This window comes from Aegilops tauschii, chromosome 2 (genome assembly GCF_002575655.3).
Source record: "Aegilops tauschii subsp. strangulata cultivar AL8/78 chromosome 2, Aet v6.0, whole genome shotgun sequence".
Classification (NCBI taxonomy): domain Eukaryota; kingdom Viridiplantae; phylum Streptophyta; class Magnoliopsida; order Poales; family Poaceae; genus Aegilops; species Aegilops tauschii.
In genome coordinates this window covers 415,395,135-415,467,223 of record NC_053036.3, presented here as the reverse complement: position 1 = coordinate 415,467,223, position 72,089 = coordinate 415,395,135, and the positions used below count along the sequence as shown (strand labels likewise).

Sequence of the window (72,089 nt, the reverse complement as noted above, 5' to 3'; positions counted from 1 at the left end):
GTTTCGAGACCCAGGTGGATACGCTTAGTATTTTGGGCCTTTATATAGGGTCCCAGACTCGTCTTCTTCCTTTGCGTTTGCTTCTTCCTCAACCCTAGCCACCCCAAGTTCCAACCCTCGGGTTCCCATCGCCACCAGCCCTAATCATGTCCAAATCCAGCCGTTAAGGCCGGTGGGTGGCTTCTTCTGTCACAAAGGAGGATATTGCGAAGCTCCCCGTGGCGAGGTATCTGACCCCGAAAATCCTTCATCGGCTTCCTCCACAGGGGCAGATCGTTCCTACCCCCAAATCCGGCGAGAGGGTAGTGTTTGTGTCCCACTTCCTCCATGGGTTAGGGTTCGCGCTCAACCCCTTCGTCCGGGGGCTCATGTTCTACTATGGGCTGGACTTTCACGATCTGGCCCCGGACTCTATTCTCCTCATCTCGACGTTTATCGTCACGTGTGAGGCCTTCCTCCGGACTCCTCCGCACTTTGGTTTATGGCTCAAGACCTTTGACGTGAGGCCGCAGGTGGTAGAGGAGGAGCAAGCAGAGTGTGGCAGCGTCACAATAGGCAAGCTTGCCAGCGTGGTTTGGTTTGAAGGATCTTTCGCCAAGTCTTCCGACCAATGGCAGCAGGGGTGGTTTTATATCAATGAGCCGCGGGGCTCCAAGTGGGCGGCCACGCCTGCGTTCCGACCCGGCCCTCCAATTCAGCTTGCTTCATGGATCAATTGTTGGAAATATGCCCTAGAGGCAATAATAAAATGGTTATTATTGTATTTCCTTGTTCATGATAATTGTCTATTGTTCATGCTATAATTGTATTAACTGGAAACCGTAATACATGTGTGAATACATAGACCACAACATGTCCCTAGTGAGCCTCTAGTTGACTAGCTCGTTGATCAATAGATGGTTATGGTTTCCTGACCATGGACATTGGATGTCATTGATAACGGGATCACATCATTAGGAGAATGATGTGATGGACAAGACCCAATCATAAGCATAGCACAAGATCGTGTAGTTCGTTTCCTAAGAGCTTTTCTAATGTCAAGTATCATTTCCTTAGACCATGAGATTGTGCAACTCCCGGATACCGTAGGAATGCTTTGGGTGTACCAAACGTCACAACGTAACTGGGTGGCTATAAAGGTGCACTACAGGTATCTCCGAAAGTGTCTGTTGGGTTGGCACGAATCGAGACTGGGATTTGTCACTCCATATGACGGAGAGGTATCTCTGGGCCCACTCGGTAATGCATCATCATAATGAGCTCAATGTGACTAATGAGTTAGCCACGGGATCATGCGTTACGGAATGGGTAAAGTGACTTGCCGGTAACGAGATTGAACGAGGTATTGGGATACCGACGATCGATTCTCGGGCAAGTAACATACCGATTGACGAAGGGAATTGTATACGGGGTTGATTGAATCCCAGACATCGTGGTTCATCCGATGAGATCATCGTGGAACATTTGGGAGCCAACATGGGTATCCAGATCCCGCTGTTGGTTATTGTCCGGAGAACGTCTCGGTCATGTCTGCATGGTTCCCTAACCCGTAGGGTCTACGCACTTAAGGTTCGGTGATGCTAGAGTTGTTATGGGAAATAGTATGTGGTTACCGAAGGTTGTTCGGAGTCCCGGATAGGATCCCGGATGTCACGAGGAGTTCCGGAATGGTCCAGAGGTAAAGATTTATATATGGGAAGTCATCATACGGTCACCGGAAGTATTCGGGGGTATGCCGGTATTATACCGGGACCACCGAAGGGGTTCTGGGGGTCCACCAGGAGGGTCCACCTGCCCCGGAGGGCCTTATGGGCTGTAGGTGGAAGGGAACCAGCCCCTAAGTGGGCTGGGCACCAACCTCCCCCTAGGGCCCATGCGCCTAGGGTTGGGGGAAACCCTGGAGGGGGCGCCCCCCTTGACTTGGGGGGCAGTCCACCCTCCCTGGCCGCCGCCCCTCCCACCAGATGGGATCTAAGGGGCCGGCCCCCCTCTCCCTTGCCCCTATATATAGTGGAGGGGTGGGAGGGCAGCCGCACCCCTTGCCTGGCGCAGCCCTCTCCTCCTCCAACTCCTCCTCCTCCTCCGTAGTGCTTAGCGAAGCTCTGCCGGAGAACCACGAGCTCCATTGCCACCACGCCGTCGTGCTGCTGGAGTTCTCCCTCAACTTCTCCTCTCCCCTTGCTGGATCAAGAAGGAGGAGACGTCCCCGGGCTGTACGTGTGTTGAACGCGGAGGCGCCGTCCGTTCGGCGCTAGATCGGATCTTCCGCGATTTGAATCGCTGCGAGTACGACTCCATCAACCGCGTTCTTGTAACGCTTCCGCTTAGCGATCTTCAAGGGTATGAAGATGCACTCCCTCTCTCTCGTTGCTAGCATCTCCTAGATTGATCTTGGGGAACCATAGGAAAATTTTGAATTATTACTACGTTCCCCAACAGTGGCATCATGAGCCAGGTCTATGCGTAGATTCTATGCACGAGTAGAACACAAAGTAGTTGTGGGCGATGATTTGTTCAATTTTCTTACCGTTACTAGTCTTATCTTGATTCGGCGGCATTGTGGGATGAAGCGGCCCGGACCGACCTTACACGTACTCTTACGTGAGACAGGTTCCACCGACTGACATGCACTTGATGCATAAGGTGTCTAGCGGGTGTCTGTCTCTCCCACTTTAGTCGGATCGGATTCGATGAAGAGGGTCCTTATGAAGGGTAAATAGCAATTGGCATATCACCGTTGTGGCTTTTGCGTAGGTAAGAAACGTTCTTGCTAGAAACCCATAGCAGCCACGTAAAACATGCAACAACAATTAGAGGACGTCTAACTTGTTTTTGCAGGGTATGCTATGTGATGTGATATGGCCAAAAGGATGTGATGAATTATATATATGTGATGTATGAGATTGATCATGTTCTTGTAATAGGAATCACGACTTGCATGTCGATGAGTATGACAGCCGGCAGGAGCCATAGGAGTTGTCTTAATTTATTGTATGACCTGCGTGTCAATGAAAAACGCCATGTAATTACTTTACTTTATTGCTAACCGTTAGCCATAGTAGTAGAAGTAATAGTTGGCGAGACAACTTCATGAAGACATGATGACGGAGATCATGGTGTCATGCCGGTGACGAAGGTGATCATGCCGCGCCTCGAAGATGGAGATCAAAAGGCGCAAGATGATATTGGCCATATCATGTCACTTTGTGATTTGCATGTGATGTCTGTCATGTTTACATCTTATTTGCTTAGAACGACGGTAGCATAAATAAGATGATCCCTCACTAAAATTTCAAGAGATGTGTTCCCCCTAACTGTGCACCGTTGCGAAGGTTCGTTGTTTCGAAGCACCACGTGATGATCGAGTGTGATAGATTCTAACGTTCGCATACAACGGGTGTAAGCCAGATTTACACATGCGAAACACTTAGGTTAACTTGACGAGCCTAGCATGTACAGACATGGCCTCGGAACACAAGAGACCGAAAGGTCGAACATGAGTCGTATAGTAGATATGATCAACATGGAGATGTTCACCGATGATGACTAGTCCGTCTCACGTGATGATCGGACACGGCCTAGTTGACTCGGATCATGTATCACTTAGATGACTAGAGGGATGTCTATCTGAGTGGGAGTTCATTAAATAATCAGATGAACTTAATTATCATGAACATAGTCAAAAGGTCTTTGCAAATTATGTCGTAGCTTACGCTTTAGTTCTACTAAGATATGTTCCTAGAGAAAATTTAGTTGAAAGTTGATAGTAGCAATTATGCGGACTGGGTCCGTAAACTGAGGATTGTCCTCATTGCTGCACAGAAGGCTTATGTCCTTAATGTACCGCTCGGTGTGTGAACCTCGAGCGTCGTTTGTGGATGTTGCGAACATCTGACATACATGTTTTGATGACTACGTGATAGTTTAGTGCGTAATGTTGAACGGTTTAGAATTGAGGCACCGAAGACATTTTGAAACGTCGCGGAATATATGAGATGTTCCAAGAGCTGAAATTGGGATTTTAGGCTCGTGCCCACGTCAAGAGGTATGAGACCTCTGACAAGTTTCTTAAGCCTGCAAACTAAGGGAGAAAAGCTCAACCGTTGAGCATGTGCTCAGATTGTCCGAGTACTACAATCGCTTGAATCGAGTGGGAGTTAATCTTCCAGATGAGATAGTGATGGTTCTCCAAAGTCACTGCCACCAAGCTACTAGAGCTTCGTGATGAACTATAACAAATCAGGGATAGATATGATGATCCTTGAGCAACTCGCGATGTTTGACACCGCGAAAGTAGAAATCAAGTAGGAGCATCAATTCTTGATGGTTAGTAAAACCACTAGTTTCAAGAAGGGCAAGGGAAAGAAGGGATACTTCATGAAACGGCAAATCAGTTGCTGCTCTAGTGAAGAAACCCAAGGTTGAACCCAAACCCGAGACTAAGTGCTTCTGTAATGAGGGGAACGGTCACTGAAGTAGTACTACCCTAGATACTTGGTAGATGAGAAGGCAGGCAAGGTCGACAGAAGTATATTGGATATACGTTATATTAATGTGTACTTTACTAGTACTCCTAGTAGCACCAGGGTATTAGATACCGGTTCGGTTGCTAAGTGTTGGAAACTCGAAATAAAAGGCTATGGAATAAACGGAGACTAGCTAAAGGTGAGATGACGATATGTGTTGGAAGTGTTTCCAAGGTTGATGTGATCAAACATCGACGCTCCCTCTACCATCGAGATTGGTGTTAAACCTAAATAATCGTTATTTGGTGTTTGCGTTGAGCATAGACATGATTGGATTATGTTTATTGCAATACGGTAATTCATTTAAGGAGAATAATGGTTACTCTGTTTATTTGAGTAATACCTTCAATGGTCTTGCACCTAAAATGAGTGGTTCGTTGAATCTCGATCGTAGTGATACACATGTTCATGCCAAAGGATATAAAATAGTAATGATAGTACCGCATACTTGTGGCACTGCCATTTGAGTCATATTGGTATAAAACGCATGAAGAAGCTCCATGTTGATGGATCTTTGGACTCACTCGTTTTTGAAAAGATTGAGACATGCGAACCATGTCTATTGGTAGATATGCATGAAGAAACTCCATACAGATGGATCGTTTGGACTCACTTGATTTTGAATCACTTGAGACATGCAAATCATAACACATGGGCAAGATGACTGAAAGGCCTCGTTTTCAGTAAGATGGAACAAGAGAGCAACTTGTTGGAAGTAATACATTTGATGTGTGCAGTCCAATGAGTGCTGAGGCATGCAGTGGATATCGTTATGTTCTTACTTCACAGATGATTTGAGTAGATGCTGAGTATATTTACTTGATGAAACACAAGTCTGAATTATTGAAAGGTTCAAGTAATTTCAGAGTGAAGTTGAAGATCGTCGTGACAAGAGGATAAAATGTCTGTGATATGATCATAGAGATGAATATCTGAGTTACGAGTTTGGCACACAATTAAGACATTGTGGAAATTGTTTCACAACTAATACCGCTTGGAACACCATAGTGTGATGGTGTGTCCGAACATCATAACTGCACCCTATTGGATATGGTGCATACCATGATGTCTCTTATCGAATTACACTATCGTTTATGGGTTAGGCATTAGAGACAACCGCATTCACTTTAAATAGGGCACCACGCAATTCCGTTGAGACGACACCGTATGAACTATGGTTTAGAGAAACCTAAGCTGTCGTTTCTTAAAAGTTTGGGGCTGCGACGCTTATGTGGAAAAGTTTCAGGCTGATAAGCTCGAACCCAAAGCGGATAAATGCATCTTCATAGAATACCCAAAACAGTTGGGTATACCTCCTATTTCAGATCCGGAAGCAAAGTGATTATTTCTAGAAACGGGTCCTTTCACGAGGAAAAGTTTCTCTCGAAAGAATTGAGTGGGAGAGACTTGATGAGGTTATTGAACCATGACTTCAACTAGTGTGTAGCAGGGCACAGGAAGCTGTTCCTGTGGCACCTACACCAATTGAAGTGGAAACTTATGATAGTGATCATGAAACTTCGGATCAAGTCAGTACCAAACCTCGTAGGATGACAAGGATGCGTACTACTTCAGAGTGGTACGTAATCCTGTCTTGGAAGTCATGTTGCTAGACAACAATGAACCTACGAGCTATGGAGAAGCGATGGTGGGCCCAGATTCCGATGAATGGCTCGAGGCCATAAAATCTGAGAGAGGATCCATGTATAAAAACAAAGTATAGACTTTGGAAGAACTACTTGATGGTCGTAAGGCTGTTGGGTGCAGATGGATTTTAAAGGGAAGACAGACAATGATGGTAAGTGTCACCATTAAGAAAGCTCAACTTGTCGTTAAGATGTTTTCCGGCAAGTTCAAGGAGTTGACTGCGATGAGACTTTCTCACTCGTAGCGATGCTAAGAATCTGTTAGAATTATATTAGCAGTTACTGCATTATTTATGAAATCTTGCAGATAGGATGTCAAAACATTGTTTCCTCGACGATTTTCTTGAGGAAAGCTTGTATGTGATACAACCAGAAGGTTTTGTCAATCCTGAAAGATGCTAACAAGTATGCAAAGCTCCAGCAATCCTTCTAAGGATTGGAGTAAGCATCTCGGAGTTGGAATGTACGCTTTGATGAGATGATCAAAGATTTTGGGTTTATACAAAGTTTATGAGAAACTTATATTTCCAAAGAAGTGAGTGGGAGCACTATAGAATTTCTGATGAGTATATGTTGTTAACATATTGTTGATCAGAAATGATGTAGAATATCTGGAAAGCATACAGGGTTATTTGAAAAGTGTTTTTCAATGGAAAACCTGGATTAAGCTACTTGAACATTGAGCATCAAGATCTATAAGGATAGATCAAATACGCTTAATAGTACTTTCAAATGAATACATACCGTGACAAGATTTTGAAGGAGTTCAAAATAGATCAGCAAAGAAGGAGTTCTTGGCTGTGTTACAAGGTGTGAGTGTTGAGTAAGACTCAAAACATGACCATGGCAGAAGAGAGAGAAAGAACGAAGGTCGTCCCCTATGCTTTAGACGTAGGCTCTACAGTATGCTATGCTGTGTACCGCACCTGAAGTGTGCCTTGCCATGAGTCAGTCAAGGGGTACAAGAGTGATCCAGGAATGGATCACATGACAGCGGTCGAACTTATCCTTAGTAACTAGTGGACTAAGGAATTTTCTCGATTATGGAGGTGGTAAAAGAGTTCGTCGTAAAGGGTTACGACGATGCAAACTTTGACACTAATCCGGATGACTCTGAGTAGTAAACCGGATTCGTATAGTAGAGCAGTTATTTGGAATAGCTCCAAGTAGCGCGTGGTAGCTGCATCTACAAGATGACATAGAGATTTGTAAAGCACACACGGATCTGGAAGGTTCAGACCCGTTGACTAGTAACCTCTCTCACAAGCGAGATATGAACAAACCCCATGGGTGTTGGATTCATTACAATCACATAGTGATGTGAACTAGATTATTGACTCTAGTGCAAGTGGGAGACTGTTCGAAATATGCCCTAGAGGCAATAATAAAATGGTTATTATTGTATTTCCTTGTTCATGATAATTGTCTATTGTTGATGCTATAATTGTATTAACTGGAAACGGTAATACATGTGTGAATACATAGACCACAACATGTCCGTAGTGAGCCTCTAGTTGACTAGGTCGTTGATCAATAGATAGTTATGGTTTCCTGACCATGGACATTGGATGTCATTGATAACGGGATCACATCATTAGGAGAATGATGTGATGGACAAGATCCAATCCTAAGCATAGCACAAGATCGTGTAGTTCGTTTGCTAAGAGCTTTTCTAATGTCAAGTATCATTTCCTTAGACCATGAGATTTTGCAACTCCCGGATACCGTAGGAATGCTTTGGGTGTACCAAACGTCACAACGTAACTGGGTGGATATAAAGGTGCACTACAGGTATCTCCGAAAGTGTCTGTTGGGTTGGCACGAATCGAGACTGGGATTTGTCACTCCGTATGACGGAGAGGTATCTCTGGGCCCACTCGGTAATGCATCATCATAATGAGCTCAATGTGACTAATGAGTTAGCCACGGGATCATGCGTTACGGAATGAGTAAAGTGACTTGCCGGTAACGAGATTGAACGAGGTATTGGGATACCGATGATCGAATCTCGGGCAAGTAACATACCGATTGACAAAGGAAATTGTATACGGGATTGATTGAATCTCTGACATCGTGGTTCCTCTGATGAGATCATCGTGGAACATGTGGGAGCCAACATGGGTATCCAGATCCCGCTGTTGGTTATTGGCCGGAGAACGTCTCGGTCATGTCTGCATGGTTCCCGAACCTGTAGGGTCTACACACTTAAGGTTCGGTGACGCTAGAGTTGTTATGGGAAATAGTATGTGGTTACCGAAGGTTGTTCGGAGTCCTGGATAGGATCCCGGACGTCACGAGGAGTTCCAGAATGGTCCGGAGGTAAAGATTTATATATGGGAAGTCATCATACGGTCACCGGAAGTATTAGGGGGTATGCCGGTATTGTATCGGGGCCACCGAAGGGGTTCCGGGGGTCCACCGAGAGGGTCCACCTGCCCCGGAGGGCCTTATGGGCTGTATGTGGAAGGGAACCAGCCCCTAAGTGGGCTGGGCACCAACCTCTCCCTAGGGCCCATGCGCCTAGGGTTGGGGGAAACCCTGGAGGGGGCGCCCCCCTTGACTTGGGGGGCAGGCCACCCTCCCTGGCCGCCGCCCCTCCCACCAGATGGGATCTAAGGGGCCGGCCCCCCTCTCCCTTGCCCCTATATATAGTGGAGGGGTGGGAGGGCAGCCGCACCCCTTGCCTGGCGCAGCCCTCTCCTCCTCCAACTCCTCCTCCTCCGTAGTGCTTAGCGAAGCTCTGCCGGAGAACCACGAGCTCCATTGCCACCACGCCGTCGTGCTGCTGGAGTTCTCCCTCAACTTCTCCTCTCCCCTTGCTGGATCAAGAAGGAGGAGACGTCCCCGGGCTGTATGTGTGTTGAACGCGGAGGCGCCGTCCGTTCGGCGCTAGATCGGATCTTCCGCGATTTGAATCGCTGCGAGTACGACTCCATCAACCGCGTTCTTGTAACGCTTCCGCTTAGCGATCTTCAAGGGTATGAAGATGCACTCCCTCTCTCTCGTTGCTAGCATCTCCTAGATTCATCTTGGTGACACGTAGGAAAATTTTGAATTATTACTACGTTCCCCAACATCAATAAGGGACTGGACTGGGGATCCGTCAATGAAGTGCAGACTCTGCAAGGTCGCATCTGAAGCCTTACCGAGAAGGGCATCGGTCTTGTGAACGTTGTTCAAGTAATGCTAGTCCGCCGGACCCTGCCATGTCAGCGGCGGCCTCTCTGTATGTGGGAGTTTAATCCAGAAGGGTGGCGGCCTCTTCAGCACTTCTTCGGCACCACGCTTGAAGGAATGTGGAAATTATATTTCGGGGAACGAGAGCAATGGCCGGACACCACCGAAGATGTCGGCCTTGACTGCAATCATCCATACACTGCGGTAAGTACTCAACTTCGCACACCTTCCATTCAAGCATCTCTTGACAAGAGACTGAACACCCCGTCCCTATACAGGACTGGATAAAGAAAGCGGTGTTAATCTGGTGTCCGGCGCCCCTTCCCGAAGACTCTGCGACCGCCCTGCTGACGAGAATGCTGATTCCCACACCGTACCAGGTTTCTGCAGAGGGGGGCGAGAGCGGGGAGCCCGAAGGTGATATCCACCCAGAGGGCGAATTAGACACCGTGTTCGGGAAAACCGAAACTCCTTTGCCCAAGGGCAAAGGTGCGGAGGAAGCTCTTCATGGCAAAAAGAGGGCTGCTTCCGAAGATCAGGAGGGGAAGCCTCCCAAGAGAGGAAAAACGCCATCATCGGGCGGCTTGGGCCAGGCAAGCGATGTTGCCGCAGAGCTTCATGATGAGGATAAACCTCTGGCCAAACCGTAAGTGCAGCAGGGTACTTTAATCATACCTCATTCCTTTCGTATTACTGAAGTAATCTTCCGACATACGTACGTCTTCGCAGGTTAACGCCTGGTGTTTCTCAATCCTCCTCCTCCTCGAGAGACCTTCTTCCAGAAATGATGGAGAGTGACACGCCTTCTCCAGCCTCCTCGCCCAATAGGGCGGATGATTCTGAGGTATCGTCCCGGGGGGCTCCTCCCGGTCGACAAGTAGTGCAGGAAACGGGGAAGGCATTACCCGAAGGTGGTGCCTCTGTCACTCAAGGTTCGGGAATCAAGCATGACGGCCCTGCACTATCCGGTTTATAGCCAGAGACGGTTCTGGAGGCGAGTGAGTGGATTCCTTCAAAGGAATGCCGTACTTCGGCGGCGGTCTCCGGAGACCCAGAAGCGCCGGCAATGCTGACGGACATGCTGCGACAAGCGTCCGTTTTGGAGGAACACCGTGCCTTGATGGTTACGGTGGTCGAAAAGGTTCTATCCGCGAAGAGCGGGTTGAACGAGGCCTTCACGAGCCTCCTAAAGGGTTTTGAGGTTTGTGATGTAATTTTGCCAATGGAGTTTTATTGATAGAATGCACCTGTTGTATATGCAGTAGCCCCTGAGACTCGGATTGCCTTCCAAAGGAAGCGATCGGAGGATCGAAAAGATTTGCTCAGGTACTAACCTTGATTTTACTTGGAATACAGGCTGCCTCCCCTCCCGCGGCTACCCGAAATACGGAAGTGGCCGAACTGCAGCGAAAGCTGGATATTGCGGAGGATGACATTGCATTGATCAACAGGCGTCTTGACGACTCGCAAGGTATATATTCCGAGCATTCCTTACACCAATGTGCTTGTAATTTTAAGCCTGACTCTAAAAAGAGTTTTATATGAAATGTGCATGAATGCAGATGGTGCTGCCGCCGTGGAGGCCCTTCGGGCGGAGCTAGCCCGGGCCAAGGAGCAGGCCCGACTTAGTAATGCGGTTGCCGAAAAGGCATCGGCTGAGTTGAAAGCCGAACAAGCTGCCCAGCGCCAAGACAAAGAGAAGATGTCCACCATGGCGCACGAGTTAGAGAATGTGGCTGGCCGCTGTAAACTTCTTGAGAAGGAAAATAAAGCCAAAACGGCTGAACTTGACAAGGCCTTACAAGAGGCGAGAGAAGCACAGTCTGAATCCAGAGCGGCCCGTGAGGAAATCCGACAAGCTGGGCAGATTGCGGCTGGCAAGCCCTTTTTGCTGCAGACTAAGTTCGGCGATCCGAACTATGTTTAGCTTAACCAAGTATGGAGTTCTCCGGACAAATCTTTGGACTTTCCAAAGAGTTCTTCCGATGCGGCGCAGTTTTACCACGCACAAGAGGGATATGCAATGGAGAAACTTTTTTGGTCACAATTCGGCGCGTCAAAGCGCCCTCTGTTGCTCAATGAACAGATGTCCCAGTGGGCCGAGCTTCATAGGATATCTGGCGACGCCATGAATAACGTCATAATCCGGTTGTGGCCAAGTGAGCCTATTCGGAGTAGTTATTTCGGCCTGGTGCGGCGGCTTGTTGACGCGGTGTCACATATCGTCGCTGTGAAGCGGTCGGCATGCATTGAGGGTGCATGGATGGCCTTTGCCCGAGTCAAAACATTTTGGGGAAAGATGAAGGCCATTGATGTTGCGGCGAGGAGCCCACCCAAGGGCCAGGACCGTAATGAGCCGGAGCACTATTTTGAAGACGTCTTAGATGCCGCCCGCTTGATAGAGGGTCAATGCTCGAAAGATATAATGTTCGAGTGATTTATATAATGGTGTAACAGACAACTTTATAGTTAATCTATTTATATTTTGCTCAAAAGCTTGAATTCCTCCTCTGTGGCCGTTTTAGTATAATCTGAAAGTTTTCCAGTTGTTGGCTTCAGCCCCCTCGTAGGAAGTACGGGGGTGTTCGGAAAAGCATTTAATCACTCTTTATCCAACATCTTGGTCCATAAAGGAGGTGATAATGCGGCGAACCAGGCAATCGGACTATATGGCGTTAACACTTTCACTTAGCCATAGGAGTTTTATGGTGGGGCTACGACATAGCCCCTGGTATGTATACGGCGCATAGTGCCTTACATATGTTGATCTACAAAAGATCCCTCGTGTGACACGGAGAATCACTAAAGATTCAAATAAGTCGTCAAGTGGTTGACCAGCTCTCACCGCATCATGACAGTCAGTTTTCGGCTTTCTCTACTGAGGTGCTCATCCGGTCTAGGCCAGGGCACAATCGTAGTAGTTCTCCCTTTACTACCCTAGCCAATAGAGCGGAACGTAGGGTAGTAAGCACAGGAGCCGGGCAACCCAACTATTGACCAAAGACAATGATTCGGAGCTGATGCATATAAGGCCAAACTTGCGACGCCGAAGTACGCTATAGAGTTGTTCAGACTTTTACTGGCGACTCGTTTGTTCCCATACCGGGCCCCTGGCAAGTTATGCCGAGGCGCGTCTTGTAAGGTAGCTGTTACGGCCGGACTCATTGTAGAAAGAGCGTGAAAGATTAGTTCGGATAAAGTTTACTGGGAGCGGAGCAATATGCCAATGATAAATATAAAGAGTAAAAACCACAACCCAGCTATTTGACATGCTCGGGGTTGGGAACAGAGGAAAAGGGCATGGTACAGGCTCAAAAGAAAGAGTGCGGTCTACAAAAGCTTATTTTGGACCTCCTGTCGCACGTCTGCGCCGCCCGTCCTCAGGGAGGGGAATCCTTAACGGGAGTGGCCCCTTAGGTGAGTGTGCGGATCCGAACTTCGATAGAGTCTGATGTAGATGCTGTCCTGATGGTCACCTATTTTTAAGAAATGATACAGAAAAATAAGAAAAACGGATAAAAACGTTACGGGGATTCTTAGGGTTGTCCATATTGTGCTTCCGCCGATGCCCATGGTATCTTGAGTGCGTAGTGATGTACGCGTGGTGTAAACTTTGCCAGTACAGTAGGTGGGTGGCGGAAGCCGAACTGCTATTTCCGTTCTGGGAGTGGTCGAACTTCAGAGGGAAAGTGTTTCTGGCCCCTGGTGTTCGGCTGGCGAGCCGATCCATTGTCTCTATCGCCTGGTGGCCTCCTCCCCTTGTGATCGGCGTTGAGCTTGCCTGCCTGCTTGAGGACCCAACAGTTTCTGTTGGTATGATTAGCTGGCCTATCAGGGTGACCATGAATCTGACAAGGCCGGTCCAATATCCTGTCAAAGGTGGATGGTCCATCCTGGTTTGCCTTTAGTGGCTTCTTCCGTTGACCGGGCTTCGGATTGTGAAATCCGGCATTCACCGTTGTGTCGCATGTATTACTGCAACTGTTGTGTTCGGTTCGTCGTGGCTTACCGTTGCCATCTCGAATTTTGGAAGTGCCCGGGTCTCTGGCGTTGTTGCTTTTACGAGCGAGCCAGTTGTCTTCTCCCGCACAAAAGCGAGTCATTAGAGCGGTAAGGGCTGTCATGGAATTGGGTCCTTCCTGGCCGAGGTGACGCGCTAGCCATTCATCCCGGACGCCATGTTTGAAGGCTGCGAGGGCTTCTGCGTCCGGACAGTCGACAATTTGGTTCTTTTTGAGTAAGAACCTAGTCCAGAGCTCCCTGGTTGACTCGCCGGGCTTCTTGACAATATGACTTAAGTCATCGGCATCTAGTGGCCGGACATATGTTCCTTGGAAGTTGTCTCGAAAGGCGTCTTCCAGGTCTTCCCAGCTACCAATAGAATTTTCTGGTAAACTGTTTAGCCAGTAGCGAGTTGGCCCTTTAAGCTTGAGAGGTATGTATTTAATGGCATGAAGGTTGTCTCCGCGAGCCATGTGAATATGGAGGAGGTAATCCTCAATCCATACCGCGGGATCTATTGTTCCATCGTATGATTCAATGTTAATGGGTTTGAACCCGTCTGGGAATTCGTGCTCCATTACCTCATTGGTGAATCAGAGAGGGTGTGCCGCGCCTCTATGTTGGGCCACACTGTGAAGCACCTCCGGCAGACTCCACTTATGGTTTTCGGACCGAGCGTGGTCGGGTCTGTTGTGTCCGAATAGATAACCATCGTTATTGGTCGGGGCATGTCCCAGTGATCTGGGTGTTGGTTTTGTGTGTCCTGTTCTACCCTCCAGGTCTAGTTGGATGTCGCGAGTGTTCCCCCGAGCTGCTTTATTCTTTCTTGGGTGGCCGGATGGGTTGGTATGGTCCTCTGCTTGGGCTGCTGCTCTGTCCGGACCAAATTGTGGTCGGCCCACCGCATTGTTTGATGGTGATGTGGGCTCCAACGCCCTGCCATAGTATCGAGGTAGCCACCTACTCTTGGGGTGGCTTTCGTCTGGGCCGCTAAGGCCGTATTCTTCGGCGGCCAGGACCTCGGTCCATCTATCATTGAGCAAATCCTAGCTTGCTTGAAGCTGAAGCTGCTTCTTCCTTAGGCTCCTTGCAGTGGCTATAAGCCGGCATTTAAGCATTCCTGCTCGAGAGGTTCCTTAGGCACGATAAAATCCTCGCTGCCGAGGATCTCCTCTTCCTCGGAGGGTGGGAGATAATTGCTGTCCTCCGAGTCTCCATATGTGGCCTGTTCATCAGGGCTGTCTTGCCCGCTTACCTGTTCCTCCTGTTCGGATTCTACCTCAACAGGGTCTTCATTGTCCGGAGTATTGTCTTTTCTGGTGCTAGCAGTGTTTTCTCTTGGGCGATGTGGCTTGGAGCGGCGCCATGGGCGCCGGTGTTCGGACTGTGTACCAGGAAGTTTATTCTCAACTGGATCCTCCTTGTCATCGTCGAGAGCGTCGTCGGGTGTGTCTATCATACACACATCATACCAGGAAGTGGTCATCCCGTGTCTAGCGGGTAGAAAGCTCTGGCCCTGCCCCTCATCGTCGTCCATACCGGCGATGTCTTCGGAGCTGGGGTCAGGCGTGTTGGTTGGGTTTTCGACGGTGGCTATAAAGTGGGTGGGGAGCAAAATTCTCTGTCATCCGCCGTAAGTTCAAACCGAACATAGTTCGGCGACGATCCATCTGCCAGGGATAGGTTTTTTAATGAGTTTAGTAGGTCGCCCATGGGCGAGTGTTGGAAGATATCTGCGGTGCTGAACTTGAAGATTGATAACCGATCGAGTTCGGTATCCGCGGGCTCGCAGGGTTCGGAACTCGACATCGGAGAAGAGTCCGGGGTTCCGTTGATGCAGATGCCGTACGCAGTGGAATCTGCGAGCGGCTCCAACGCCGCAGAATCGGTAGCCCCCGCGATGGGGTTGAGCTTCCCATCTTCGGGGGACTTGATCTGCTCCGGATCTAAGGCCAGAGTTGCTGCAGGAGCTCTCTCCTGGATGCGGCCTGATGACAGGTTTAAGCCATGTCCATCGGGGCGGCGGGGAGCGATTGCCGCGGTCTCGAATTCGTCGAAGATCAAGTCTCCACGGATGTCCGCAACGTAGTTCAAGCTTCCGAATCTGACCTGATGGCCAGGGGCGTAGCTGTTGATCTGCTCCAGATGGCCAAGCGAGTTGGCCCGCAGTACGAAGCCGCTGAACACGAAGATCTGTCCGGGGAGAAGGTTTCTCCCTGGACAGCGTCATCATCGACGATTGAAGGGGCCATAAAACCTTTTGTCGACGGCACAGTGGAACTCTCAATGAAAGCACCAATGTCGGTGTCAAAACTGGCGGATCTCGGTAGGGGGTCCCGAACTGTGCGTCTAGGATCGATGGTAACAGGAGATGGGGGACACAATGTTTACGAGTTAGGCCTTCATTTAAAACAATGTTTGCAAGTGGGATACTAAAGGAAATATATTGCATTTCCATAGCCATTCCGAGATATATTGCCATGCAACTTTCCACTGTTCCGTTTTTTTATGACACATTTCATCATTGTCATATTGCCTTGCATGATCATGTAGTTGACATCGTAGTTGTGGCAAAGCCACCATGCGTATTATTTCATACATGTCACTCTTGATTCATTGCCCATCCCGGTACACCGCCGGAGGCATTCATATAGAGTCATATTTGTTCTAAGTATAGAGTTATAATCATTGAGTTGTAAATAAATAAAAGTGTGATGATCATCATTATTAGAGCATTGTCCCAAAAAAAGAGAAATGCCAAATAAAAAAAAGGCCCAAAAAAGAAGGGAAATAAAAAAGGTACAATGCTACTATCCTTTTTCTACACTTGTGCTTCAAAGTAGCACCATGATCTTTATGATAGAGAGTCTCTTGTTTTGTCACTTTCATATACTAGTGGGAATTTTTCATTATAGAACTTGGCTTGTATATTCCAACAATGGGCTTCCTCAAATGCCCTAGGTCTTCGTGAGCAAGCAAGTTGGATGCACACCCACTTAGTTTATTTTGTTGAGCTTTCATACATTTATAGCTCTAGTGCATCCGTTGCATGGCAATCCCTACTCCTTGCATTGACATCAATTGATGGGCATCTCCCTAGCCCGTTGATTAGCCACGTCAATGTGAGACTTTCTCCTTTTTTGTCTTCTCCACACAACCCCCATCATTATATTCTATTCCACCCATAGTGCTATATCCATGGCTCACGCTCATATATTGCGTGAAAGTTGAAAAAAGTTTGAGATTACTAAAGTATGAAACAATTGCTTGGCTTGTCATCGGGGTTATGCAGGATGAGAGCATTCTTGTGTGACGAAAATGAAGCATGACCAAACTATATGATTTTGTAGGGATGAGGTTTCTTTGGCTATGTTATTTTGAGAAGACATAATTGCTTGGTTAGTATGCTTGAAGTATTATTATTTTTATGTCAATATTAAACTTTTATCTTGAACCTTTCAGATCTGAACATTCATGCCACAATAAAGAAAATTACATTGAGAAATATGCTAGGTAGCATTCCACATCAAAAATTCTGTTTTTAATTTACCTACTCAAGGACGAGCAGGAATTAAGCTTGGGGATGCTTGATACGTCTCCAACGTATCTATAATTTTTTATTGTTCCATGCTATTATATATTCTGTTTTGGATGTTTAATGGGCTTTATTATACACTTTTATATTATTTTTGGGACTAACCTATTAACCCAAGGCCCAGTGCAAATTGCTGTTTTTTTGCCTATTTCAGTGTTTCGCAGAAAAGGAACATCAAACGGATTTTTGGAACAAACGTGATCCAGAGGACTTGGAGTGGACGTCAAGAAATGAACGAGGAGGCCACGAGGCAGGGGGCGCGCCTACCCCCCTGGGCGCGCCCTCCACCCTCGTGGGCCCCTCGTAGCTCCACCGACCTACTTCTTTCTCCTATATATACCTACGTACCCCGAAACCATCCAGGAGCACCACGAAAACCTATTTCCACCGCCGCAACCTTCTGTACCCGTGAGATCCCATCTTGGGGCCTTTTCCAGCACTCCGCCGGAGGGGGAATCGATCACGGAGGGCTTCTACATCAACACCATAGCCTCTCCGATGATGTGTGAGTAGTTTACCACAGACCTTCGGGTCCATAGTTATTAGCTAGATGGCTTCTTATCTCTCTTTGGATCTCAATACAAAGTTCTCCTCGATCTTCTTGGAGATCTATTCGATGTAACTCTTTTTGCGGTGTGTTTGTCAAGATCCGATGATATGTGGGTTTATGATCAAGATTATCTATGAACAATATTTGAATCTTCTCTGAATTCTTTTATGTATGATTGGTTATCTTTGCAAGTCTCTTCGAATTATCAGTTTGGTTTGGCCTACTAGATTGATCTTTCTTGCAATGGGAGAAGTGCTTAGCTTTGGGTTCAATCTTGCGTTACTCGATCCCAGTGACAGTAGGGGAAACGACACGTGTTGTATTGTTGCCATCGAGGATAAAAAGATGGGCATATTGCTTGAGTTTATCCCTCTACATCATGTCATCTTGCCTAATGCGTTACTCTGTTCTTATGAACTTAATACTCTAGATGCATGCTGCATAGCGGTCGATATGGGGAGTAATAGTAGTAGATGCAGGCAGGAGTCGGTCTACTTGTCACGGACGTGATGCCTATATACATGATCATGCCTAGATATTCTCATAATTATGCACTTTTCTATCAATTGCTTGACAGTAATTTGTTCACCCACCGTAATACTTATGCTATCTTGAGAGAAGCCACTAGTGAAACCTATGGCCCCCGGGTCTATTTTCCATCATATAAGTTTCCAATCTATTTTTACTTTGCAATCTTTACTTTCAATCTTTATCATAAAAATACCAAAAATATTATCTTATCATCTCTACCAGATCTCACTTTTGCAAGTGGCCGTGAAGGGATTGACAACCCCTTTATCGCGTTGGTTGCAAGGTTCTTATTTGTTTGTGTAGGTACGAGGGACTTGCGTGTGGCCTCCTACTAGATTGATACCTTGGTTCTCAAAAACTGAGGGAAATACTTACGCTACTTTGCTGCATCACCCTTTCCTCTTCAAGGGAAAAACCAATGCATGCTCAAGAGGTAGCATTTCACGTCCTTTTGATCTGGCCGAAAACCGTTTCTTATATTCCGGGAGATCCGTAACTCCGATTGCGCTGAGTTTTTAGCACGATTTTTTTCCGGATATAAGCTTCCTTGCGCCCGAAGTAGAGCTACAACCAATGTTCGAGGAGGGCACAACCCACCACCACGCGCCAGGGGCTTCTGGCGCGCCCTGGTATCTTGTGGGATGTGTGGGCCTCCGTTTGAGGTGATTCCAGCTCCCAAAAATCACATATATTCCAAAATAATTCTCCGTGAAATTTTATTGCATTTGGACTTCGTTTGATATGGATACTCTGTGATACAAAAAACATGCAGAAAACAGGAACTGGCACTGGGCACTAGATCAATAGGTTAGTCCAATAAATCATATAAAAAGTTGCCAAAATCATGTGAAAGTTGAATAATATTGGCATGAAACAATAAAAAATTATAGATATGACGGAGACGTATCAGCATCCCCAAGCTTAATTCCTGCTCGTCGTCGAGTAAGTAAATGATAAAAAAGATAATTTTTGATGTGGACTGCTACCTAGCATAAACTTGATCATATGTCTAGTCATGGCATGAATATTAAGACAGAAGTGATCCAAAGCAATAGTCTATAATTTGACATAAAGACATCAATACTCAGGCATCCCAACAAACAATCATGTCTTTCAAAATATCAACGCTAAAGAAAGCTATCCCTACAAAATCATATAGTCTTGTCATGCTCTGTCTTCTTAACACAAAGTATTTATCATGCACAACCCCGATGACAAGCCGAGCAATTGGTTCATACTTTTTAACGCGCTTCAGCTTTTTCAATTCTCACGGAATACATGAGCGCAAGCCATGGATATAGCACTACGAATGGCACGAATATTGAGACACGAGTGATTCAAAGCAATAGTCTATAATTTGACATAAAGACATCAATACTCAGGCATCCCAACAAACAATCATGTCTTTCAAAATATCAACGCTAAAGAAAGCTATCCCTACAAAATCATATAGTCTTGTCATGCTCTGTCTTCTTAACACAAAGTATTTATCATGCACAACCCCGATGACAAGCCGAGCAATTGGTTCATACTTTTTAACGCGCTTCGGCTTTTTCAATCCTCACGCAATACATGAGCGCAAGCCATGGATATAGCACTACAGGTGGAATAGAGTATAGGGGTAAATATAAAGAAGACAAAAAAGTAAGAAAGTCTCACATCGACGCGGCTAACCAACGGGCTATGGAGATGCCCATCAATTGATATCAACGTGAGGAGTAGGGATTGCCATGCAATGAATGCACTAAGAGCTATAAGTGTATGAAAGCTCAATATGAAAACTAAGTGGGTGTGCATGTAATCCTATAATGAAAAATTCCCACTAGTATATGAAAGTGACAACATAGGAGACTCTCCATATGAAAAATATGGTTCTACTTTGAAGCACAAGTGTGGTAAAGGATACTAACAATGCCCCTTCTCTCGTTGTTTATTTATTTTATTTCCTTTTTCCATTTTTTTTCTTTTTTTTTCTTTTTTTCTTTTTTTATATTTTTTCTCTCATTGTCCGGAGTCTCATCCTGACTTGTGGGGGAATCATAGTCTCCATCATCCTTTCCTCACTGGGGCATTGCTCTAAAAATGAATAATGATGATCATCACACTTCTATTTACTTATAACTCAAAAGAAATAAAAATTACAACTCGATACCTATGACAAAATATGACTCTATATGAATGCCTCTCGCATGTACTAGGATGTGCAATGATCTAGCGTAACATGTATGAAAAATGATGAACGGTGGTTGTGCACAACTACTATGTCAGCTATATGATCATGCAAAGCAATATGACAATGAATGCTCAAGTCATCAGACGGAAGCGGTGGAAGTTGCATGGCAATATATCTCGGAATGGCCATGGAAAAGCCATAATAGGTGGGTATGGTGGCTGTTTTGAGGAAGATATAATAAGGCTTATGTGTGATAGAGCATATCATATCATGGGGTTTGGATGCACCTGCGAAGTTTGCACCACGCCTCGATGTGAGAAAGGGCAATGCACACTACCGTAGAGGCTAGCAAATTGCGGAAAGGTAAGAGTGCGTATAATCCATGGACTCACATTAGTCATAAAGAACTCATATACTTATTGCAAAAGTTTGTTAGCCCTCGAAGCAAAGTACTACTATGCATGCCTCTAGGGGGATAGATTGGTAGGAAAAGACCATCGCTTGTTCCCAACCGCCACTCATAAGGAGGACAATCAATAATAAATCATGCTCCAACTTCATAGCATAACGAGAGACTATACGTGCATGCTTCGGGAATCACAAACCTTAACACTAATATTCTTACTAAACCCAACCATTTACTAGTACCTTCCACATATTCCATCTCTATATCGTCAAACTATTGCAAGGAATCAAACATATCATATTCAGTGATCCATAAGTTTTATGTAGGATTTTATGACTAACCATGCAATTGACCAATTCCTTTTGACTCTCTAAATAGATATAAGTGAAGCATGAGAGTTTAATTTTTTCTACAAAAGATCATGCTCTAATAAATATAAGTGAAGAAAAATAGCATTCTTCAAACAACGGTTTTCTATGTGAAGAGAAACAGGCAATCCAAACTTCAAATGATATAAGTGAAGCACATGAAGCATTCTACAAGGCCATACTCAAAAGATATAAGTGAAGTGCAATGAGCATTCTATAAATCAACCATGGACTATCTCATACCAGCATGGTTCATAAAATAAAAATGAAAACTAAAAGCAAAAGACGCTCCAAGATTTGCACATATCACATGAACGAAACGAAACCGAAAACATACCGATACTTGTTGAAGAAAGATGGGATGCCTTCTGGGGCATCCCAAGCTTAGACGCTTGAGTATCCTCGAATATTTACTTGGGGTGCCTTGGGCATCCCCAAGCTTGAGCTCTTGCCTCTCCTCCTTCTCCCCATATCGAAACCTCCTCGATCTTTGATCACTTCATCCACACGAAACTCAACAGAAAGTTCGGTAAGATCTGTTAGTATAATAAAGCAAATCACGACTCTAAGTACTGTTGCAAACAAATTCATATTTTTTTTCATTGTAGCTACTGTAATATAACTTTTCCATGGCTTAATCCACTGATAGAAATCGATAGTTTCATCAAAACAAGCAAACAATGCATCAAAAACAGAATCTGTCTTAAACAGGACAGTCTGTAGTAATCTGAACATTCACCATACTTATGATACTCCAAAAATTCTGAAAAAATTAATAAAAAATAAAAAATTTGTATATAAAGACATTTCAAAAAGTTTCAGAACCGTTTGACGTTCCAGTAAAAAATGTAAAATCGCGCACTACAGCCAAAGTTTCTGTTCTGCACCGCACAATCCAACAAGCAATCTAAACATCCTAAAGGCAAACCTTGGCACATTATTTTTATAATACAATGGAATTGTACAAGGGGATAATTATTTTGTGAGAATCTTCATGAAAAATTCTACATTGTTTCCATGAGCATGAACACAAGTGTTCAAGGTCGACCCTCACTTCTCCAATGCATAACTTCCAATCGATTCTCTTTTGTGAAAAAGTTTTTAAGTTCCCCTCGATATTTTTTTTGTTTTTAAACTTTATAAAAAGAACTCAATAGAAATAAATGACTCTCTAAAACTTCTGGGTTGTCTCCCTGGCAGGGCTTTCTTTAAAACCATTAAGCTAGGCATAAAGTGCTCAAGTAATGAATCCACCCGGATCCCAAGGTATATCAAAGCCAATTTGAATCAACAATGATTTAGCATTTAGTAGTGAGCACAAAGCAACATATATCAAGCAATGACGAAGTCTAACTCTCTTCCTATGCATCGACATGTCATACAAGAACAATTCATGCACATCAAGTAAAGGCCAATACATAGCATAAGTAGTTTCTTGCAACTTTTTCGTGTTGGAAACATAAAGAGGCGGAGACCTAGTTCCTCTCTCATAATAATTGCAAGTAGGAGCAGCAAGCACATGCATATTATATTCATCAAAATCATCATATGTAGTAGCAAAATGCAACCCATCAACATAATCCTTAATAAGAGCAAACTTCTCCGATATAGTGTAGTTTGGAGAATTCAAAAAGATAATAGGACTATCATGTGTGGGTGCAATAGCAACAATTTCATTATTAACATAACGAACTATAGCAAGTTCATATCCATAAGCATAATTCATATTGGCATCTTGGCCACAAGCATAACAAGCATCAAGTTCATCAAAAAGGGATATTTCAAACGAATCAACGGGATCATAGCAATTATCATGGCATTCATCATGTGGTAAGAACGAAGGGACATTGAACAATGTATGAGTTGAAGAGTTACTCTCATTAGAAGGTGGGCACGGGTGATCAATCCGTTCTTCCTCCATTTGTTCTTCGCTCTCCTCGTCATCTTTTTCATCCAATGAGCTCACAGTTTCATCAATTTCTTCTACCATAAACTCCCGCAAAATATTAGTCTTTTCTTGGACAACGGAGTTATTCTCAATAAATACATCAATATCATAATTGTATTTATAATTATCATAGAAATATTTAAGGATAGCAAGATTTTCAGGTCTATAAACTGAATCATCAAAATCTTCAAACTTTTCAAACAAAGATTCAATTTCATATGCACCCTTAAAAGCAACAAATTCTTCTATCTGTTCCACATCTTAGTAATCATATATACCATTAGCATAAGAAGCTAAGGTTTCATTATCATTAAATTCACATGAAAAGGGAAGATGTGGAGCATTCATCCTGGAGAAACAAGTATAATCATATCTCTGGCATAAATTCCAAGCATACCAATGCAACATATGAATTTGATCCCATAACAATTTCCCTTTATGAGTCAAGCGATAATCCCTGAAGTATTCACGTTGATCCAACTTTACTCCCATTATATAGTTGAATGGGGTTTTCTCAGGATTATCAAAGTAGTGCATAATATCTTATACATAACGAGCATCAAGGGTTTTAGGAGGTTCCCCATCTCCATGAGTAGCAAATACCACAATTTGTTTTTGGAGTTTCGTGTTCCATATCCATAACTAAAGATACATAACAACTTAGAACAAGAAATAAAACTACTTGGTGATAAAGCAAACAAGCACACACGAGAATATTCACCCCACGCTATTGCTCCCCGGCAACGGCGCCAGAAAAAGGTCTTGATAACCCACAAGTATAGGGGATCAATTGTAGCCTCTTTCGATAAGTAAGAGTGTCGGACCCAACGAGGAGCTAAAGGTAGAACAAATATTCCCTCAAGTTCTATCGACCACCGATACAACTCTACGCACACTTGACGTTTGCTTTACCGGAAACAAGTATGAAACTATTTTGTAGGAGTGATGCTAGAACTACTTTGCAAGAATAAAACTAGAAGTACTTTGCAAGATAATAAAAGTTAGGTGTTTAGTAAAAGGGTTTGTGTCGACAAGAAAGTTATTTGTCCCTAGGCAATCGATAACAAGTATTGGTAATCATTCTTGTAATTTTATATGAGGGAGAGGCATGAGCTAACATACTTTCTCTACTTGGATCATATGCACTTATGATTGGAACTCTAGCAAGCATCCGCAACTACTAAAGATCATTAAGGTCGTGAAACCCAACCATAGCATTAAGTATCAAGTCCTCTTTATTCCCATAGATACTTCTAGCAATCTGACACCGAATGAACTGCTGCACATCCACCGCGTGTATTAAGCGCACTATCGTAAAGCAAAAGCTTTTCCTCGTCCCGCGAGCCACCGCGCGTGCGTGAGCGAGCGAGAGGTCGTACTAGTAGTAAGCAAAGCTTCTCCTCGTTTGCGAGTAGACCGGACACATCAAAAGTAGTGCATTAGTCTCCAAAAAGGGTTGACCATCACTACAAAAAAATACACTTCCGTGATGATACGTGTTTGTCACAGTAGGTCATGTTTTCTGTCATGCATGTACATCCATGACAAATTTATGACAGAATCAAGATAGTCATACCTGTGCTGTCGTAGAAGTGTTCCATGACATTACCAAAATTATCATCACGGAAGTGTCCACTTCCATGACGATAAATCGCGCGTCACAGAAGTGCTTTTGTCAAGGGTGACCGACACATGGCATCCACCGTAACGAAACGCCGTTAAGCTATCGGGTCCGGTTTTGGATCCGATAACCCGTTAACAGCCCCGACCAATGGGGATTTTCCACATGTAAAATCATCATTGGCTGGAGGAAACACGTGTCGGCTCACCGTTGGGACAGATATCATCCACTCATTGGACCCAAAGCGCCTATGATACATCGACATGTGGCACGGCCCAACAGAGGCCCATATAGGTTAGAAAGGCCGGCCCAGTCAAAGGCCCGTAGTACTTACTCAGGTACTAGTGGGCCAGCCCAATAACGGCCTGCTTAATAAAGGCCCATTTACGGCCCGAGGCCAGATCTGGCCAGTTAATTGTTCGCCAAATATTTGGGCCCATTTACGGCCCGAAGCCAGATCTGGCCCGTTAATTGTCCGCCGAATATTTGGGCCCAATTACAGCCAGTGACTTTCGGCCTGTTAGAGGCCCGATGTAGACATGGGCCCATTTCAGCCCGGTGTGACTTTCGGCCTGGGAATGGCCCATGCTACCCATGGGCCATATATGGTCCGACGGGACATCGGGCCCACTAACGGCTCGTGATAAAGGTGGCAACAGTTAAGCCCAACGTGACTTTGGGCCTGTTAAAGGCCTGTCGCATAATGCGGCCCGTTGATGTTTGTACTAAGCTTTCAGCCTCTTAAAGGCCCATGATATCAGTGGGCCAACTAAGGCCCGAGATATGTTTCGGCCTGGTAAATGCCCGTGATATAACTGGGCACAAAAAGGCCCGGTCTACATTTCAGCCTGCTGAAGGCCCGTCGACGACTAGTGAAAATTGAGGCCCAACATGCATTTCGGCCTGCTAAAGGCCCATGGTTTCTTCTGGGCCATAACATGCCAGTAGAATATTCAGCCTGTTAATGGCCCACGCTACCTGGGCCAATCTAAGTGCTGGGTCCACAAAAGGCCCAACTAAAATTTGGGCCGAATATAGGCCGGAGTAAGTTGTGGGCCTGACGCAAAGTGTGAAGGCCCCAATGGCCATTCGGCCCCAAGAAAGATGCAGGCCGGCCCAATTGTGGCCCGCTGAAAACCAGGCCCGTTAGAGGCGAATGTTTCGGCCCGGTCGACTGCTACCTCTTGAGCACTGCGTTGGTTTTCCCTTGAAGAGGAAAGGGTGATGCAGTAAAGTAGCGTAAGTATTTCCCTCAGTTTTTGAGAACCAAGGTATCAATCCAGTAGGAGACCACGCTCGAGTCCCACGCACCTACACAAACAAATAAGAACCTCACAACCAACGCGATAAAGGGGTTGTCAATCCCTTCACGGTCACTTACGAGAGTGAGATCTGATAGGTATGATAAGATAATATTTTTGGTATTTTTATGATAAAGAGAAATAAAGATGCAAAGTAAAATAAACGGCAATAGAAGTAGCTAAGTGTTGGAAGATTAATATGATGGAAAATAGACCTGTGGGCCATAGGTTTCACTAGTGGCTTCTCTCAAGAGCATAAGTATTACGGTGGGTGAATAAATTACTGTCGAGCAATTGATAGAATTGAGCATAGTTATGAGAATATCTAGGTATGATCATGTATATAGCCATCACGTCCGTGACAAGTAGACCGAAATGATTCTGCATCTACTACTATTACTCCACACATCGACCGCTATCCAGCATGCATCTAGAGTATTAAGTTCATAAGAACAGAGTAATGCTTTAAGTAAGATGACATGATGTAGAGGGATAAACTCATGCAATATGATATAAACCCCATCTTGTTATCCTCGATGGCAACAATACAATATGTGCCTTGTTGCCCCTGTTGTCACTGGGAAAGGACACCGCAAGATTGAACCCAAAGCTAAGCACTTCTCCCATTGCAAGAAAGATCAATCTAGTAGGCCAAACCAAACTGATAATTCGAAGAGACTTGCAAAGATAACCAATCATACGTAAAAGAATTCAGAGGAGATTCAAATATTGTTCATAGATAAACTTGATCATAAACCCACAATTCATCGATCTCGACAAACACACCGCAAAGAAGACTACATCGAATAGATCTCCAAGAGAATCGAGGAGAACTTTGTATTGAGATCCAAAGAGAGAGAAGAAGCCATCTAGCTAATAACTATGGACCCGAAGGTCTGAGGTAAACTACTCACACATCATCGGAGAGGCTACGGTGTTGATGTAGAAGCCCTCCGTGATCAATGCCCCCTCCAGCGAAGCGCCAGAAAAGGCCCCAAGATGGGATCTCACGAGTACAGAAGGTTGTGGCGGTGGAATTAGGTTTTCGTGGATGCCCCTGATGGTTTGGGGGTACGTAGGTATATATAGGAGGAAGAAGTACGTCGGTGGAGCAACGTGGGCCCCACGAGGTTGGAGGGCGCACCTGGGGGGTAGGTGTGCCCCCTGCCTCGTGCTCTCCTCGTTGATTTCTTTACGTGGACTCCAAGTCCTCTGGATCATGTTTGTTCCAAAAATCACGTTCCTGAAGGTTTCATTCCGTTTGGACTCCGTTTGATATTCTTTTTCTGCGAAACACTGAAATAGGCAAAAAACAGCAATTTGGGTTGGGCCTCCGGTTAATAGGTTAGTCCCAAAAAATAATATAAAAGTGTATAATAAATTCCATTAAACATCCAAAACAGAATATAATATAGCATGGAACAATAAAAAAATTATAGATACGTTGGAGACATATCAAGCATCCCCAAGCTTAATTCCTGCTTGTCCTCGAGTAGGTAAATGATAAAAATAGAATTTTTGATGTGGAATGCTACTTAGCATAATTTCAATGTAGTTCTTCTTATTGTGGCACAGATGTTCAGATTCGATATGATTCAAGATAAAAGTTTAATGTTGACATAAAAACAATAATACTTCAAGCATGCTAACCAAGCAATTATGTCTTATCAAAATAACATAGCCAAAGCAAGTTATCCCTACAAAATCATATAGTCTGGCTATGCTCCATCTTCACCACACAAAATATTCATATCATGTACAACCCCGGTTTTAGCCAAGCAATTGGTTCATACTTTTTAACGCGCTTCAGCCTTTTCAACTTTTACGCAATAGATGAGCGCAAGCCATGGATATAGCACTATGGTGGAATAAGGTATAATGATAAGGGTTATGTGGGAAGACAAAAAAGGAGAAAGTCTTACATCGACGAGGCTAATCAACGGGCTATGGAGATGCCCATCAATTGATGTCAATGCAAGGAGTAGGGATTGCCATGGAACGGATGCACTAGAGCTATAAGTGTATGAAAGCTCAAACAAAGAAACTAAGTGGGTGTGCATCCAACTTGCTTGCTCACGAAGACCTCGGGCATTTGAGGAAGCCCATCATTGGAATATACAAGCCAAGTGCTATAATGAAATTTCCCACTAGTATATGAAAGTGACAAAATGAGAGACTCTCTATCATGAAGATCATGGTGCTACTTTGAAGCACAAGTGTGGTAAAAAGGATAGTAACATTGTCCCTTCTCTCTTTTTCTCTCTTTTTTTGGGCCTTTTTTTTCATGGCCTCTTTTTTTAGTCCGGTGTCTCATCCCGACTTGTGGGGGAATCATAGTCTCCATCACCCTTTCCTCACTTGGGACAATGCTCTAATAATGATGATCATCACACTTTTATTTACTTACAACTCATGAATTACAACTCGATACTTAGAACAAGATATGACTCTATGTGAATGCCTCCGGCGGTGTACCGGGATATGCAATGAATCAAGAGCGACATGTATGAAAGAATTATGAACGGTGGCTTTGCCACAAATACGATGTCAACTACATGATCATGCAAAGCAATATGACAATGATGGAGCGTGTCATGATAAACGAAACGGTGGAAAGTTGCATGGCAATATATCTCGGAATGGCTATGGAAATGCCATAATAGGTAGGTACGGTGGCTGTTTTGAGGAAGGTATAAGGAGCTTTATGTGTGATAGAGCGTATCATATCACAGGATTTGGATGCACCGGCGAAGTTTGCACCAACTCTCAAGGTGAGAAAGGGCAATGCACGGTACCGAAGAGGCTAGAAAATTGCGGAAAGGTAAGTGTGCGTATAATCCATGGACTGACATTAGTCATAAAGAACTCATATACTTATTGCAAAAATTTACTAGCCCTCGAAGCAAAGTACTACTACGCATGCTCCTAGGGGAAGGGTTGGTAGGAATTAACCATCGCGCGATCTCGACCGCCACACAAAGGATGACAATCAATAAATACCTCATGCTCCGACTTCGTTACATAACGGTTCACCATACGTGCATGCTACGGGAATCACAAACTCCAACACAAGTATTTCTCAATTTCACAATTACTCAACTAGCACAACTATGATATTACCACCTTTATATCTCAAAACAATTATCAAGCATCAAATTTCTCATGATATTATAATTAAAGCAAATTGCCATGCTGTTTTAAGACTCTCAAAATAATATAAGTGAATCATGAGAGATTAATAGTTTCTATAAAACAAATCCACCACCGTGCTCTAAAAGATATAAGTGAAGCACTAGAGCAAAAACTATATAGCTCAAAAAAATATAAGTGAAGCACATAGAGTATTCTAATAAATTCCGATTCATGTGTGTCTCTCTCAAAAGGTGTGTACAGCAAGGATGATTGTGGTAAACTAAAAAGCAAAGACTCAAATCATACAAGACGCTCCAAGCAAAATGCATATCATGTGGTGAATAAAAATATAGCTCCAAGTAAAGTTACCGATGGAAGTAGACGAAAGAGGGGACGCCTTCCGGGGCATCCCCAAGCTTTGGCTTTTTGGTGTCCTTAGATTATATTGGGGTGCCATGGGCACCCCCAAACTTAGGCTCTTGCCACTCCTTGTTCCATAATCCATCAAATCTTTTACCCAAAACTTGAAAACTTCACAACACAAAACTTAGCAGAAAATCTCGTGAGCTCCGTTAGCGAAAGAAAACAAAACACCACTTCAAGGTACTGTATTGAACTCATTCTTTATTTATGTTGGTGTTAAACCTACTGTATTACAACTTCTCTATGGTTTATAAACTATTTTACTAGCCATAGATTCATCAAAATAAGCAAACAACACACAAAAAACAGAATCTGTCAAAAACAGAACAGTCTGTAGTAATCTGTAACTAACGCAAACTTCTGGAACTCAAAAAAACCTACCAAAATAGGAAGACCTAGAAAATTTGTTTATTGATCTACTGCAATTGGAATCAGTATTTTATCACGTTCTGGTGATTTTTAACAATTGTTTTTGTGAACAGAAAGTTTCTGAAATTTTCAGCAAGATCAAATAACTATCATCCAAGAAGATCCTATAGGTTTAACTTGGCACAGACACTAATTAAAACATAAAAATAAATCTAACCAGAGGCTAGATCAAATATTTATTTCTAAACAGAAGCAAAAAGCAAAAAAAAACTAAAATAAAATTGGGTTGACTCCCAACAAGCGCTATCGTTTAACGCCCCTAGCTAGGCATAAAAGCAAGAATAGATCTAGGTATTGCCATCTTTGGTAGGAAATCCATAATTAGCTCTCATAATAGATTCATATGGAAATTTTATTTTCTTTCTATGGAAGTGTTCCATGCCTTTCCTTAACGGAAATTGGAATCTAATATTCCCTGCCTTCATATCAATGATTGCACCAATCGTTCTAAGAAAAGGTCTACCAAGAATAATAGGACATGAAGGATTGCAATATATGTCAAGAACGATGAAATCTATGGGCACATAGTTCCTATTTGCAACAATAAGAACATCATTAATTCTTCCCATAGGTTTCTTAATAGTGGAATCCGCATGGTGCAAGTTTAAAGAACAATCGTCAAATTCACGGAAACCTAACAAATCACACAAAGTTTTTGGAATCGTGGAAACACTAGCACCCAAATCACACAAAGCATAGCATTCATGATCTTTAATTTTAATTTTAATAGTAGGTTCCCACTCATCATAAAGTTTTTCTAGGGATAGAAACTTCCAACTCAAGTTTTTCTTCATAAGATTGCATCAAAGCATCAACGATATGTTTAGTAAAAGCTTTATTTTGGCTATAAGCATGAGGAGAATTTAGCACGGATTGCAACAACGAAATAAAATCTATCAAAAATCAATTATCATAATTAAATTCCTTTAAATCCAAAATACTGGGTTCATTAATATCTAGAGTTTTGACTTCTTCAATCCCACTTTTAACAATTTTCGCATCAAGATCTAAAAACTCCGAATTTTTGGAACGCCTTCTAGGTAAAGGTGAATCATCTCCAGTCCCATCATTATCAAGATTCATATTGCAAAACAAAGATTTAATAGGAGACACATCAATAACTTTTAGATCTTCATCTTTGTTCTCACAAAAACTAGAAGAACACGCTTTCACAAAGCAATCTTTCTTAGCACGCATCCTAGCGGTTCTTTCTTTGCACTCATAAATGGAAATTCTCATGGCTTTGAGAGACTCATTGATACCATGATTAGGTGGAATAGATCTAAGTTTCAAAGAATCAACATCAAGAGAAATTCTATCAACATTCCTAGCCAATTCATCAACCTTGAGCAATTTTTCTTCAAGCAAAGCATTGAAATTCTTTTGTGAATTCATAAACTCCTTAACACTAGTCTCAAATTCAGAGGGCATCTTATTAAAATTTCCATAAGAATTTTTGTAAGAATTACCATAATTATTAGAGGAATTACTAGGGAACGGCCAAGGATTAAAGTTTCCTCTATACGCGTTGTTACCAAAATTATTCCTACCAACAAAATTCACATCCATAGATTCGTTAGTATTCTCAATCAAAGTAGACAAAGGCATATCATTAGGATCAGAAGAAACACTTTTAGTAGCAAACAATTTCATAAGTTCATCCATCTTTCCACTCAAAACATTAATTTCTTCTATCACATACTTTTTTATTAGTAGATCTTTCGGTGTGCCATTGAGAATAATTAATCATAATATTATCTAGGAGTTTAGTAGCATCTCCTAAAGTGATTTCCATTAAAGTGCCTCCCGTGGACGAATCTAAAAGATTTCTAGAAGCAAAATTCAATTCGGCAGAAAAAATTTGTATAATCATCCAAAGATTCAAACCATGTGTAGGGCAATTACGTATCATTAATTTCATCCTCTCCCAAGCCTGTGCAACATGTTCATGATCAAGTTGCTTATAATTCATGATATCGTTTCTAAGAGAGATAATTTTAGCGGGAGGAAAATACTTAGAGATAAAAGCATCTTTGCACTTATTCCATGAATCAATACTATTTTTAGGCAAAGACGAAAACCAAGCTTTAGCAGGATCTCTAAGCGAAAAAGGAAATAGCTTCAATTTAACAATATCATTATCCACATCTTTCTTCTTTTGCATATCACACAAATCAACGAAGCTATTCAGATGGGTAGCGGCATCTTCACTAGGAAGGCCGGCGAATTGATCTTTCATGACAAGATTCAACAAAGCAGCATTAATTTCACAAGATTCAGCATCGGTAAGAGGAGCAATCAGAGTGCCAAGAAAATCATTGTTGTTGGTATTGGTAAAGTCACACAATTTAGTATTATCTTGAGCCATCGTGACAAGCAAGCAATCCACACACAAGCAAACAAGAAGCAAGCGAAGAAAAAAAGCGAACGGAAAAGAGAGGGAAAATAAAACGGCAAGGGTGAAGTGGGGGAGAGCAAAACGAGAGGCAAATGGCAAATAATGTAATGCGAGGGATAAGAGTTTGTGATGGGTACTTGGTATGTCTTGACTTGTGCGTAGACTCCCCGGTAACGGCGCTAGAAATCCTTCTTGCTACCTCTTGAGCATTGCGTTGGTTTTCCCTGAAGAGGAAAGGGTGATGCAGTAAAGTAGCGTAAGTATTTCCCTCAGCTTTTTAGAACCAAGGTATCAATCCAGTAGGAGACCATGCTCGAGTCCCATACACCTACACAAACAAATAAGAAACTCACAACCAACACAATAAAGGGGTTGTCAATCCCTTCACAGTCACTTACGAGAGTGAGATCTGATAGATATGATAAGATAATATTTTTGGTATTTTTATGATAAAGAGAAATAAAGATGCAAAGTAAAATAGACGGCAATAGAAGTAGCTAAGTGTTGGAAGATTAATATGATGGAAAATAGACCCCGGGGCCATAGGTTTCACTAGTGGCTTCTCTCAAGAGCATAAGTATTACGGTGGGTGAACAAATTACTGTCGAGCAATTGATAGAATTGAGCATAGTTATGAGAATATCTAGGTATGATCATGTATATAGGCATCACGTCCGTGACAAGTAGACCGAAACGATTCTGCATCTACTACTATTACTCCACACATCGACCGCTATCCAGCATGCATCTAGAGTATTAAGTTCATAAGAACAGAGTAATGCTTTAAGTAAGATGACATGATGTAGAGGGATAAACTCATGCAATATGACATAAACCCCATCTTGTTATCCTCGATGGCAACAATACAATACGTGCCTTGCTGCCCCTGCTATCACTGGTAAAGGACACCGTAAGATTGAACCCAAAGCTAAGCACTTCTCCCATTGCGAGAAAGATCAATCTAGTAGGCCAAACCAAACTGATAATTCGAAGGGACTTGCAAAGATAACCAATCATACGTAAAAGAATTCAGAGGAGATTCAAATATTGTTCATAGATAAACTTGATCATAAACCCACAATTCATCGGTCTCGACAAACACACCGCAAAAGAAGACTACATCGAATAGATCTCCAAGAGAATCGAGGAGAACTTTGTATTGTGATCCAAAGAGAGAGAAGAAGCCATCTAGCTAATAACTATGGACCCGAAGGTTTGAGGTAAACTACTCACACATCATCGGAGAGGCTACGGTGTTGATGTACAAGCCCTCCGTGATCAATGCCCCCTCCGGCGGAGCGCCCGAAAAGGCCCCAAGATGGGATCTCACGAGTACAGAAGGTTGCGGCGGTGAAATTAGGTTTTCGTGGATGCCCCTGATGGTTTGGGGGTACGTAGGTATATATAGGAGGAAGAAGTACGTCGCTGGAGCAACATGGGCCCCACGAGGGTGGAGGGCGCGCCTGGGGGGGAGGCGCGCCCCCTGCCTCGTGCTCTCCTCGTTGATTTCTTTACGTGGACTCTAAGTCCTCTGGATCATGTTTGTTCCGAAAAATCACATTCCCGAAGGTTTCATTCCGTTTGGACTCCGTTTGATATTCTTTTTCTGCGAAACACTGAAATAGGCAAAAAAAACAGCAATTTGGGCTGGGCCTCCGGTTAATAGGTTAGTCCCAAAAATAATATAAAAGTGTATAATAAAGCCCATTAAACATCCAAAACAGAATATAATATAGCATGGAACAATCAAAAATTATAGATACGTTGGAGACGTATCATCGACTACATCTGATTTTTTTCAGATAGCGAATGATGGCAGTAACTAGTAGGAATTAAGAACAAACCTACTCTATACAATAAAGAAATTACGGCATAGTAACTAAGAATAAACCTACACTATACAATAAAGGATTTATGGTATATTACATCCACTGAGCATCGAAGTTCGCCACCAGTGATCATAACGCGCAACGAAGAAGCAGATTACAAAAACTGGGCACCATTGCAGCGTAAAAAAGTAATACTGAACCGAGACCACTTCCAAGACAGTTCAAGAAAGGTTAGCCTTGTGCGGGAACTGCTGCGCAAGCTGCTGAGCAAGGCTGTGAGACCGGCCTAGCATGTCGGCCATAGCTTCCAGGTGTAGCTGTTTAGCGATGAGGTTCTCATTGGTGTTCTCTGCAATCTTTCTTAGAGATAGGACTTCAAGTCGAAGTTGAGTTGCAGAATGCCTTTCTGCTAGAACTTGGGACTGAAGAAGTCGAACTGATTCAGACAAATAATTCTGTGAGCTTGTCTGACTGCTAGTCTCAAGTAACTTGAACACTGCATCAAGACAAGACTTTGGGGTTGTCTTGCTATCTTCAAGATGTTTTGCCTTCTTTGCTGCAATATATGTTGGGTTTGTGTCACAGCCTTCAGCAGACTTGTGCATGCCATCAGGCATATCACCCTGAAACAAAGCAGAGAGATGATAGGTTTTGCACGTGTATAAACAAAGATGATAACTGTGCTGTCAATTCCATCCAATTTCAAATTAGAAAATAAAGAGTAAGTTCAAAATATCAATAGCATAATTTGGCATTGTTCATAAAACGGGGAGCTTCACCACACTACTGGATTACCATGTCAACATAACAAGCATAGATGAAGGGCAAAGAAAATCATTGTATCTATTTTGGTTAATGTGCATGGCATGTTGTTCATATCATCAGCCACATCAGTAAGATAAAACAGGAGATGACAAGGTGCAAACGTGGGCTGCTTCACCACACACTAGATTATAGATCCATAAAAACAAGCATACATATAGGGAGTATTGAGTAATGTGCATGGTATGAATAAGGAATTTGGTTTTACAAGTAAAACTTAGAACTTACGGTTCTTGCGAACATGCATTTTGGTAGAAACAGCAAACTAAACAACAGTAAACGATAGGGAGTATGAGCAAATTAAACAACAGTTGAGGATAAAGGCTTTAGAAGGACTGACTTACATTAACAGTTAACACCGGCTTTATAATGCCCTTCTCCATGTCAAGGGAAGGATAACTCAAGAATTTCAGCACAGAATCTTCTTCATAAGCATTGCCTGTACTCTACATTTTGTAGAGAGTAATTATAGATATGATAATACTGGAAGGGATAGAGGATAATGAAGATAAGATGCAGATTGATGCTACATAATCAACTACCAATCCCTGGAAGTACAAGCATTACAAGACAAAATGTACTGACAAGAGCAATGGGCTACACTTCTGCACTGGCATTGTCTGTGTATTCTACTTTTTGGTAAGATTAAATATAGATATGATCTTTTTTAGTAAATGGTGGGCGAGGGAGATAAGATGCAGAATGATACACAATGAACCAATCCCTCTTCCCATAATACAAGAGTGTTTTGAACACTGGTGTACTGTACAAAACGTTCTTATATTATGGGACGGAGGGAGTAGCTGTTAATGTAAGTACAGCGATAGACGATGTTCAGTCCTTACAAGAGGACTGCAGAGCTAAACCTCTTCAAAAGCATTGGGTTGATTCTAAATTTATCTAAGAGTCCATACGGATCTTATAATGTCCACCAAATGGACGATAACGAGGCTAACATGTGCAGTGATGCTACATAATCAAACATCTACGAAAGTAAGTATGGTCATACAGGGCAAGAGGCACTCACAAGAGCAATGCAGTGTGCAGTATAGTTGCGAGATTCTGTGGTCCCTTGAGAATGAATGTTCTTCTGCTATCAGTTTTTGTACAAGTGAGACGTTAAGGCAAATGTAGAAATGTAGTTCATATTGTGATGTGATATCATAGATAGTACCTTACGCTGCAGCGGAGACCAATGTGTAACAAGATTATTCCAGTCACCGTCGGATAAATGTAGCACCGGAGACTTTACAGAAATTTCGTTTAGAGGCTTGCCATCGAAGTGCGCTTGCCTCAGGTAGGAACGATACTTCATCAATGAGTGCTTGAAAAGCGCAACCAACCCTTGCTTGTCTTCACAGTCCAGTTTGGTCCTCGCCTATTTAAAAGAATGAAATCTTGTGTCTTCTGTCAGCAGAAACATATGCAGTAATGACCATGAATAACATTAGTACATTACTTACGCGTAAGTTGCAGAGGAAGACTGGAAATTGTTCTGTGTCTGCGGTATAATCTTTCCATGAAGGAAAGATGCGCACAAAGTTCCTGACAACAATATAAGCTTTGTCTTCTAAACTGGGAAGAAATGGAACAGTGGTCCTATTTGCTGCAATTGGGGCTCTCTCTGGTTCGAAAAGGGATTTAGCAACTGGATTTGGTGTACTCTTTGCTGGAATGGGGGTTTTGCGTCGTAGAGCTGGTGCTATGTCAACTGGCATAATCATAATGTTTGCTGCAGTTGGGGTCTGCTGAGTTGGGGCATCAGAAATGACTAGTGTAGTAGGGCTAGAGTCTGCTAGAGTTGGGGTGTTTTGTGGGTCAGGTGATATTGCAACTACACCTAATGGGCTATTTGATTTATCAGGTGCCACTACCTTTTCCAAATACTTTGCTTGTGCTCCTCCACGATTAGCAATCGCCCTCTTCCTTGTGAACGTCTGATACACAAGAACAACATTTGAATGGATAAATATGGTATGATGACAGACTGAATATGTACTGAAAATGGATAGGCAGGACGTATTCACATACATGATGTGTAAACTAAGCTAATGGCAGTTCAACAAAGTATAAGCAATGCAAAGCATCAGTTGCAAGATATGTGCGACAAATATAACCTTGGAAAGTTAGAGCAAGCACCTTGATGGGTGAATAAGATAGGGCATCTTCCTCTGACTCCTCCACTAGGGAGCTACATTGACTTAGGTCTCCCTCTAGCTCAGAATCACTGTTAGGATCATATTCTGAGCATGAATCTGTAGGTGGAGAGCGTTTGCATTGCATTACATCCAGACTTGATTTCAGTCCCTTAATGCCAAGTTTGACAGCCATGGCATTGTTCTGCTTTATTCTTTTCATGTGCGCAAGCTCATAATCGTTATGATGCTGTTCATAATCTGAGATTCATGAAAACATAAAAAGTAGTCAGATTATCTATGGAATGCATTGCGGATTCAACTCGAAGAGTGTCTCCCTATAAACCCTTGCATATGCAAAGTTCACCCCCAACCGTGCTGACCAGACCACACACAGAAATACAAACCCCTTATGTCTCTATAACAGGCAGACACACATTTCAAAACTGAAGTAGGAACATTAGAATCATATGAAATTCGTATTTGAACAAATGAACTAAGGAATTATGAGTGGCATAATGTTTAGCTTCAAGGGTGGAGTGTTGGTAGTGCGATACAAAGCAAGTAGGCAGATTGTATTCCATGTAAAAGATCGAAGCCTATGTAAAAGCTGGAAATGACACTTTCTTTCTGTACAATGCAGTGTTCGTTGCCCACACATGATGGAAGAGATCACATAGAGAAATATTATTCACTCATGTCTACGGTTGTAGTATTTAGAAACAGGATGGTCCACCCTAAAAGAATATTGACAACAAATATGACAGGGCAAGCATAGATGTAGTGAATCAATCATTTACTTGTGAGCTTACTATGACAAGTATGCAGAATTGTAACTGCAGTAAGAGACCGTCCAAAATCTGAATCAAGAATTTTGTCTAGCACTTATTGTTTGCAACTAATCGACGTGAATAATTGGATATTATATCGAATGAGTAAGAAATACAAGTAAAATTGTCAACAAACCTGGCTTGCAGTTGTAATCTGGGTCAATGTCACTACGACCAACAATCCAAAATGACTAGTGTCTTTTCCTAGGGCCGGAATTTTGAAAACCCTGTGAACTTTACAGGTACTAAAGATTACCGAAATACATCTCAACCATTAAGTGTAGGTAGCACTGAGCACACAACAAACCCTAATGACAGTCCTGCCTAATGAGTAATGAATCAATTAGAAAATGGGTGATGAGGAGTGGCTGCTGAGTGTTGAGGACTTATCTCAGGATAAATCAGGTTGGATTAGTGGGTGCTGCACGCCTGAGCCCTGAACGGACTGGGAAGGTAGGCACGGCGGCGCGCCCGGGCAGCGGTGACGCTGTTGGGCGAGCAGCTCCTGACCTCCTGTTAGTCCGGCGTCTCCTCCTAGAGTCATGCTGTCCGGGGACGGCAAGTCGCCGGCGAGGCAGGCGGCTGGGGGCGAGTGGAGATCGGAAGCGCGCAACAGAACAGAGGGGAATCGGGGCCGGGGACGACCCAAAATCCCAGGGTGGTCCGGCCCACCATGGGCACCCTGTAGAGATACACACCGTGAAACTAATTTAGGAACATTTAGCTGACCAATTAAATGAATCTATTTTAATAATATCATATTTGTATTTGAACAACTAAGCTTGTTTAGCTTGATGGGTCGAGCAGTGCTATTATGACACGAAGGACGTATTCTGATCGTATAGTGATCATAAAAGGGGGAAACCGGAGAAATGATATTTAGCAGCCATTGTTTGCTTCGAACTAAGAACTAAATTCTAAGAGTTGAAAAGAAAGTAGAGTAACCAAGTTAAGATCTATTTTCTGGTAGAGATCAAAAAGTTGAGGAGATATGAACCACCTCTCTTGCGGTGCCGTGTAGGCATCGGGGGTGCGATGGCTGTCGGTGGCGTTGAAGCAGATCTACGACGGTAGACGGGTGCATCGGGGGATAAGTCCTGTTGCGGTGGAAGAGAAGGTCGTGTGAGCGGACCCGGCAAAGAGGACGACGGTGCCGATGAAGCGAGAGGACGTGATGCAAGGCTCTTGGTCTGTTGCCGTGGATGAGAAACATCCATCTCTAGCAGTGGACGACGCGGTCTTGGTAGGCGCTCCGGCATGGTGGAGGACGGTGGCGATGGATGTGGTGGAGGACGGCGGCGATGGATGTGGTGGAGGACGGCGGCGGTGGATGGGGTGGCGGACGGAGGCTGGTGTGGGGATGGTGTTCTAGCGCGGACGGTGTATGAATGGGAAAATGGAGGGAGAGGTACGGGGAACCATGTTTTTGGGACGCGCCTGTCTGAAATATGGGAAAGTTACGAACTTAGCCCCCGCTTAAAATTTGGACGTCTCGTCAGTTGGGGATACGACAGTAATCTCGCATCTCGCCAATATTTGCCCAGAGCGATTTCGGGCGAGGAGAGGGTGGTTGGCGCCCATGGTTGGTGCCCACGGTGTATGAACGGGGCTGACTGGTAGGGCGATTGTGTCACGTCTGAGTGAAGTTACAAACCTGCCCCTATTGAAAATATTTGCCTACATCGATTTCGGCCGAGTCGAGTTTGTTTTGCTGCCCACCGTGTATGAATGGGGAAATGGAGGGAGAAACAGAGGTCTTTCGGACGAGCTTGAACCAAATGTGTTTTGCCGCCCATGTTTGGCGCCCACCGTGTCGGAATGGGCTCAGAGGCGGTCGTGTCATGTCTAATTGAAGTTACTATCCTACCCCTATTTAGAGCAGTGGAAATCGGGCCGATGGATTGTCCGTGTAATGGGTAGACAGTAATTTCCATCTCCCAAACACTTGGTTTCGGGCAGCCGACGTGGGAGTGGACATTTTGCCGCTTCTTTCGAATTTTGGGACAATAAGCATCCACGTTTACCCTGGCAACTAAATTCGAATCCATTTTGTATTCCTATACGAATCTTTATAAATCATTCTATGTGTTTTTATATATCTTCAAAAGGACGACAAAGATGTATTCCACTGTCATATATGAATATGGTTTACAAATGCCGATACTCAAATTCAGAAGCTAGAATCCAGTTTAAGGTGAATTCGAATATTTGGAACACTTCATGTCCAACTCAAATGTCACACGCAGCATAATGTGTACTCCCATTTAGATATATACACAAGCGATGTATCAAGATTGAAATACCGAGTTAATCAACCAAGAATGTACGGAACTAACAGACATATAAACACTTATAAAGTATATGGATCAATAATATCAACTAACATACATAAGCCAGGCCGCTGTACTTTTCTTTGCTACAACAACATCCTTTTTTTAGCCAATCTACTACAACATCTTGGCCCTTTTTGATGCGTGCCACTTATGGTCCATCTATACTACTATTATTGCTGAATGCACATTCAGCCCGATTGGCATATTTGTAGGTCTGGCACAACAATCAAAATGAAATGTCTCCGAGTCTTATCAATTAATACAGACTTGTGCTCAAATAAAATTACAAACCAAAAAACAAAAAACAAAAAACAATCATTACATGATCTCTAAAACAAATGGTTTGATTGATTACATGAACAAACAACACAAAGGTTATTCAATGATGGAAAGAACATTTCACCTATGATTTACCAAGTGGGAATTTAATTTCCTTTTTTCCTTCAAGACCTTAACAATGTGGTCAGTCTCAGCTTGCTTCGTTTTGAAATCCACCAAATATTTAATGGTTGTCTTGAGTACTGCTACTGATTGTGTTGTTTGCTTCCTCAACATGTCAACTTCATCTCTAAGTGCAGAAGTAGAATCTCTTTCTACCACTAGTTTAGCCTCTAGAGCATCAGCAGTTGGCAATTCATAATGCACGATTGGGCCGGTGCCACTGCTGTGGGATGATACAACGTCCATGGGGACCTCGCTCTTTGATCTTGGGCTAACCTATTTTGCCATTAAAGTTTTGATTGGATTCAGAAAAGTTGAAGTTAGCAAAACATCTCAACTGGGAGTTATAACAGCAAACCAGTTAAACAAACAAGGAATTAAAGAGTTTCAATTCGATGCTGAAAAGTAGTTATTAACATTATTGTAACCCGTTGTTGCAGCAGCAAAGCAGTTCAACAAACAAGTAGCTATTTAAGTTCAGGCAAATAGGTAATTCTTAATAGTAAGTATCAAATACATAGATAGGCGCAGTCTATAATAGGATTAACAGGCTGTGGCATTATGTAATCGGTAGCAAACTAAATTAAGCCAAGCAACGTAATTGAACAATTTTGCAATAAGTGGCTAACTAAAATTCCGAGAAGCAGGTAACTGAACTTACGCTAGTTCTTTGTACAGGCACACTGCAACTTCTTTTTCGCTTACAAGGTTGTACGAAGGAGTCCATGGCATCAATTGCTTGGATACGCAGTCCCAATACTTCTTTCTTCCCACACTGCATTGGTAAATCGAATGGTTAATCTGGTAAGATGGTGTGTCCTTGATATGCTATATGAGGATGTGTAGTCATACTAGTTGTAGCCACACACATCACACTGGCTTTTGCTGTATATTTCATGCAATTACTTTTGGCATATCGAGATCTAAGCAATCTACAATAGGATGAAAAGACTGGCATCCTTCACATTATTGGCGAACTCAGTTCATAGAAACAAGCAATTCAACCATTCTGTGGGTAAATCAAAAGCGCCACTGGAATATTTTTTACTACCCCTATCATACACGCAAAAAGGGGCGACGCCACCATAGGGGCTGGTATGGGCGGCCGCCTCGGGTGGCTCAAAAGTGTGTACCTAGTTTGAGTCGTTCAGGTTGGCCCACGCTAGTTTTGTTCGTCCCAACGCACGAGCAGGCAATGTATAAAATGAAGAAAAATGTTTCAATTTGGATAGGCCAATAACATAAGTGCAAGGCAGGCCCTATAGCAGGCTCGCAGCCCAAACGAGCGCCTCCCATATCGATCGACAGCAGGAAAAATCCCAATTCATCCGCTCCAGCTTCCAGTCTGGTTCGCTCCTAACCTAGCCGCCGCTGGACAGACCGACATAGCACTTCCTCGCGCCCTCGTTGGAGGACGGTCGCCAGGCTTCAAGCGAATGGAAGGACAAGAAGATGAAGATCCAACCCTGGGTGTAGCCTGCGTGGGAGGCAGCGACGGCAGCACGGGCATGGCATCGAGCTTGCGCAAACGGACAGTCGCAACTTGCAAGAGTAGCATGCACAACGAGCAGGTACATCACATCCCTGATTATATCTAATTCAACTCTTCAATTTCTGGCCAATAGTTAAACCTGACGGTGTTGTAAAACTGCTTGTATGTAGGGAATCTATGAGAAAATGAAACCAATTTCTACTTATTTTATAACTCCCCCAATCAATACTGAACTGACTGAATCTGATGTATGTAATCAAGTTTCCGGTGCAAACATCCAAGCTCATCTTGTTTTGAGCCTGAAGTGTCTAATGAACAGACTGCTACTGAAGGATTTGATGCAAACATTTTACATGCTCCTGGTGATGAGCATATAGTGTCTAATGAGGCATCTAATGCAAGCATTTTGCAAGCTCGCATTGAAGGATTTAGTGTCTAATGATGATCTGCTATGTTGAGAGAGACATAGAGATTTGCAGGCATTGATGACACGCAAATTATAGTGCATTTTCATGGCTTGAGGAAACATCGAGGCCATCTACCAGAAAGTCCCTGTATCATGACAACGTAGAATAAATACTTTTCTAATCTGTTGTTTGAAACTATTGGCATACTTATGCAGGATAGATATATTGATATGCAGTTTGCGCACTGGTTATAGGTGCAATTACACTTCGATATTTTCAGCCACAGAACAAATAATTCAAGCAGGTACAAACCATGTTTGTAGTCCTTGTACACCATGTTGCATTTTGTGTTTTTTGGTGCTTACATCATTTAGTGTTTATAATCTGAACTACTTTGGATCATTAGCTAGTTTTCAAAGTGCATGTAGCTTCACATTTCTCAAGTTATGTTGATTTCCGGAGTGCAAGTGCCTTCGTATTTTTGAAGTTAAATGTTCGCCTCTGGTAACTTGAATTCGTGGATCCGCCACTTCACACAAATCATACACGAATGCCAGTACTAATTAAATGAAACTAGACGTCAACCCGTGCATTCGCACGGGCTAGCATATTTATTGTGTTGGATAAAACCATCACAATAAATAGCAGCTATTTAGTTCATTTGTTAAAGTATCTGGGTCTGAATAGATGAATGGTTGAATCTAAAGAGCGCTAAATTTATTCTTTTGACAAACAAAAATCTTTTGATATATTTAATTTCTTTTATGTAAATTAACATTTGTTCTGGATATTCAACAATTAGATTTCGCTATGATTTGTAGTTACTTTTCTAGGAGGCCATTACATGTGTATTATTTAGATTGGTATTTTTTGGTAGTATTTTCTGTTAAACCCGTCTTGTATTTTATCACTGTACAGAGCTAGTAGTTTATTTGAAGGGAATTGTGATGTTCATTTGGATTAAATTGTAAGCAAGGTAAATAATTATCCCCATTTTCTTTGCTCATATTTGGTACGAAGTTAATTTAAATTGGTCTCATATAATTTTATTACACAATTTTTTAATATATGAAACCTAATTTAATTTGCTACCGCATTTAAATTGGTACTTCCTCTTTAAAGAAATATAAAGGCGTTTAGATCACTATGTAAATGCTGTAAACTTCGCTCAGAAAATAATAATCTAAACGCTCTTATAGAAGAAGTAACATATTACTCCTCTTTACACTACTGTGCGCATTTTTATCAGTGATAGATTTTTTTGCTTGGGTCGTCGGCGGGTTCGCCGGCCGCGGTCGGCGCTGGCGTCCTGTCTAGTTTGCTCGCCTGATCGGCCCCATGAGAGTGGCTGCGCCAGTGGCTCTCGTTGACAACGTACATCAGTAACCTCAGGAAGTCGTTCCTCCCGAACCACATCGCAATGCCGGCTGTAGCGGCAGCCATCCGGCCGTTCCCCTTTGCCGTGTGGTAGGTCGTCCCCGGTGAATCTGCAATCTCCTCCGATGCCCGCGTTGTTGAGCGGAGTTTCCGCATCCAGCAAAAGCGGCGGCGACTCTTATCCATCCCCATTTTCGCTTGACCCTGTGTTTGTACGAACAGGTGCATATCTTTCCTTTGCCTTACCATGTCCTCTCTCTATGAAATAAATTTCAGACATGCATAGCACGGTTATCAAATTACTGTTTCTAATATTTTATCTAGCAATTAGACTCTTGGAATTTTCTATTATTTGTTAAATCAGATCTGAATTGCTAGGGAAGAAAGAAAGGTTATAGTAATTGATAAAAGCACATACGTGATGCATACATAACTGATATTGATTTCTGTCAAATCAGTTGTGAGCCCTCCATCAGGTATCTGTGTGAATACATTGTCTTATGAATGTATTTCCACTATTTTGAAAATAAAGTACAGTGGCCGTCCTCTTACAGTCAGAGAGAGCTTAAATATAGTTCAATCTTCAGAGAAACACCATAAAAAAGTCAAGGGCCCAAGCTCACAAACACTATATTTGGGTTTGTTAAATGGATGCATCAAAACATTGAGTTTGCTAGAAATTCTAAAATCAGACTAAATTAAATAATGACTATAGACTATATACGAATATAATAAGATACCCAAAAGTAAATAAATTTTGTTCTGTTAAAATATTTCAGATATATCAATTTGAAACCAAATAAGGCTGCTATGTCTGCATCACATTATATTTAGTCATATCAGAATGCTTGTAACAAAATCTATAATATATCCTTGTAAACAATGTTTTTTGCAACCTTGTCGGATGGACATTTCATCTGAGATGAGTATCTTCAATCCATTTCTGCTGGTCACCCTTGACATTGCAACATAGAGTTGTCCATGTGTGAACACTTGCCTTTCTAAGTAGAGTCGAACATTTTTGAGAGATTGCCCCTGGCTTTTGTTTATAGTCATAGCAAAGCACACTGATATTGGGTATTGTCTCCTTTTAAGAATGAAAGGCCATTTTGAATCACTTGGTGACATGATAATTCGTGGGATGTAAACTTTGTCACCAACGTTAGGACCTGTTATGACCTGGCCTTCAATGAAACGCTTTCCTAGCTGTGTTATTGTTAGTCTTGTCCCATTGCAAAGTCTTGCACTTTGATTGATGTTCCTCATAAGCATTATTGGTAATCCTACTTTCAGGCTCAGTTCATGGTCTGGTATTCCAGAAAATGTAAGACTATTCAGAAACTCAGTTGGGTACAACATATCTTCATCTTCCACCGTAGACATTGCCTTGCATGTTGTATCTGAACTGAAATAGGTTACCTCTTCTCCAGGGATTTGACTCATGATGTAGGCATTAATCTGGTCAACAGTCTCGTTTCTTGGGCACAAGATCGCTCTTTCCTCAAGGTATGTTCTATCAGTGTATTTTCTGTGTAAGTCAGGATAGGTGGTGTTAACAATAGATGCTTTCGGGTCATCCCCTTCATGTAAAATAAGGTCCTCTGGGATGCTAACCCAATCCTCTTCATCTATTGTTGACGTTGTGCCATCGCCTATGTTTAGTATCCAGTTTGCGAATTCAGCTGTTTTTGCTTTCTCTTCTGGACTACCTTCGGATGAATTCAGACGCATATTTTCTTTGAGTCGGTACTCCTCAAAGTTCTTCCATAGGTAGGATCTCTTTATTGATGCAGAAATGATATGTTCCCTTTTCCCCTTTGGTATAACTGGTAGGATTTGCCTGAAGTCACCTCCCAAGACTACTGTCATTCCTCCAAATGGTCTATGCTCTGCGTCCTCATATGTGAATCGAAGTATGTCTCTCAAACTCTTATCTAGTGCCTCAAAACAGTGCTTGTGTGTCATAGGTGCTTCATCCCATATTATCAGTGACGTTTTCTTTATTAGCTCCGCAAGAAATGTTCCTTGCTTGATGTTGCATGTGGACTCGTTAGTGATCTTGAGGGGAATGTGAAATCTTGAATGAGTTGTTCTTCCACCCTGTAAAAGAAGTGCTGCTATACCACTTGAAGCAACTGCTAGAACTATTTTTCCTTCAGATCTTAATTTTGTCATGACTGCTTTCCACAGAAATGTCTTTCCAGTTCCACCATATCCGTCAACAAAAATCAATTTTCCAAGACTGTCGTTGACTGATTCTATTATAACGTCAAAAGCCATCCTCTGATCCTGATTTAGCTTATGCAGTAACTTCATGTGTTCTATTCTTAAAGAATCTTTATCATAGTTTAGTTCCTCATTTACTAATCTATTATTTAGATCTTGAAGAACTGAACTATCTGGTAGTGGCATTCCTAGAAAATCTTTGAGGGACTTACCACCTTTAGTCAATAGTTGTTCTATCTCTGCCAGGAGCAGGCTCTTTATTTGTGCCGAGTTGAGTTCCAGGGCCTGAAAATTGAATATTCTTCTTTGCCGACGTTGGATATCCTCATATAGTAACTCCCAATTTGTTTGCCACAACTTTGCGGGATCCATCACCTCACAAAATAAAAGTATTGTGCAGAAAAGTTGGCGCATTTGAGGAGTGGAGGCCCAATGGGATGCTTCCTTGATGCAGTCATCCCACTCTTTGTCATCATTAAGTATCCCAAGAGCATAACATGTGGATTTGAATGTTGGATGTACAACCCCATCAACTGTTCGAATTTCTTCATATGATCTGCATCCTTTGACGGTATTTAACAGCATTCTCAAGTAGTATTTTTCACCGCTCGTTGGTTGTGCATAGTAAATCCTGCCTATGGTTTTTTTCCACCACGCCTTTTCCTCCATTCTTTCTCTTGTGCATGCCAAGTCCATTTGGTTGGAAACTATGCATACGTCAATCTGCGAGCTTCTTCATGCAACTAGTTGGCTGTCATCCATTCTGTGAACATTGTCTTTTCTATGTTAGGCCGGGATACAATTTGATCTAAATCCATTGAGTCCGGGAACACCACAACATGTTCATTTTCTAGGTGAAATTGTAACCTTTCAACCGCAGGCTCTCTGTACTAAAGAGGAAACTGAAATATGCGCCATGCGGCTTCACATCCAGATATGTACCGGGCATCAAGGTACCTCTTGATTTCGTCGTCCCTGTTTGTTAATTTGCTAGCTCTTGTTTCACTTTGTTGGTCTTCCGCTTCTATCAAGACGGTTGTTCGATCTTCTCCTTTGTGGATGTATTTGAATAAATACTTTATAGACCTTGATTTGCTGCACCACTCAACATTTATGTGGGCTTGATACTTGACCAGTAGGTTTCTATTGTATGGCACAACAAATCTATTGTCTAGCTTCACTCCATTCTTGTCCACAGTGTTGCCATCATCTCGCCTTCTATGTACTGGATAGTTATCTTCATCTATGGTAGTCTCAGTGCAAAAATTCTTGGGGAAATGTTTGGCACAACTTTTATCGACAATGCATGGTGATTTTGGGTGTGCTTGACCACATGGACCATGTATCATGTAATTTTGCACTGCTTCGTACCCTTCTGGATCACTATTCTTATCAGGAATTTCGGCTGATATGATTTTGTCGATCTGGGAAGGACTTGGATCTTTATCATCTGGGTGTAGAAACACCAGTATGTGTGCATGCGGGAGGCCTCTTTTCTGGAACTCTATAGTGTAGACAACTTTATGAAAGTAAACAAATTTGAGAAGAAATGAGTTAGGACAATCATCTAGGAAAGAGTGAATATGTACTTATTAGGTAAACTTACTTGCAATTGTTTGTCCAAAACACTTTCCGTTCTTTATGTCATTCATAAGTTCCTTCAGTTTTAACATGAATACTCTGGCAACGATATTTGGACGATCTTCAGGTTTCTGGCCTGGAATCAGATCCAACATATCTTGTATTTCCAGCCATTTTGGATTGCATGTAAAAGTAATGAAGAGATCAGGATAGCCAGCCCAACGACAAATCGCCATGGCATCTTGGTAGTTTTGCTGCTTATTTCTTGGACTGCCATTATATGATGAGGGTAGTATGATTCTTTGTCCAACTTGTTCGGTTCGTGTATCTCCATTTTCTATTGCATCATGCAGTCCTCTGTACAGTTCTGTCCTCAACTTACCTTGGTTTGTCCTGTACCAATTTAGTCTCCATTGTTCAATGCACGTTGCTGCATCAACTAAGAACTGCAGGAACAAACGTCCACTCATTTGCAATGTTGAAGCTTGGTTCAGACCTTGTTGTATGCGATACGCATAAAACTCCAGCATTGTTACATACTTTCTTTTACCTTTGTTGCCTCTTTTATTTTCATACTCTATTTCTGGTCTGAAACCATCTTCTCCATATGGAAAAAGCAAGGGGTACTGCATTGACATATAGCTTGGGTGCAACTCTGAAATCCTCTGTAACATTCTGTCTTTGGTCTCAACTATTATATCAAATTCATTATTTTCTCCATCTTGTTCCCCAATAATTAGTGCTGCGACTTCTGAGGCAGATGGTAGGTTGTATTGCCGTCCATCTTTCGACCTTTTGTTGATCAATCTTAGTCTTACATCTTTAATACGTCGGTTTTGGAATCTGTCCCTTGCCATACGAAATGATTTGACTAAAACATTGTGCTCATCAAGCATCTCCAGTAGTCCTTTGACTATGTTTTCATCTGGTTGTGTCTTACTCTCCGTTGAAGCAGATGCATTAATCCTATTCCGCACTTCATTTTATGTGTCATGTATGTACAATTGGGCAAATTTTGGTTTCGTCACGTCATCCTTAGGAAGTAAAGTGCCAATCTGATGGTAATTCTGGCCATTCAAACGGAAAACATACGGTCCAGATGCCTGCTTATTAATTTCATAGTCAACCTTTCCTCCCATTGAAGTGAATGCGAACATCGAGTTGTACAACCTGATGTTCTGGCGGAAATTTGATGATTCTCCTCTTTCATTGTAACGTAGTAGCTGTCGGAGATACAGCGGAGCTTGCTTCAGTGGTGGTAATTTAACTTTCCCTTCCTTGCAGCAGAGACCAAATTTTGGAACTGTGATGTTACCTGTGCTTGTGCTTCTCTCTCCATGCCACATAATGGCATTGCAAAATTCACAAACACAATTTGGTTTTCCCAGATATGAAACTTGAGTGACATCCTTCGCTACATTAGATACTTCACAGTCATTGCCCTTTTCTGTCCTTAGTCGTTTGCTTGCCTTTTTCAGCTGGAGGATCTCTTTCCTTTTCCGCCTAGCTTCCTTTGCTGCTGCTCTAATGATGTCTGATTGACTATCATTAGATTCGAGTGTTGCTAGTTTAGAGGCTGATTGCTCAGGTATTTGGATTCCTTGATGATGCCACATATTCCTGCATTTTATTTTGTTATCATTTTAATAATCCAGGTAAATTAATATTTATATGATTATTTTTGGTACTGTGGTAATGAATACCTTCCGTTGTTTTGATTTGCTCTAGTGTGTGTTCGACGCATGTTGACTGCGGCTAGTGAATCCTGAAATAATGAGGTAAAAAGTGTAACTGATTTTATTCTGAGATATAAGTGAGGGCATCTTATACGTAACTGATTTTATTTGTCCAGAAATTCAGAATTGCTGATGATAAATTTAATGTAAACATGTCAGGCACCACATTGTTTGCAAGAATGCTGAAGGTATTTGTATGGAACAGATAGTTTCCTGATAAGATTCTTTTTCGTATGGATTGTTTTCCAACAAAGGCTTTTAAATCGTCTAAAATCATTATTCTATTGTGAAAGAAGGATACTTGTGTTGTCACCTTCCAATGAGAGGACGTATATGCTCTGTAATTGGTGATCTGAATCTCAAGTTTATCGCCACTTTCTCTCTGTAATTCAAGTTAATACAAAGCATGTGTAATGAGATCGGAGAGTTGATGTATATATTAATCATTGCAGGAGACATGCATATATTATTTGTGGAAGGAGATAATGAACATTGGCTGCAAGTACTGCCACGCAACCTGTCTGCTCCTTGCTGCTTGCGAGAGGAGGGCAATGTCTTGCCAGGATGTGCATGCTCTGTAATTGGTGATCTGAATCCCAAGTTTATCGGCGCTTTCTCTCCGTAATTCAAGTTAATACAAAGCATGTGTAATGAGATCGGAGAGTTAATGCATATATTAATCATTGCAAGGAGACATGCATGTATTATTTGTGGAAGGAGATAATGAACATTACCTGCAAGTACTGTCACACAACCTGTCTGCTCCTTGTTGCTGGCGAGAGGACTAATTATTGCATGTATGTGATGAAGGATGAGATCAGGGGTGATGTCTTGCCTTGATGTGTACGAATTGAGTCGATATAGAATTCTTATTTGTAAAGAAGCGTAGTTAAGGCTAGAGTTTGTAGGTTAGAGTTTGTCATCTGTACATTTTAAACCTATACAATATCTGAGCCGTTATTATTTTGTGTCACCTGATAGATGGCTCCTACTTGAAGTCAGTTTCCATGTATACTAAAATATATGCACGTCTCTGTTTCTTACACGTCTTGTCTACCCATTGTTTTTCTTCAGAGAATTGTATGTTACACACATGACTCCTTATCTCGACAGAATTGTTTTTCTCTAAAGAATTTTAATATTTAACCTATTTAATTCCAATTAAAATCTGAGTCATGGCTGGTCACGCATGATATGTCTCGATGGCAAGATGGAATGACCTATTGATTGGCAATGCAGATTACTAAGTGGTGCACTTCAGTTTTAGTGGTCGTTAGTTCCACGCACAATGGGCTCTTGGCGAGAACAGATGATGATGTGCACATCTTTGATTGTTTGGCTGTCATATGCTTTCTCTGTAGTGTCTCAACATGTGAAAATTTGTATGTCGTCGAGAGGCCTATTCTGTAGCGGATGAACATGTGAAAATCGCTAATATGTTTACGATAAATGACAATGTTTTTTTTGTAAAACTGATGTACCACCCCATGTGGCTGCTTTTCACTAATGACTTTACTAACACGAAGGTACGCATTTACATTTATTAAAACCAATCTTAAACAATGATGTTCATATAAAGTACAAATCTGATGCTCCTATATGTTCTATTACATGCTAAATAATTGGATTTCCACTAATCAACGATTTGACTTTCGAGTTCTTGATACACCACACTTCTGAATGTCTTTGTTCATCAATTCTTTATTGGCACAACTACGCCTTGTCCTAGGCCTTGAATCATTGTGCTCCTGAGTACCTGCCTGTTCTGATTCTTTTTCATGGTGATTGTTTACTTGTTTGCTATCAATAGCAGCACATTTGCGAGTTACGGCGCGTTTCCTCTTGGGGCCTGCTTCCATAGATTTTGATTTCATTATTTCCTGACTACCTTCAGTTGTTGGTTCTTCATCAAGGTGTACAACATGAGTTGTGCTACTTCTCCTACCTCTTTTAGTCCGGTTAATAGTGGGTTCATCATCCTCTGGTTCTTGCTTTATAGTTTTCATAACTGATAACTTGTCCGCTTGCTCCTGCCAAAACATTTGGAACAATTAGTGACTTGCAGAACTATGAAAGAATAAGCAAATGCAGCAAAAAACTTACATGGCTATCTTTTTGAATTCCCTTTTTCTTAGATTTCTTATCAACAACAGATATGGATTCATCTTTCTCTTGACTATCCAGATTTTCTGATTCTTCATCAGAATGTACAACATGACGTGTGCTCGTAGTCCTCCTAGTCTTTTTAGTGTCTGTTAGAATGGGTTTATCATCCTCCGTCTGCCCATTCAAGACATTGGGTGTGTCAGTAAGAGGCTTGTACCAAAACATTTCAATTTGGGTAAAGTCCCATCAACATTCATCATTATAAAATATGGCATGCAGATACAAAACAATATAGAGCATTGTAGTAGAAATAGATGATACCTGCTCAACATTTGAATGATGTACTGATGTATCTTTTTCAGAATCTATGAAAAAGATTCTATGAACAGTGTATTCTTGATAACCGTACTTCAAATTATAGTCATTCAATCTGAATTGAAAAATCAATCTCTGCCCACATATTTTCTGGATTTGTTTTGTCTGTTCATGGATATCACAATCATCCCTCTATCAAAAAACTTGCAGATTGCTTAATCAATTTTTTTGCTTCTGCCTCAAACATGGTGCAAGTTGTTGTTGCACTCAGATCACATATCTCTAGTTTTAGTTTGTACCTAGTAATAAAATGGAACATGTGGTTAGTGCAGGATAAATTACTAACTAAAGAATGAGATAGTATGAAATTCACCTTGGACATATCTTCTCAGGTTCTTTTTGACATTTCGGACAGTAGAAGTGGTTCCCTTGTTTCTGTACTTTTTTGTTGCATTTGCGGCATCCTATGTAGTACCACTCATCTGATGTATTAATTGACTTAATCATTGCTTCTGCAGTATAGAACTTTTCCTGTCCATTACAGGTTAAATTAGCACATAAAATTTATGAGAAAAGAATATAATACTAACTATAAATACCTGTTTTTCAGATTCATATATAAGTTCAGTTATTTCTTTTAGGGTTCTTCTGTTATAGAGCATTAGTTCTTGAATAGTGCCTTGCAAGTGGGCTTCCGGCTCTATTTCTTCTACCATATCATCTTGCAAGCAATACCTGTTTTGCATGAGATAAGTATCCATGTATGTAGTAGAACATGTTTTTCATATTACTGCAGAAAATCTGTTTCACCTCGTTTGAAGCTCATTTGTTTCAGGGATATCCAAATCGATATAAACTCTGGTCGCACCTGTAGATGACAGCGAGTACTCTGCATGCACCTTGATATATTAGATTATGTATATAAAAAAGACACGCCTAGAAATACTTGCCCATTGTTAATACGAATACAAACCTTTCAGTTTTCTAACAGTAGTTGATGTTACTATGACCACACGCCCCAAAGAATCTTCATCAATTTGACTAACCTTATTACCCCATAGTCTAATATTAATTTTTTGATCCCTGTATATTCCAAGAGAAATACCTATTAGCACCCACGATAATTGTACTTGTCTAATTGTTTTTAGTGTACTCACTCAATTCGAAGCACAATATCTCGAATCTTTGAAATCCCGTGGGTTGTCTGTGTTTCTTCAATATGTCCTATGTAACTTGCTATGCCAATGACATCTGCTAATAAAGTGGTATTAATATGCATAATACATGAAAGTTAATAATTGAAACAAATATAATCATACCAGATAAGTAAATCTTTTGGCCGTCTCTTGTGCAAAGAACTTCAACGGTACAAAACGTGAAGCTTTGTTCTGCTATTTTGATATTTTTTTTGACCTTTTATCTCTTGAATTTTTGTCGTGTGCAAGAAATTTAGAAACTTTTCGCTTTCAACTGGACGGAAATTCATTGCACACATAACCTTAAAATTTGCTATCATGTAGACTAAACCTTCTTGGATCAATGGTCTGAACTTGTTAACCATATGCTTCATTACCTTGCCATGTATCATAGTACCCTGAAACATTACAGTGCAGCGAGAAGATGCATCAATATTATAGTAACTACTACAACTCACAATAGTGTATTTATGTTGGAAATTCATAAAGTTTCATCATTAAGCTAACCTCTTCATCAAGTAGTATCATGTCAAGGCTAATAAGTTCATTGTTGTTGAGATTAATGGCATCCCATAGCCTAATTATTCTGACCTTGACTTTCCAGGAATCCTTCTGATTGCTAATCTCATGGAGCATATCGTATGCCATTGTTTTGAAGGTAAACAAAAGGAGTTGACCTATAAAAACACAATTTCCAGAAGATTACATATTGGTGGTCATGCAATTTGCATGTAGTATGAAGTCCAGAGCCTAACAATTTGATTGAACCAACGAAACAAATAATCTCTCTCAGAAATAGGCTAGAAAGCAACAAAAAGTAATTTGAATTGTAAGCAAGCATAATTTTGTTGCTTAGTAATTTCTTAGTCTCTGGCAAATCCAAGGCTTCACTTGCGAAGAAAGATTTTCTCTTGCCCATTGTGAAGTTCATAAGCAATATTAAGTAAATAGACTAAAATTTTGAATTAACCAACGAAACAAACAATCTCTGAAAAACTGGGCAACGACGAAGCTTACGTACCAAACAGGAGAAGGTTCACCAGCGACGATGTTCACGACCGACAGGAGCCTCCTTATGTGTAGATAGTTTGTTTCAGGCTGCAATTAATTTATAAGATGGCGGCATGGGCTGGGTTCTGCCCCGTCGCGAAAATTTTGAATTAACCAACGAAACAAACAATCTCTGAAAAACTGGGCAACGACGAAGCTTACGTACCAAACAGGAGAAGGTTCACCAGCGACGATGTTCACGACCGACAGGAGCCTCCTTTATGTGTAGATAGTTTGTTTCAGGCTGCAGTTAATTTATAAGATGGCGGCATGGGCTTGGTTCTGCCCCGTCGCGATCTCCACGAAGTGCCCAAAGAGCGTACGTCAGCAAACCTAGGATTGAATCCTAGGACTGTCAAAGGACGCAGTAGAAAACATGAATCCTAATGCAATTGAAAAGATAAGGTCGATTCAAATGTTAAATCAGGAAAAAAATGACGAACCTGATCTATTCCCCAACTTGGTTGCTCCAATTTGAGAGAGATTTGTTTGTTTTTTCCATGGGAGGAGGAGGAGAGATTCCATGGCGTGGGCGCACCAGATCAATTTCCTAATTTCCTTGCTCCAATTGGAGAGATATGATTGATTTCCTTTCTCTGGGGAGGAGGAGACCATGGGGAGGAGAGAACGTGGGGAGGAGGAGAGACTATGGAGCACGATTGTTTTTTTACAGGGAGAGTAAGAGACGTGGAGAAGATAGACTTTTTTGAGGGATTTTGAGGGCATGGGCTTGGTTCTGCCCCGTCGCGATCTCCACGAAGTGCCCAAAGAGCGTACGTCAGCAAACCTAGGATTGAATCCTAGGACTGTCAAAGGACGCAGTAGAAAACATGAATCCTAATGCAATTGAAAAGATAAGGTCAATTCAAATGTTAAATCATGAAAAAAATGACGAACCTGATCTATTCCCCATCTTGGTTGCTCCAATTTGAGAGAGATTTGTTTGTTTTTTCCATGGGAGGAGGAGGAGAGATTCCATGGCGTGAGCGCACCAGATCAATTTCCTAATTTCCTTGCTCCAATTTGTGAGATATGATTGATTTCCTTTCTCTGGGGAGGAGGAGACCATGGGGAGGAGAGAACGTGAGGAGGAGACCGTGGGGAGGAGGAGAGACTATGGCGCACGATTGTTTTTTTACAGGGAGAGTAAGAGACGTGGAGAAGATAGACTTTTTTGAGGGATTTTGAGGGCATTTTTTTCACAATTTTGAGGGCTATATACGGAGTAGATATATCGTGCAATCGTGATAGCATGCGGTTGGGATTTCTAATAGATTTATATGGTTGATGTACCACTAAAAAAATGGTTGATCTATATCTAAAAAAAATATGGTTGATCTGCACCGTAATAACTCGGTCCCACTAGATTAACGGTTCCTAATTACTGATTAACGTGATAATTTCTTGGGAGTCACTAATTAGTATAGGTATAGATGCGGGGACTTACGCTAGCTCGTTGTACAGGCTCACCGCAGCTCTGCTTGCGCTTGGGATGTTCCATGTACAAGTCCATGTTACCACTTGCTTGGATGTGCAGGCCTTGTGCTCCTTGCATCCCCCTCTGCATTTTTGACACGGCGAATGGTTGATCAAATAAGAGGAATCGACCTTGCTGTTGTACCGGAGGACAGTTACTTACAATGTTATACGGGTGTGCAGGATGTGTACCAGATCCCGTAGCGCCGTCATGCTTCGCTAAAAAATGGATTTGCTTGTTTCAGATGATATCTCCAGAAGAAATAAGAGTTAAAGTCAGAGTTGGATAGGCGTGTAAGCTACGAGAGCAGTTAAAGGATATCCAAACATCGTCGGAACAGTGCACAAGAGAGTGATGTGTGGATACCTAGTTCGGGCCGGCGTTTGGGCATGCTCGCCTAGCTAGAGTGCGGGTCACTTCAGAGCCGTTGAGGGTGATGCGCTGGCGTTGGCTGGCCGCGCACGGATGCAGATCTTGAGTGGTAGCGGAGCGCTATGATGCGGTGGACGAGACCGTTGGTGAAACCCCAGCGGCCTCGGGGGGTGGAGGCGCGACGATGTGCTCGGTGAAGTAGCCCCAGTGAGCTAGGAGACGGCGTCGGTGAAGCACACCTGATGCGGTAGAAGTCGGTGTCTGTGAGGCACGTCGGTTGCGGCGGCCGACGTTGTCGGTGGACCACCCGGTGCGGTGGATGAGGGCGTAGATGAGGTAGCTCCGGTGCGGTGGTGAAGCGCGACCGTCGTCGTCGTCCGGCACAGAGGTGGGGAAAGAGACGAGACGAGGGGCGATTCGAACTTTGCTTGGGTTGGCGGCGAGTTAGGGATTTGAGCAATCTGGGCGCGGAAGGGGACGGTGGAGAAGGGAGATTTTGTAGGGCTGGAATTGGGGCCGCCAGATATTTCAATCCGAAACGTGGAAGCGCGAACTTATTTTGTCGTCGTCCTTTTTTTGGGGGGAGGGGGGAGGGAGGGAGGGGGTGGGTGGCTGGGTGCTAAGCGTCCGTCCGACACACGCGACCACCACGACACGACCCTGGTCTGCCTGGTGCGCCTACATTTTAGAATGCAAACGAATCTTCTTTCATTTGCAAACGAATCTGTATGTATTACCATGCCCGTGTTTTCGTTGCAATAATTAGTCATTCAAAACGAGATACTATAAATTAATTAATGAGGAGTTATTTGAAAAAAATTCGAAACGGTATCCACGGTATCCACGCTAACGTGGATTAGAGTGTGTGTCACATAATTAGTTATTTGAATTAGAGTGTGTGTCACATAAAGATCTCCAATTCTAACGTGGATTTCGCATTTCACTGTATCCATGCTACTTTTTAATACAAATTCATATGTATATGATGAACACCATGGTAGTGAGAAAACTTTTGGATGGATTCAAACATATGACCTACAAAATAGCACAACAAATCGAGTCAATGTCAACTTTTTGAAACCTAGTATGGCACGAATTCGAAATAATTACCCATATGCATGGTCCTCAGTTCAAATCTTACAATGTGCACCGAATTGAAACATCGATATTAAGTCTCGAACTATCTACATTCAAATGTTGTTTTTAGCCCCCCCGCCCCGCACACATGCTACATACTTTCTGTATCGGTCAATCTTCCTCTCCTAACCACCTTAGGAAGCTATCGGTTTCCAACACACATCCATTCTTTCTCTCCATGTTTCGATCTCTAACTCTCTCAACTACACAACCCCTTTTCCCACTCTGTTACGAAATGTATTTACCTCACACACCCGCCATTGCACCCCATGCCGAGCTCTCTCTCTCCCTCTCCCTCTCACCCTCTCGCGCTAAATACATGCATTGCCTATCTAGCCTCCCAACCTCTCGTGCGGACACACGCACGTTGTCTATCTAGGTCACTCCCTCGAGACTGTCTCACTCTTTCTTCCGCACGGCGGGCCACACTCGCTCAATCTTGCTCTATTGATCTGAGTCTCGTTTAACCTCATTTTTTTTCACACACAAATGATATATCTCCCTGTTTGGGCCTCGATCGACACACTCTATACTCTCTCACGCAGATTGTCTATCTAGGTCAGTCCATTGAAGCCGCCCCCACTCTTTCGACCTCATGGCGGGCCACGCTCTCTCTCTCTCCCTTTCTCTCTCTCTCTCTTTGTATGTCTCGATTGACCTCTCTCTTTCTCGGACAAAAACGATATATCACCATGTTTGAGCCCAATTCGACTTATTCACATTGTATACTCTCTCACGCACATTGTCTATCTAGGTCACTCTCTCCAACCCGTCTCACTCTTTCGATCGCACGACGACCCTATGTGATCGATTGACCTTGCTTCCTCCCACGCACAAAATATATCTACACGTCTGTGACTGGATCATCTCTCAAGCTCTATCTTACAGCCCTCACCCTTGCCAAAAGCTCAATCGGACAATATCTCTCCAGAGCATATATATTTGTTCAATGAATGTCGGACCACACTCACTTTGTCTCTCTATCTATATGTCTCTCGATTGACCTCGCTTTCTCACGCCGTATCTTCCACACATTGAAGCTACCTCTCCATCCCTCGCAAAGCCGGAGCTATTTACATTGCGAGGGGCACTCCAACCTTGGATTAATTTGTGTAGGCATTTATTCCGGTCGGTTTATATTATATTTTCGTAGCATTCGGCCCACAACTACTCGAAACACCGTTGCAACCCCCGCAACTCCCCTAGTTGATTTCCCTCTGGCTCGGTCATCGCTCTCCCGCACGTCCTTTCTCGCCTTCAACGTCGCACCATGGTATTATTGCAAAAAACTCTGTTGTTCTCTTTAATTATTATAAATAAGCTACAAAACTACACACCGATAGTCCACTTGGAATGGAACAAATTTCGACCCACAAATTAAAGTGCTACAAACTACACACCGAGGGGCCCACATGTCATGAAACAAATTTGGACCCATATACAAATTAAAAAATAAAGGACGAGGATCGAACATGCGACCAGGGCCTTCAAGCCACACGCCAATAGGCAACATACGTAGAACAGCAATGTTTGTTGTACCTCCCTTTGTTCACATAATGTTTTTATATTACCACAGCCTATTTAATTGATAACATGTAATATTATTTTTAGTACTATTCGCCTTCACTTACTGGTGGGTTCCATGTGTGCTCTCTCTCTGCTCCCCTTCTGCGTTTAGACGCACGGGCAAACACGAAGAACTCGTGGGCGATGTTGCCATTGACCATATCTGGACGCGTTCACAAGTTATGGCACCAGTTTCACGTGCTAGCAGCACTAGTCAGTGTGTACGTGCAATGCACGTTAATTGGGAAGTATATTAAGTGCATGTGGATATTAAGTAGGATATTATTTGCGTGTTATTATGTGATTAGCACTATTTTTGGCATGAAATTAACTACACGCTAAACGTGTTGTACGCTCGACATTAAAGCAGTCTAGGTCGTTGGATGACAAGGAATACATGTGGCTTGATGACGTTTTATATTTAATTTGATACGGCTCTAGCAGAACATTCAATCGATCAAACCATAGATTTCGTTCAGTCTGACTCCGACTTTAAATTATACGACGATCGATCTAAAATAAAAGGAAATGATAAACGTTCGGATTTTAAGCATGGCAATCCGAACGTTTTTCATGGCAAATTTAGATTACGCGGCGGCGGCGGGGGCGTCTTGCGGTGGGAAGCGGCTCCTCTGCCGTGCTCTATGTGTCGTCGGGCCACTGACCGACGGCGACGGCGGTGCCTTGCGCAGTTGTTGGCGTACTCCTGGATGTTGGCCTAGCTTCAAGGAAGGCCAAAATGTTCTGGACTTCGGAGCGAGTCAACTGGCAGGAGGAGGCGACTGGCGTTGGTGCAAGGAAGCAGTCGACGGCGGCCATCCATGCCACTAAGGGAGGCACTGGCACCCACGCGGGGACAGGCGCTGTCAACGGCGTGGCGGAGACATTCGTGTGCACGGGCACCGGCACGGGCGCGCACGTCAGTGCACGCGCAGGCGCATGCGCTGGCAGGTGCACGGGCACCGGCACGGGCGTGCGCTGGCAGGTGCACGGGCGTGTGAAAGTCAGCGGGGACCTCGTGGAACCCCGTGGCATCAAGCTCGGCGACAATGTGCGGCTCCCAGCTCATCAATACCACAGGGATGGGCGCTGGCGCAGTCGGGGCGACGGGAGCTGGAACGGGAGCGGGGACAGGCGCGGCGTCTTCCCGCAAGGCTAGTTCAAGCTCGTCCCAAGGCGCCTTATGTTCTTGAGACTCCGGTGGGTGTCTTCCTCAGGAAACTGTAAGACTAAGGGCAGACCATCGTGATGCGGCATGGCGTACGTTTAGGTCAGGCTGGTTGGAGGTAGACGACAGGAGAATCGGAGAGGAAGAGAGAAGATTGTAGCGATACCGGGTAGTGCGGGGTTGATTTTAAACTGCGGCACCGGCGACATTAAAAGTGGGAGCAGTTGGGACGAAGGTGGGCGGCGGAGCCTGGTCAAAGGGCTCGCCTCCCGGTGAGCCTGCACAGCGGTCTGCTCACACGCCTCCCTGTCAGCCGGCGCAGCGGTCTGCTCGCGCGCCTCCCGTCGACTCACACGCTTGCTCGGATGGCACCTGCTGATGAGAAGCGGGACTCGTGGCGGCACGTAAACGCCCACGGTTTCAATAGTGAAAGCGTTCGCCTTAACGTGACAGGTCTTTGTTCCAAAATACCTTGGCTCTTCATTTGTGCAACTTGTCATAAGCAGCTTGTCTCAAATTGAAGAAAAAAATTACAAAGTAATATTTGTGCCATATCACGTGACCATGCTCAGTTTCAAGAATTTATGGTCACTTTTGGATTTTCTGAAATTTAAGATCCAGGATTCGAAACAATATCATAACCTGCATCATGCAATAAATTTTCAAGCCATACATCTGTCATGTTGTATTTCTTAAGAAAGGATTTGGTCAAACATTTTGCTTAGTTAGACTTCGGACAAGTTATATATGCAGAGCAAAAGGATAATCCCTCTGTACCAGTGCATTCCTGATATATTAACTCAAGTACTAGGCATGAACAAACAGGCTCAATTTTGTGCTCATCCTGGTGTAATAGTAGTAGTACTAGGCAAGGCAGTTGACGGGTGACCTTGGCGAGCGGCGACCGAGGGAATAGAACCGTGCTCGGCACGGTAGGTAACGTTGTCTAGTTACTAAAGCATCCCTCCGTTGTTCATCGGTAGTCATTATGGACCGGGGACATGAGGGGAATTTCCTAGGGCTAGAATTCTGGCCGCCAGATATTTAGACTCGAAACGTGGAGGCTCGACTGGTTGGGGTTGCCTAATGTGCGTACCACGCACACCATCAGAAGGACACGAGCCTGGGTTTTTTATTTTTTATCAAGTTTAGGATCAACATGAGCCAAGGTCTGGCTGGTACGTCGTTGGGTCCTACCATTCAAGAATACGAAAGGAACCTTTTAAATTGCCGAATGAATCTATGTGTATTGCAATGCCCGTATTTTCCTTGCAAATACTAATCTCAACGTGGTAATTGATTTATGACGAGTTGTTGAATTAGAGTGAGTTTGTGATATAGTGATCTCAACGTGGATTTCACATTTCATGGTATCCCTGGTAAGTTTTTCAATGCAAATTCAAATTTAAAAGATGAACAATATGGAGGTGAGAAAACTTTGTATGTATCAAGCATATGACCACACAGAGAGAGAGAGAGAGAGACACCCACACACGAACACAACAACAATCCAATAAGTATAGTGCATCTATTTTTCCAAACCATGCATGTATGACACGAATTCAAAAATACTCCTCCTGTTCCTAAATATTAGTCTTTTAGAGATTTCAACAAGCGACTACATACGGAGCAAAATGAGTGAATCTATACTCTAAAATATGTCTATATACATCCGTATGTGCCAGGCCACTTGAAGTCTCTAAAAAGACTAATATTTAGGAACGAAGGGAGTAAAATGTAAGACATGCATGGTCCTCAATTCAATATTTAAAACGAACATGAAACTGAAACATGAATATTAAGTCTAGTACTACAGTACATGCAAATGTTGTGTTTAATTAGGCGGAACTATGATTGTCGGGGGTCACCCCCTCGACCTTAGATAAAATTGTGAAGCTCTGTTTAGGGTTGTTTAGATTATATTTGTCCCCACCCTCCCAACCACCGATTGGTTGTGCACCCCCACCCCTCCTCCCCGGGAGAATATCATGTGCCCCTATACCTTAGATGCTATATGCCGATACGAGTTGCTTGGAGCTTGTAGATCTGAGATATAGCAGCTCACATGATGTCTTAATATTTTTATAGGAAACCTTGATGAGTTTGAGAATTGCACACAATTTGTACAAAAACTACTCAGATGCCCTTGGATCCCATATCCAACGACCTCGAAGCTCGTATCACCGTAGCATCTAAGATGAAGGAGGACATCATATTCTCCTGTATCTAAGAATATCATGTGCTACCACACCTTAGATGCTTTGGTGATACAAGCTCTTCGGAGCCGTTGGATTTTTGACCCAACACCTCCTCGGTGGATCGAATGGTTTTTTGCAGAAAAGCCCCCAAAGAGTTCGGCCACTGCTTACAAGCACAAAGACTGCTCAGATGCCATTGGATCTCCGATCAAACGACCTCGAAGCTCGTATCACACCGTAGCATCCAAGCTGCGAGAGCACCTTATGTTTTCTCGCACGGGAGAATATGAGGTGCTCCCGCACCGTAGATTCTATGGTGATACGAGTTCACGGAGATCTAACGGCCCACAGTAGGAGGTTTGAATGTTTTTGCAATATATGGCTAAGAGAGTTTGGGAATTGCGCAGAAAGTACAAGTACTACGCATGTGCCATCTGATCACTGATGATACGACCTAGATGCTCATATCACCGTAGCGGGTAATTAAGCTACGGGGAGCACCTAATATGAGCAACGGGGAGCTGTTGGATCCAAGATGCAGCGGCCCACACGAGGCCTCAATGTTTTATTTGCAAAAAAACCTTTGGAGAGTTTGGAAATTGCGCATAATTACAAAGACTACTCCCAAGCCATTGGATCTCACTTCCAACGGTGTAAAAACTCATATCATCATAGCATCTAAGCTGCGGGGTGGATGTGATATTCTATGCCGCTGTCATTTTTTTCGTAAACTTGCAAAATACATGTAACTTGTGTCGTTACTTGTCTAACCGCGCAAAGTGTTTGCTCAAAAAAACCATCATACACAGAAATATCGGAACAACACACGGGGGTCCCACTTGTCATTAATCAAATTTGGACCTAAAACTAACAAATCTGAAAGACGAGATTCGAACTGGCAACCTGGACTACAAAGCGTAAGTCGATAGCCTGAAACAACAACGGTTGTTGGCTTTGTCCCATAAGTTGATTTTATACAATATTACGTTGAGTAGAGTAGAGGGAGTGCCTCGTCAACACGTGCATGACCGTTGACTCACTTACTGGTGGGTCCCAGGTCTGCGATCTCTCTCTTCTCTCCATCATCTAACCTTTGCACGGGCACACACGAAGAGCGGTGCTAGCTTGCCGTGGTGTTATTACAACTAAAAAAAGCTTGGAAAATAGAAGAATCGCTTAGAACAAGAGACGTTGTGGCTGGTCGAGACGGAGCTAACCACACCTATCCTCCGTGCCATGTTAGCATGATGAAGCTGGCTAGTGGGGTGTTTTCTACCGACTGGCTGGGTCCCGAGGTCGAACCATAGGTACTACGTCTGATACAGTAAATTTTTACACGCACATTTGTCCTCTGCGCCGAGACATGGCACACCCTACCGCGTGGTTTCGGGGTCCTCCCGGGTGGTGCACGCATATATTCTTCCTGACGTGGGACGCCCTACCGCGCGTTTTCACCGAAGCAACTAAATGAGTCATCAAATCACAAAAGACCACTTTTCCCGCCGAGTACATCAGTGAAGCACGGTGGCTAGCTAGTTGGGCTAGTTCGACCGATTAGCTAGGCCGCCGCCACATTTTTTTCACCCCTTTTTTATCTACTTGCCGACAGGTAAATTTAAATATCCACCGCGGCGTTGCTCTGGTGTTTGAGTGCGGCAGGATTTTTAATTTTTTGATTGACGGGAGCAGGCGCGGCAGCAATTAGTTACGATGACTCCACCTGTAAAACCCACTGCTCCCTGATGTGAGAAGTCGTTGACTGGTGTTTTACCATGGTGAAAACTAAAAGATTCCCCGCTCCTCGGCTGGCTCCCTCCGCCTTCCTGTAGATTGCATTGCCTTTCAGTCATTTCGCCCCCTGCATCACCAACGTCGTGCTCCCTCCGTCTAGGTGTGTAAGTCACCTTACGAAAACAAAATAATCCCAAAACACTTAGGCACGGTACATTAACTCCCTCCACGTTTCTTGTTTTGTGACATATCAACCAATAAGAGACGTGGGCCGTGCATGCTTTCAATGACTTGAGACTAATAAACATGACATGCAGTGGTTAGTTCATTGCATGCAATGCTATTAATTAGCAAAAAGACATTAAGTTTTCTCATTTTCCTCTCCGCCTTGGTCGCAGTGCACAACGTAAGATGACTTACACACCTAGACGGAGGGAGTAGTTGTTTCCTCTTCGTGTATTTGTGTTAACCTACTAGTGTGGACTCATGCACCCTTCATGCACTCTGCCAAACACCCAAAAGTGGGTCGAGAAGGGAACTTTTGCTCCCATCCCGTGCACCCTTCATACACCCTGCCTAACACTATTCGTGCTTCATATGGTTCATGTTTTGTGGAGTACTGTAGCACCGTACTCTCCGTGCACTGTAGACCTAGTTCTGTTAACATTGATCTCACCGTTCATTCTCGACCGGACAGTCGAGAAAGCGGTACTATGTTACTACATTACTGTTCATATAGTTGACATGCGCACAACATCATTTGTTGTCATCATATCTTACTACACTAGCAACAAGATTATGTAGCACTGACGTATGAACCACTGCACATGCCTAGTAGTAGGAGCATTGTGTATGTTCAAGTGGCTGCCGTGTTTCGCACTCCTCCGTCGTAAGAGTGGAAACGCTTGCTGTAATCATTTTTTCCTTCAAAAAAACTATGGACACGCTCTACCGTGCGGACCCTCCTCCAGCCATGCACTAAATTACTCACTTTCGCCGATGTGTGGGACAACCAGCATCGGGGTCTACCAGCCATGCACTAAATTACTCCGTAGTAGAGTGACGGTAGACTACCCCGATCGAAGCGCCGCAGTAATGCCCAATGAGCCGTCAAATCACAAAACCCCCTCCTTTCCAGCAGTAAGTTGGACGGACAAAGCAACCATCATTTCACTCTTCTCTCTCAGCTTCCTCTCTACCCAACTCGCTTCTCCCTCATCTTGTTCCTCATTTCTTCAAGAAAACCCCAACATGCTTCTGCCATTGTTCTTCTCTCCCAAAGAAGGAAAGGTGAGCGCATCAATGGTGTTGATTCTGGCCAAGGCCCGGTCTTGCAACCCCGAGACTGATCCTATAACTCCCTCTCTTTTCTTCTTTTGGGTTTGTGATTATGGTTTCTTTTCTTTTATTTCTATTTGACAGTTTCTTGATGGACGCTGGAGCACCGGCCGAAGTGATGTCTATGGCTCTGGCCAAAACCGTCGAGGCTCATGGTACGAAGAAGCGCAAGCACCCCGCCGAGACTACCGTAGACAAGCTCAAAGCCATCGCCTTGTCCAAGCCCCCCTCTCCGGGATCCCTCATTAAGCAAGTCCAGGTAATATCTCTTCTTGACGATCTTTTTCTCGATCTTGATCGTGTTTTTTCATCTAACACGCAGTACTAGTACTAGTAGTACAACTTTCTGGGTGATCTTGCATGTGATTTTTGTGTGCCAAATGATGGTTCTAAATTCCTCTTTTGACCAAAACATGCGAGAGGTTGACACTGATTTCTTATAGATTACTTTCAACTAATCCCTCTGTCCCAAATTTCTTGTCTTAGATTTGTCTAGATATGGATGTATCTAATACTAAAATGTGACTTGATACATCCGTATCTAGAGAAATCTAAGACAAGAATTTTGGGACGGAGGGAGTACTTTATGAACATCAATGCTACCTTTGAAGAGGGTATATTTGCCGCAGTAACTTGTGTTATGGATATTGCAAGTAATCCGTCTGCTCTCATGCCTTTGAAGACATGTTCTAGTGTCTTTGTTCACTCATTTCTGTGCGTATATGTAGTCATATATGGAGTATAATATCAAAAATCATCTTATATTTCTGAACGGAGGTAGTAATAAAATATGGTTTCTGTTTGAATTAGAACCAGGTCCGCGGTGGAGATGAAGTTCTCAAAGTCATGCCGTGTGAACTGGAAGACTTGAGGATGAGTTCTACTGCTAAACTATCCAGCTGTTGTGTCCTTGTCGCCACGTGTCCTGAACTAGTGTGTTCCTGTAGCATTGTTGTCAGGCGTGTTCTCGAGGCTGTACTTGACCACAACAATTTCCTGGCTGTGCCTTCGATTACGAAGGGTGTGGTTCTTGTAAAGCTTCCCAACAAATCTGATGCGGCATGTCTTCTTGATCATCTTTATGAGTGGAAAGACCACTCTGTTAGGTTCTCCATGTTTGATGAGATGGTGATGGTGCATGTAGACATCTCTCACGAAATCGATGGCCTAGTCAGTTATGCGGGGTTCATCCCGTAGGTCGGTGGCAAGAAATAGTCTGCAGAGTTTAATTAGTGCAACTTTGCTTGTCTGTAGTAAGTACTATTGTTCAGTACTTGATTTGTGTTTGTGAACCCTGTATTGTTTATTAGTACTGCCGCTTTTGGTGTGTGGTCAGTCCTGAGAACGGTCTATGTTAATGTCTGTCCACTCAATTCGGTCTGTATATTTTGAAGTATCCAGATCATCTTTTTTGTGAGGACGGTTTATCAATTATGGTTACACTCCAATATCTGTATGCATTGCAGGGTTTATCGCACCCACCAGGATTTCCAGTCCCATGGATGTTCGGTCCATACGATTTGTCATGACCTTTGGACTGTCCTGCTTGTGGGAGTAGGCGGGGCCCCTGCATGCCACCCGTAGTTGGACGATCAATCTTCTGTTTAGTACTTCAACATAGTGATTTCCTGGTAAGGATTCACTCGTGTCACATGAAGTAAATCTTATTGATTTACTGTCTAAATCTTATTGAATTAATGTCATGTTTCCTTTCTTTTCCTGCAATTTTATGATGCAGGTTTTGCCATGTGACATTCATCACAGAATAAACCGTTTGGTTTGCTCTACGATGGCTATTTTTGCAGGTTTCACTTCTTATGTCGTGTCAGTAACGAAGGCACTGTCCATCACTTATATTACTGGAAAAAATTGGATCAGTCTGTTGTCTGAGTACAAGCTGAATCCCTATGATGAACTGCAGTTTGGTTTAACAAAAACGCCACAATTAGTCCTTCTCGCGTTTAAAAGAAATGAAGAAAGAAACTGGATCACGGTCACGAAGCCTAGTCAAGTTAGAAAGCTGATCATAGCAGACCAGACACGATCGCCGCTGTCTCGCACATCGGTACCACCTTCAGCAACGGATCGAGCACCGGCAGTTGCTCTAGCACTGACAGCGTCAGCGGATCAGGCTAATCTACCGGACGATCGGGCATCGACACCGGCACCTGCTCCGACACCGGCACCAACTCTACAAGGAGCACCATCTCCGGTAGCAGTAGCGGCTTCGGCACCTGCACCAACACTTGCACTTGCATCTACTCTGGCCCGTGTAGCGGCAACCGAACGAGCAGTTGCACCGGCAACAGACTGGGCTGCAGTTCGCACATTCATATACCAAAGTCCTTACAAAAACCGACATGTCCACCTTTTTGGTAAGCATTGGCCGCCCAAGTGTTTCATTCTTTTTTCTTTCCATGTTGTTTCGCATGATTCACTGTGTTGATCTAACTGTTTGGGTATGTCTTCTTGTTTGCAAACAGAGAATTCCTAGAGCAACAAGGGAGTCGTTCAACAATCCGGGCGACAGCGGCCAAGTTTCTCTTACCATGCGCAGCCTTGGTGTGAATTAACCTGCTCAATATACCGTAAGTACAAAGGATGGTCGCATGATGATTGATGCTAAAGGATGGTCAAGGTTCAAATCTAAATCATATCTTGCGGTAGGGAATGATCTCAAAATCAAACTTTCTCGGCAAGGAGAGCTGGCCCAAATCAACTTTGAAATTCTTCAGTAGCAGCACGCAACTGCCGAACTGATCTATCCTACGAGAGATTTATATGTAATAATCTGGCATGGTGAAACAAGTGTCCTGTGTGTATAAGTAATACGACAGTATTATTTATCACATGGTATATCGTTGATAGAATTGCAACTCTCATTGTTGGTTAGGAACTGTCGTTCGATTTCATTCCAACAGCTGCCGTGCTTTATTCAATTTTGTGTATTCGCCTTGCGACAACATCTAAAACCAGCGCCGTACCAATCGCTTGCAATATGAAAAGCGCTGAGGTAGAACACATGGGCCCCCAAACATGCAGGGTGGGCCTGCGGCCCAAAGTCCAGAACCGTGAGCCTATCTGAGTATTATATTCTCAGCTGAACCCCCATAATGCCCGTGCATTGCACGTCACATCAAGATGCATGTGTATGAGTATTTTATCTTGTGAGAGAAAAGGATGAACGAGGGAAGGCCTTATTTGCAAATGTGGAGAGGTGTGTGGGTACTTTTTTGCAAAATTGCCATAGTTTTCTTCCTATCCGTCAGATATAAATCGGACGACCTATATTGCAGGATGGCAGGCACACCATCATCACCAACTCGTCTATACTGTGTTAAAAACAACTCTGTTTTTTTATAATTATATATGTTATATATATTCCCCTTGATTTTTCTTATGTATAAAGTTGTGATATAAGATATTTGTATATTTCTTTACAGAGGGAGTATCTCTCGGTCAAAAATATATTTTTGTGTAACTAGTTACTCCTGTCTTTCTACTTCCTTTCGCTGATATGTGGGGCATCCGGCAACGGGGTCCACATGCCATATGCACAAATTAGAGTGCACAACTGCATGGTAGACACACCCCGGTCGTAGCGCCGCAGTTATATCCAATGAGCCGTCAAATCACAAAACCCCCCTTTCCAGCTTTAGCAGTAAGCTGGACGGACAAAGCGGCAATATTTCACTGGGCCTGAATCCCCTTCTCCCTCGTTTGCTTGTTCAGAGAAAACCCCCTCTCGGCGATTGCATAGGGTTTTCTCATGGAGAACCAAGTACGAATTCTTCATCCATCCCCGATAAATCCAAGTCCCTTGGTCGCGGGTAATCCTAGGATGGCAGCCACCTTTAATGCATTTTTCTTCCTACTGAATCTAGTGTGTTTCATTTGCAGTGCCCAAAGTGCGAGGACCCTACAGGTTTCTACGCCCTCGGCGAGACGCCACACTTGTTCCTTCTCATCCTAACACAGGATTTTAAAACGTGCATAGTATGTTCCTAGAATCCTCTTTTCTATCCGGGAGGGTGGGGTTTTTTTGAACATGTTGTCGACTAATTTGGAAATTTGGATTGCTATATTTGGATAAAAGGTACTACCAGTACGATGGTCAACACTGACGTGAAGGAGGAAGTTATTTCTAGATTTGGATAGGGAATACATTGTGTTCTCATATTATTTTTCCTGCAGTGCATTATTTGCTCTGCCAGAACACATGTACTCAAGATGCTTGGCCTTGCCATAACTGAATACACCAGTTTAATGGTCATAGTGAAGACAAGCCATGGTTATAAGTTCTGAGTTGGGTTCATGAACCAAGAAGATTGCTGCTTTTTTTATGGCCGAACTTGGATAAACTTTCTCAAGTGTTACAGACTGAAAGTTGGCGCACGAATGTTGATGGAAATAGCAGAACCTGGTCTCATCTTCACTGCGATCTTCCACCCCGATGTCATTCCAATTGTTCATCCATGTTAGTTTTGTATCTGGTTCTTGCTTGTTGCCTCGATTACTTCTTAATCCACCTATTCTGTCTAACTAATCACAATTTAACTTTAGAAGTAGCAACGAATCTCTCACGAAGATGCTACTTCTAACTAATATTTTCTTATAATTGGTGGCACGTGTAGGTTTTTTCAGAGTTAAGCAGGCTGCTCGTTTGTTATTCTGTAACAACTCGACTGTTACTGATGGCACTGAAGTTGACTGGGACGACATCCACAAGTTCCTATACTTTATTGATCGTCTTGAGGTCCTTGTGGGGCGTTTCAATGGTGGAAGGCCACGTGGGATATGTGTGCCACTGCTGCACTCGTTGAACAGGTCCAACAATGTCGAGAAACTTATGGTACGAGCTGTTTTCTGTTATATATGTTGTTCATAAACTATTGCTTATACACAGTTTTACAGCAGTGATCTTCTTCAAACAGAAACTGCCCAGTTCTATTGTTCCTATACAGATGCCTGACCATGGTCGGGTCAGACTTGCGCTTGGTCACAACATGATGTTTATGTCGACCTACTCCATTCCCCTTGGAGGTGAAAAGATACTTATTCATGGGTGGTCTCAAATAATGAAGGCCCGTCCATCTTGGAGAATAGGACAGAAGATTATGTTCCTGCTTTTCCATGGCTCTAAAGCGAATATCCTGTTTATTGACCACATTGCGAGATGAAGCCGCTTTCAGAAGGTTGTGGATGCGCGGGGTGGCGCCTGGGCCTTGTCCTGGGGCTTGGCGGCCTCACCCTTGCTTAACTGTAGGCAAAGTAGCACTGTTCGAGGCGTGCTTTGTACGGTTGAACCTGTATAAGTACTCATACTACTTTCAGCTATGGTTGTTAAGTGCCCCTGCTGGTTTCAGTTAAGGTTGTTAAGTACTCCTGCTGCTTTTACAGTCTGTCGTGTTTCTTCAGTCCTGTCTTCCTCCAGCCGCCAAAACCAAACCAGCGCCGGCGGGGCCGCCTGCTTCCGCCTCCCACGGCTGGCTACGCCTCAGCGCACGCATCGCTGCCCCACCGTCTCCTAAATCGTTAACGCCGACGTCCGAGTCCTTGTCGTCGTCCTCCGCGCGCTTTGGTGCGCTCGCCGCGGCGCCGCCCTCTCGCGTTGTCAACATGGTCAACAAACAACAGGAATCGGCAGAAGTACATGCAGAGGATGATAGTACGGGCCCACCATGTCAGCGTATGGAAAAATAAAATGCTTCCTCCTAGTGTTTTCCTGACATCTGGGACCCACGACATTGTGAGCGTATATAGTCAATAGACAAGAGAACAACACAAGATCGGCTGACACCTGGGACGTAGCTGCTCGAGCAGTATTTTTTTGTTATTGTTGAGACGGAGCAGGGTTTGAACTCGGCTGTGGCCCGTCTACCCCAGGCTTATATTTTATGTTCACCATGTGACCAGCCCAGCTATTTTTTCTTTGTGAAAATGAGCCCAGTTTATTTTTTCTGAAGAATACCCAATCTAGGCCTATTTATTTTTCTATGCCCTGATGGGCTGCAACTCTTTCAAGACGCCTGCAAATCTTGAAAGTAATATGAAATGGGTTGTAAATATAAAAACAGATGACAAATTGGCAATTACTCTATAATTTCTGAATTTTTTTCACATTTTCAGATTCCTATTTCACTGGGCATTAACCTAATTTAAATATATCTTCAAAGTATTTTAAATCTGGCTCGACATTTCGGTATTAAAAATAGTTTGGAACCCACATAAATATGCGAAAATTGGCCTGGCCAACCAAAAAAATGGACTGCAATAAATTGCATAAGAAGTCGCAATGAGCTATATATAAATTATTAAAAAAAGAGGGAATGGTCTGATTTATGGGCCTATTAAGTTGACGCGTATGCAAGATTTTTTAGTTATTATATACGTCAACAAACGATTCTAGCAGACGTAACCGTTGGATGTCAATCCAACGGCCGTCGTGTTTCTTCAATCTCTGATCTTCTTGCTCCAGCCGCCAAATCCAGCGCCGGCGGGACCGCCAGCTCCCGCCTCCCGTGCAGGCCTCACCGCCCCCTACTACTCCCACCGCTGGCCAGGGCATCCCTCTACTCACCCACACCCCCTGTTATTCTACGACGACGGCAGCCTCACACCGCAGCCGAACCAGTGAACCCTCGTACTCCTCTCTGCATGGGCATCCACTGCCGCGTCTTCCCCGGCTCCGCGTCGTCCCCTTCCTATGCCTCGCCGTCGTCCACCGCCCTGGTGCTCTCGGCGCGGCGTGGTCAACGTGGTCAAGGAACGACTTCCATCGGAAGAGTACTATCGTGGAGAGGCTGACAGCTGGGTCCACGGCAGCCGCAAGGAAGTGCCTCCTTATTACACGGAAAATAATTATTCCTCCACCTAACAGCAGGGACCCATCGGACGGGCCACCGTATTTGGCGAAAAAATGTTTCCCCCCTGACTGCCGGGACCCACCGTATGGGCCACCATATTTCGCGAAAAAAACGTTCCCCCTGCTGTCAGCTCG

The 72,089-nt window shown here is 43.2% G+C and overlaps 1 protein-coding gene and 1 pseudogene across 10 annotated transcripts; one reads left to right on the top strand and one right to left on the bottom strand.

Moving 5' to 3' along the window:
• Nucleotides 1–43,739: 43,739 nt before the first annotated feature.
• LOC109735573 (uncharacterized) lies at nucleotides 43,740–50,480 on the top strand. Of its 10 annotated transcripts, XM_073508703.1 has the most exons (10): nucleotides 43,740–44,114; nucleotides 45,186–45,216; nucleotides 45,323–45,398; nucleotides 45,726–45,805; nucleotides 46,519–46,689; nucleotides 46,909–47,071; nucleotides 49,178–49,287; nucleotides 49,428–49,477; nucleotides 49,595–49,623; nucleotides 49,888–50,480. In XM_073508703.1, the coding sequence occupies exons 1-5, from the start codon at nucleotides 44,018–44,020 to the stop codon at nucleotides 46,565–46,567; spliced, it is 333 nt and encodes a 110-aa protein (XP_073364804.1). In that variant the 5' UTR covers nucleotides 43,740–44,017; the 3' UTR covers nucleotides 46,568–46,689; nucleotides 46,909–47,071; nucleotides 49,178–49,287; nucleotides 49,428–49,477; nucleotides 49,595–49,623; nucleotides 49,888–50,480. The 10 variants fall into 10 exon arrangements, 9 of the variants coding, with proteins under 9 accessions (XP_073364804.1, XP_073364803.1, XP_073364805.1 ...); XM_073508702.1 differs by having other exon boundaries at nucleotides 49,595–50,415; XM_073508704.1 differs by lacking the exon at nucleotides 49,595–49,623 and having other exon boundaries at nucleotides 49,888–50,189.
• Nucleotides 50,481–50,946: 466 nt separating this feature from the next.
• On the bottom strand, nucleotides 50,947–55,239 carry LOC109735575 (replication protein A 70 kDa DNA-binding subunit B-like; annotated as a pseudogene).
• Between the last annotated feature and the right edge of the window lie 16,850 nt (nucleotides 55,240–72,089).

Excerpts from the sequence above, each read along its gene's own strand:
- LOC109735573 (XM_073508703.1), top strand. The coding sequence starts at position 44,018 with ATGCCCGCGTTGTTGAGCGGAGTTTCCGCATCCAGCAAAAGCGGCGGC. Across the intron at positions 44,115-45,185 it reads CCCTGTGTTTGTACGAACAG|GCTCAGTTCATGGTCTGGTA; the intron begins GTGCATATCTTT and ends TCCTACTTTCAG. Across the intron at positions 45,217-45,322 it reads GGTCTGGTATTCCAGAAAAT|GGATTTGACTCATGATGTAG; the intron begins GTAAGACTATTC and ends CCTCTTCTCCAG.